Source organism: Abramis brama, assembly GCF_963993115.1.
Source record: "Abramis brama genome assembly, chromosome: 4".
Lineage (NCBI taxonomy): Eukaryota > Metazoa > Chordata > Actinopteri > Cypriniformes > Leuciscidae > Abramis > Abramis brama.
Window position 1 is genome coordinate 5,471,710 of NC_139966.1, and position 72,089 is coordinate 5,543,798.

The 72,089-nt window shown below is 42.4% G+C and overlaps 1 long non-coding RNA gene across 1 annotated transcript; it reads left to right on the forward strand.

Annotated features, from left to right (window-relative positions):
* Positions 1-43,472: 43,472 nt before the first annotated feature.
* On the forward strand, positions 43,473-47,368 carry LOC311081289. The gene is made up of 2 exons (XR_014605851.1): positions 43,473-46,446; positions 46,531-47,368. It is a non-coding gene; the product is annotated as an uncharacterized lncRNA (long non-coding RNA).
* The last annotated feature ends 24,721 nt before the right edge of the window (positions 47,369-72,089 follow it).

A 72,089-nucleotide genomic window follows, 5' to 3' on the forward strand; every position in this document is an offset into this window, starting at 1 on the left:
TTTCTAAAAAAAAAATATACCAATGAACTCCCATTAAGTCCCTCGGAAGAGCCGGAGCATTTTTTTATAGAACTCCGTGTTTGTCTGAAAGAATGTCATATACACCTAGGATGAGAGTGCCCGAAGCATACAGGCAAAAATTCAGAAATCATACTAAAGTGGCTAGACAAACTTTTGTAGAATTCGCGCATGATAAAAGGGCAATGTTAGAGAAGTGGTGTATTGCGTCTGATGCTACAACGTTTGAACGTCTCCAGGAGTTAATATTACTGGAGGATTTCAAGGGTTGTCTCCCTGAAAACTTAGTGTTACATTTAAATGAACAAAAGGTTTCTTCGTTGTCCGAAGCTGCTGTATTTGCTGATGAGTACATGCTGACTCACCAAACCATTTTTCCCACGGCCCGTCAAAGTCAAAACGTTAGAGCGTATGTTGAGAAGAGTTCTGCGGCTGTGCGTTCAAAGACTGACACTCGTACGAGCGCGCCCGGGGGAAGAATGTTTAAGGCCACCGAATCGAAACGCACGTGTTTCTTCTGTCTTGATCCCAGTCATTTAATTGCAGACTGCAAGGCATGGAAACAAAAGAATGCGGCTGCTAAAGCAAAAAGCGTTGCACATTTGGTACTTGAACCGCAGGTAGGAACGGCTGAGACGTTTTCTCCTGGAACGGAGTTATTTAAACCCTTCCTGATGAGCGGCTCTATTTCTTTTTTTTCTATCAGTTTATATTTCTCCCGACGGTACATTAAAACCTGTGCATTGTCTGTAAAATGCGTATAAATGCATACACAATTATACATGATTTTGCTTCGCCAACGGTCGACGCGCGTTCATGGCAGATGGATGCTGGCGTAGGATGTAGAGTAAGAAACGTTGTGACGTAGAACTAAGTATATCTAAATCAAACGCTACGTCCTAGGTCGGCATCCATCTGCCGTGAACGCGCGTCGACCGTTGGCGGAAGCCAGATATTTTCGTTTATAAAGTTTTAAATATGTATATTTTTTACGACAAAACCGCAGGGATAACCCTCAGAAGGCCTTCGTTTATCCCCCTGGAGCCGGATGGATTACTTTTGTGAAGGATGCATGCAGATTTTTTAGACTTGAAGAAGGTGGACCCCATAACTTCACATTATAACCACTGAAAGATCTAAGACATTTTCTAAAATAACTGAAAATGTGTTCGTCTGAAAAAATATTGACATATGCATCTCGAACGGCTTGAGGGTGAGTAAATCATGGGTTAAATATCATTTTTGGCCGAACTATCCCTTTAAAGACTCTGCTAAAAATGAAAAGTAATACTAGTGAATAACACCTCATCGGGGTACCGCTTGACCATGGCGTTGTAGTCCCAGGTTCTGCCTCGGAGGGTCCAGGCCTTCATGGACTTTTTGGCTCTCTCCACCTCTGCTTTCCTCTCCTCATCAGTCTGGTCCTTCATGCAGACCCTCAACAGGTGGTTAGGCAGCATCTCCTGTGGTCTGAACCACTGCAGACAGTAAATGATGCGACAATCCTTGTCACTGTGAGAGAGAAGGCAGACATAAAGCAAAAGAATTCAGAAAGACTTGAGAGTTGATGGGAACAACCAACAGGGCACACTGGGTACAGCAGTAAGGCTCTTCTTGATATTTTGTGACTTTTTTTTATCATCATGAACATGCATGCAAAGTTTCAACATGCGTGTTTTGACATGTACAAACAAAATTATTACCTTCGTAGAATAAAATAAAATGTTTACAGTTTATTATGTCAGACATATATAATATATATCAAATAAAAAACTTTCCAATTAAAAAAAATTTAACTTCACTTGCTGATAAAACTGGTGCTGAATATCACTGAGAAAAGTAGGAGAAGCCACTGTATACAAAAATAATTATATAGGCCTGTAATAAATTACTTAATTGCACAGACGGAACGCAATAAACACATTATTTTGCTTTCAGAGGCAGCGGCTGCTGTTTGGGAATGCAGTCATTTAAGAGTTCTGGGAGGGAATTATACTGAACCATTTTGACAACACTTTGCTCAGGCATTGGAGAACAACCCAAACAGGTATTCAGATACGGTGAAACGAGATCAGCACACCGGTCATGTTGTCCCATCGCAGTCACATGATTTATTTATTTATTTATTTTAATGCGCATCAAGGAAATGACTCTGTAAATGCGTTTCCATCGTAGTTTATGTCCGCGTTTACTTGTCGGATAAATTTATCCGCCTCAAACGAGCGCTTACGATTTAAATGCGCCTTTTTTAGAATTTATGAGCATAAAAATAGATGGATGGAAACATCGCTAGAGTTAAAAGAGAGTGAGAACAAAAATTTACTAGTTGTATTGGCACTGATAAACGGGCATTATACAGAGGTAAGAAAATGCCATTGAAAGCTTTCTGAAGATAGACAGTTGCTTTTAGAGCTACATTAATAAAATAAATTAAAAAACAATTTAACATTTCAGGCATCGCAAACCGTGAGCTTGCTGTGCCTGGTACAGTATTTTCTCTGCTGGCACATCACTGTTCTTCTCTTTGCACCTGTCTTCAGCAGGTTCTGCCACTGGCCTGTGTTAAAGTCCTGTTTAAAGACTTCACAATATATCCACAAAAATTACATTTAGGTAAATGATCGCATTGCAGTTTGTGCGCAAGTCTGGAATAGAGAGCAAAAAAAACAGCCAGTTCCGATTTCTGGCTGGTCGACTGGTGCATCTCTAATAAGCAGAACTCTCTTTACCTGCGTGCTTGATCAGGAACACATTTCTGGTGTGCTTGACCAGGAGTTGTATGCGATCTGCTGTTCCCCCGTGATGTGACTATGTGTCACGGACCTTTCCAGTCTGTGTGGCAGGCACTGGCTTCTGAGAAGACGCTGGTGAGAAAGAAACATACCTTGCAAAACCAGGTCTTATGGGTTAGCGTGAATTCATCTGCCAATATGGCAGCCTGCTGCAGACTGGTAACCTTCTGCTCATTCATATAGACGGCCGTTCGTTCAGGCAGACAATTTCTGGCGTGCTTGACCAGGAGTTGTATGCGATCTGCTGTTCCCCCGTGATGTGACTATGTGTCATGGACCTTTCCAGTCTGTGTGGCAGGCGCTGGCTTCTGAGAAGACGCTGGTGAGAAAGAAACATACCTTGAAAACCAGGTCTTATGGGTAAGCGTGAATTCATCTGCCAATATGGCAGCCTGCTGCAGACTGGTAACCTTCTGCTCATTCATATAGACGGCCGTTCGTTCAGGCAGACAATTTCTGGCGTGCTTGACCAGGAGTTGTATGCGATCTGCTGTTCCCCTGTGATGTGACTATGTGTCACGGACCTTTCCAGTCTGTGTGGCTGGCGCTGGCTTCTGAGAAGACGCTGGTGAGAAAGAAACATACCTTGAAAACCAGGTCTTATGGGTTAGCGTGAATTCATCTGCCAATATGGAAGCCTGCTGCAGACTGGTAACCTTCTGCTCATTCATATAGACGGCCGTTCGTTCAGGCAGACAATTTCTGGCGTGCTTGACCAGGAGTTGTATGCGATCTGCTGTTCCCCCGTGATGTGACTATGTGTCATGGACCTTTCCAGTCTGTGTGGCAGGCGCTGGCTTCTGAGAAGACGCTGGTGAGAAAGAAAGATACCTTGAAAACCAGGTCTTATGGGTAAGCGTGAATTCATCTGCCAATATGGCAGCCTGCTGCAGACTGGTAACCTTCTGCTCATTCATATAGACGGCCGTTCGTTCAGGCAGACAATTTCTGGCGTGCTTGACCAGGAGTTGTATGCGATCTGCTGTTCCCCCGTGATGTGACTGTGTCACGGACCTTTCCAGTCTGTGTGGCTGGCGCTGGCTTCTGAAAAGACGCTGGTGAGAAAGAAACATACCTTGAAAACCAGGTCTTATGGGTTAGCTTGAATTCATCTGCCAATATGGCAGCCTGCTGCAGACTGGTAACCTTCTGCTCATTCATATAGACGGCCGTTCGTTCAGGCAGACAATTTCTGGCGTGCTTGACCAGGAGTTGTATGCGATCTGCTGTTCCCCCGTGATGTGACTATGTGTCATGGACCTTTCCAGTCTGTGTGGCAGGCGCTGGCTTCTGAGAAGACGCTGGTGAGAAAGAAACATACCTTGAAAACCAGGTCTTATGGGTTAGCGTGAATTCATCTGCCAATATGGCAGCCTGCTGCAGACTGGTAACCTTCTGCTCATTCATATAGACGGCCGTTCGTTCAGGCAGACAATTTCTGGCGTGCTTGACCAGGAGTTGTATGCGATCTGCTGTTCCCCCGTGATGTGACTATGTGTCACGGACCTTTCCAGTCTGTGTGGCAGGCGCTGGCTTCTGAGAAGACGCTGGTGAGAAAGAAACATACCATGAAAACCAGGTCTTATGGGTAAGCGTGAATTCATCTGCCAATATGGCAGCCTGCTGCAGACTGGTAACCTTCTGCTCATTCATATAGACGGCCGTTCGTTCAGGCAGACAATTTCTGGCGTGCTTGACCAGGAGTTGTATGCGATCTGCTGTTCCCCCGTGATGTGACTATGTGTCATGGACCTTTCCAGTCTGTGTGGCAGGCGCTGGCTTCTGAGAAGGCGCTGGTGAGAAAGAAACATACCTTGAAAACCAGGTCTTATGGGTAAGCGTGAATTCATCTGCCAATATGGCAGCCTGCTGCAGACTGGTAACCTTCTGCTCATTCATATAGACGGCCGTTCGTTCAGGCAGACAATTTCTGGCGTGCTTGACCAGGAGTTGTATGCGATCTGCTGTTCCCCTGTGATGTGACTATGTGTCACGGACCTTTCCAGTCTGTGTGGCTGGCGCTGGCTTCTGAGAAGACGCTGGTGAGAAAGAAACATACCTTGAAAACCAGGTCTTATGGGTTAGCGTGAATTCATCTGCCAATATGGAAGCCTGCTGCAGACTGGTAACCTTCTGCTCATTCATATAGACGGCCGTTCGTTCAGGCAGACAATTTCTGGCGTGCTTGACCAGGAGTTGTATGCGATCTGCTGTTCCCCCGTGATGTGACTATGTGTCACGGACCTTTCCAGTCTGTGTGGCAGGCGCTGGCTTCTGAGAAGACGCTGGTGAGAAAGAAACATACCATGAAAACCAGGTCTTATGGGTAAGCGTGAATTCATCTGCCAATATGGCAGCCTGCTGCAGACTGGTAACCTTCTGCTCATTCATATAGACGGCCGTTCGTTCAGGCAGACAATTTCTGGCGTGCTTGACCAGGAGTTGTATGCGATCTGCTGTTCCCCCGTGATGTGACTATGTGTCATGGACCTTTCCAGTCTGTGTGGCAGGCGCTGGCTTCTGAGAAGACGCTGGTGAGAAAGAAACATACCTTGAAAACCAGGTCTTATGGGTAAGCGTGAATTCATCTGCCAATATGGCAGCCTGCTGCAGACTGGTAACCTTCTGCTCATTCATATAGATGGCCGTTCGTTCAGGCAGACAATTTCTGGCGTGCTTGACCAGTTGTAGTATGCGATCTGCTGTTCCCCCGTGATGTGACTGTGTCACGGACCTTTCCAGTCTGTGTGGCTGGCGCTGGCTTCTGAAAAGACGCTGGTGAGAAAGAAACATACCTTGAAAAGCAGGTCTTATGGGTTAGCTTGAATTCATCTGCCAATATGGCAGCCTGCTGCAGACTGGTAACCTTCTGCTCATTCATATAGACGGCCGTTCGTTCAGGCAGACAATTTCTGGCGTGCTTGACCAGGAGTTGTATGCGATCTGCTGTTCCCCCGTGATGTGACTATGTGTCATGGACCTTTCCAGTCTGTGTGGCAGGCGCTGGCTTCTGAGAAGACGCTGGTGAGAAAGAAACATACCTTGAAAACCAGGTCTTATGGGTTAGCGTGAATTCATCTGCCAATATGGCAGCCTGCTGCAGACTGGTAACCTTCTGCTCATTCATATAGACGGCCGTTCGTTCAGGCAGACAATTTCTGGCGTGCTTGACCAGGAGTTGTATACGATCTGCTGTTCCCCCGTGATGTGACTATGTGTCACGGACCTTTCCAGTCTGTGTGGCAGACGCTGGCTTCTGAGAAGACGCTGGTGAGAAAGAAACATACCTTGAAAACCAGGTCTTATGGGTTAGCGTGAATTCATCTGCCAATATGGCAGCCTGCTGCAGACTGGTAACCTTCTGCTCATTCATATAGACGGCCGTTCGTTCAGGCAGACAATTTCTGGCGTGCTTGACCAGGAGTTGTATGCGATCTGCTGTTCCCCCGTGATGTGACTATGTGTCACGGACCTTTCCAGTCTGTGTGGCAGGCGCTGGCTTCTGAGAAGACGCTGGTGAGAAAGAAACATACCATGAAAACCAGGTCTTATGGGTAAGCGTCAATTCATCTGCCAATATGGCAGCCTGCTGCAGACTGGTAACCTTCTGCTCATTCATATAGACGGCCGTTCGTTCAGGCAGACAATTTCTGGCGTGCTTGACCAGGAGTTGTATGCGATCTGCTGTTCCCCCGTGATGTGACTATGTGTCATGGACCTTTCCAGTCTGTGTGGCAGGCGCTGGCTTCTGAGAAGACGCTGGTGAGAAAGAAACATACCTTGAAAACCAGGTCTTATGGGTAAGCGTGAATTCATCTGCCAATATGGCAGCCTGCTGCAGACTGGTAACCTTCTGCTCATTCATATAGACGGCCGTTCGTTCAGGCAGACAATTTCTGGCGTGCTTGACCAGGAGTTGTATGCGATCTGCTGTTCCCCCGTGATGTGACTATGTGTCACGGACCTTTCCAGTCTGTGTGGCTGGCGCTGGCTTCTGAGAAGACGCTGGTGAGAAAGAAACATACCTTGAAAACCAGGTCTTATGGGTTAGCGTGAATTCATCTGCCAATATGGAAGCCTGCTGCAGACTGGTAACCTTCTGCTCATTCATATAGACGGCCGTTCGTTCAGGCAGACAATTTCTGGCGTGCTTGACCAGGAGTTGTATGCGATCTGCTGTTCCCCCGTGATGTGACTATGTGTCACGGACCTTTCCAGTCTGTGTGGCAGGCGCTGGCTTCTGAGAAGACGCTGGTGAGAAAGAAACATACCATGAAAACCAGGTCTTATGGGTAAGCGTGAATTCATCTGCCAATATGGCAGCCTGCTGCAGACTGGTAACCTTCTGCTCATTCATATAGACGGCCGTTCGTTCAGGCAGACAATTTCTGGCGTGCTTGACCAGGAGTTGTATGCGATCTGCTGTTCCCCCGTGATGTGACTATGTGTCATGGACCTTTCCAGTCTGTGTGGCAGGCGCTGGCTTCTGAGAAGACGCTGGTGAGAAAGAAACATACCTTGAAAACCAGGTCTTATGGGTAAGCGTGAATTCATCTGCCAATATGGCAGCCTGCTGCAGACTGGTAACCTTCTGCTCATTCATATAGACGGCCGTTCGTTCAGGCAGACAATTTCTGGCGTGCTTGACCAGGAGTTGTATGCGATCTGCTGTTCCCCTGTGATGTGACTATGTGTCACGGACCTTTCCAGTCTGTGTGGCTGGCGCTGGCTTCTGAGAAGACGCTGGTGAGAAAGAAACATACCTTGAAAACCAGGTCTTATGGGTTAGCGTGAATTCATCTGCCAATATGGAAGCCTGCTGCAGACTGGTAACCTTCTGCTCATTCATATAGACGGCCGTTCGTTCAGGCAGACAATTTCTGGCGTGCTTGACCAGGAGTTGTATGCGATCTGCTGTTCCCCCGTGATGTGACTATGTGTCATGGACCTTTCCAGTCTGTGTGGCAGGCGCTGGCTTCTGAGAAGACGCTGGTGAGAAAGAAACATACCTTGAAAACCGGGTCTTATGGGTTAGCGTGAATTCATCTGCCAATATGGCAGCCTGCTGCAGACTGGTAACCTTCTGCTCATTCATATAGATGGCCGTTCGTTCAGGCAGACAATTTCTGGCGTGCTTGACCAGTTGTAGTATGCGATCTGCTGTTCCCCCGTGATGTGACTGTGTCACGGACCTTTCCAGTCTGTGTGGCTGGCGCTGGCTTCTGAAAAGACGCTGGTGAGAAAGAAACATACCTTGAAAACCAGGTCTTATGGGTAAGCGTAAATTCATCTGCCAATATGGCAGCCTGCTGCAGACTGGTAACCTTCTGCTCATTCATATAGATGGCCGTTCGTTCAGGCAGACAATTTCTGGCGTGCTTGACCAGTTGTAGTATGCGATCTGCTGTTCCCCCGTGATGTGACTGTGTCACGGACCTTTCCAGTCTGTGTGGCAGGCGCTGGCTTCTGAGAAGACGCTGGTGAGAAAGAAACATACAATGAAAACCAGGTCTTATGGGTAAGCGTAAATTCATCTGCCAATATGGCAGCCTGCTGCAGACTGGTAACCTTCTGCTCATTCATATAGATGGCCGTTCGTTCAGGCAGACAATTTCTGGCGTGCTTGACCAGTTGTAGTATGCGATCTGCTGTTCCCCCGTGATGTGACTGTGTCACGGACCTTTCCAGTCTGTGTGGCTGGCGCTGGCTTCTGAAAAGACGCTGGTGAGAAAGAAACATACCTTGAAAACCAGGTCTTATGGGTTAGCGTGAATTCATCTGCCAATATGGCAGCCTGCTGCAGACTGGTAACCTTCTGCTCATTCATATAGACGGCCGTTCGTTCAGGCAGACAATTTCTGGCGTGCTTGACCAGGAGTTGTATGCGATCTGCTGTTCCCCCGTGATGTGACTATGTGTCACGGACCTTTCCAGTCTGTGTGGCAGGCGCTGGCTTCTGAGAAGACGCTGGTGAGAAAGAAACATACCATGAAAACCAGGTCTTATGGGTAAGCGTGAATTCATCTGCCAATATGGCAGCCTGCTGCAGACTGGTAACCTTCTGCTCATTCATATAGACGGCCGTTCGTTCAGGCAGACAATTTCTGGCGTGCTTGACCAGGAGTTGTATGCGATCTGCTGTTCCCCCGTGATGTGACTATGTGTCATGGACCTTTCCAGTCTGTGTGGCAGGCGCTGGCTTCTGAGAAGGCGCTGGTGAGAAAGAAACATACCTTGAAAACCAGGTCTTATGGGTAAGCGTGAATTCATCTGCCAATATGGCAGCCTGCTGCAGACTGGTAACCTTCTGCTCATTCATATAGACGGCCGTTCGTTCAGGCAGACAATTTCTGGCGTGCTTGACCAGGAGTTGTATGCGATCTGCTGTTCCCCTGTGATGTGACTATGTGTCACGGACCTTTCCAGTCTGTGTGGCTGGCGCTGGCTTCTGAGAAGACGCTGGTGAGAAAGAAACATACCTTGAAAACCAGGTCTTATGGGTTAGCGTGAATTCATCTGCCAATATGGAAGCCTGCTGCAGACTGGTAACCTTCTGCTCATTCATATAGACGGCCGTTCGTTCAGGCAGACAATTTCTGGCGTGCTTGACCAGGAGTTGTATGCGATCTGCTGTTCCCCCGTGATGTGACTATGTGTCACGGACCTTTCCAGTCTGTGTGGCAGGCGCTGGCTTCTGAGAAGACGCTGGTGAGAAAGAAACATACCATGAAAACCAGGTCTTATGGGTAAGCGTGAATTCATCTGCCAATATGGCAGCCTGCTGCAGACTGGTAACCTTCTGCTCATTCATATAGACGGCCGTTCGTTCAGGCAGACAATTTCTGGCGTGCTTGACCAGGAGTTGTATGCGATCTGCTGTTCCCCCGTGATGTGACTATGTGTCATGGACCTTTCCAGTCTGTGTGGCAGGCGCTGGCTTCTGAGAAGACGCTGGTGAGAAAGAAACATACCTTGAAAACCAGGTCTTATGGGTAAGCGTGAATTCATCTGCCAATATGGCAGCCTGCTGCAGACTGGTAACCTTCTGCTCATTCATATAGATGGCCGTTCGTTCAGGCAGACAATTTCTGGCGTGCTTGACCAGTTGTAGTATGCGATCTGCTGTTCCCCCGTGATGTGACTGTGTCACGGACCTTTCCAGTCTGTGTGGCTGGCGCTGGCTTCTGAAAAGACGCTGGTGAGAAAGAAACATACCTTGAAAAGCAGGTCTTATGGGTTAGCTTGAATTCATCTGCCAATATGGCAGCCTGCTGCAGACTGGTAACCTTCTGCTCATTCATATAGACGGCCGTTCGTTCAGGCAGACAATTTCTGGCGTGCTTGACCAGGAGTTGTATGCGATCTGCTGTTCCCCCGTGATGTGACTATGTGTCATGGACCTTTCCAGTCTGTGTGGCAGGCGCTGGCTTCTGAGAAGACGCTGGTGAGAAAGAAACATACCTTGAAAACCAGGTCTTATGGGTTAGCGTGAATTCATCTGCCAATATGGCAGCCTGCTGCAGACTGGTAACCTTCTGCTCATTCATATAGACGGCCGTTCGTTCAGGCAGACAATTTCTGGCGTGCTTGACCAGGAGTTGTATACGATCTGCTGTTCCCCCGTGATGTGACTATGTGTCACGGACCTTTCCAGTCTGTGTGGCAGACGCTGGCTTCTGAGAAGACGCTGGTGAGAAAGAAACATACCTTGAAAACCAGGTCTTATGGGTTAGCGTGAATTCATCTGCCAATATGGCAGCCTGCTGCAGACTGGTAACCTTCTGCTCATTCATATAGACGGCCGTTCGTTCAGGCAGACAATTTCTGGCGTGCTTGACCAGGAGTTGTATGCGATCTGCTGTTCCCCCGTGATGTGACTATGTGTCACGGACCTTTCCAGTCTGTGTGGCAGGCGCTGGCTTCTGAGAAGACGCTGGTGAGAAAGAAACATACCATGAAAACCAGGTCTTATGGGTAAGCGTCAATTCATCTGCCAATATGGCAGCCTGCTGCAGACTGGTAACCTTCTGCTCATTCATATAGACGGCCGTTCGTTCAGGCAGACAATTTCTGGCGTGCTTGACCAGGAGTTGTATGCGATCTGCTGTTCCCCCGTGATGTGACTATGTGTCATGGACCTTTCCAGTCTGTGTGGCAGGCGCTGGCTTCTGAGAAGACGCTGGTGAGAAAGAAACATACCTTGAAAACCAGGTCTTATGGGTAAGCGTGAATTCATCTGCCAATATGGCAGCCTGCTGCAGACTGGTAACCTTCTGCTCATTCATATAGACGGCCGTTCGTTCAGGCAGACAATTTCTGGCGTGCTTGACCAGGAGTTGTATGCGATCTGCTGTTCCCCCGTGATGTGACTATGTGTCACGGACCTTTCCAGTCTGTGTGGCTGGCGCTGGCTTCTGAGAAGACGCTGGTGAGAAAGAAACATACCTTGAAAACCAGGTCTTATGGGTTAGCGTGAATTCATCTGCCAATATGGAAGCCTGCTGCAGACTGGTAACCTTCTGCTCATTCATATAGACGGCCGTTCGTTCAGGCAGACAATTTCTGGCGTGCTTGACCAGGAGTTGTATGCGATCTGCTGTTCCCCCGTGATGTGACTATGTGTCACGGACCTTTCCAGTCTGTGTGGCAGGCGCTGGCTTCTGAGAAGACGCTGGTGAGAAAGAAACATACCATGAAAACCAGGTCTTATGGGTAAGCGTGAATTCATCTGCCAATATGGCAGCCTGCTGCAGACTGGTAACCTTCTGCTCATTCATATAGACGGCCGTTCGTTCAGGCAGACAATTTCTGGCGTGCTTGACCAGGAGTTGTATGCGATCTGCTGTTCCCCCGTGATGTGACTATGTGTCATGGACCTTTCCAGTCTGTGTGGCAGGCGCTGGCTTCTGAGAAGACGCTGGTGAGAAAGAAACATACCTTGAAAACCAGGTCTTATGGGTAAGCGTGAATTCATCTGCCAATATGGCAGCCTGCTGCAGACTGGTAACCTTCTGCTCATTCATATAGACGGCCGTTCGTTCAGGCAGACAATTTCTGGCGTGCTTGACCAGGAGTTGTATGCGATCTGCTGTTCCCCTGTGATGTGACTATGTGTCACGGACCTTTCCAGTCTGTGTGGCTGGCGCTGGCTTCTGAGAAGACGCTGGTGAGAAAGAAACATACCTTGAAAACCAGGTCTTATGGGTTAGCGTGAATTCATCTGCCAATATGGAAGCCTGCTGCAGACTGGTAACCTTCTGCTCATTCATATAGACGGCCGTTCGTTCAGGCAGACAATTTCTGGCGTGCTTGACCAGGAGTTGTATGCGATCTGCTGTTCCCCCGTGATGTGACTATGTGTCATGGACCTTTCCAGTCTGTGTGGCAGGCGCTGGCTTCTGAGAAGACGCTGGTGAGAAAGAAACATACCTTGAAAACCGGGTCTTATGGGTTAGCGTGAATTCATCTGCCAATATGGCAGCCTGCTGCAGACTGGTAACCTTCTGCTCATTCATATAGATGGCCGTTCGTTCAGGCAGACAATTTCTGGCGTGCTTGACCAGTTGTAGTATGCGATCTGCTGTTCCCCCGTGATGTGACTGTGTCACGGACCTTTCCAGTCTGTGTGGCTGGCGCTGGCTTCTGAAAAGACGCTGGTGAGAAAGAAACATACCTTGAAAACCAGGTCTTATGGGTAAGCGTAAATTCATCTGCCAATATGGCAGCCTGCTGCAGACTGGTAACCTTCTGCTCATTCATATAGATGGCCGTTCGTTCAGGCAGACAATTTCTGGCGTGCTTGACCAGTTGTAGTATGCGATCTGCTGTTCCCCCGTGATGTGACTGTGTCACGGACCTTTCCAGTCTGTGTGGCAGGCGCTGGCTTCTGAGAAGACGCTGGTGAGAAAGAAACATACAATGAAAACCAGGTCTTATGGGTAAGCGTAAATTCATCTGCCAATATGGCAGCCTGCTGCAGACTGGTAACCTTCTGCTCATTCATATAGATGGCCGTTCGTTCAGGCAGACAATTTCTGGCGTGCTTGACCAGTTGTAGTATGCGATCTGCTGTTCCCCCGTGATGTGACTGTGTCACGGACCTTTCCAGTCTGTGTGGCTGGCGCTGGCTTCTGAAAAGACGCTGGTGAGAAAGAAACATACCTTGAAAACCAGGTCTTATGGGTTAGCGTGAATTCATCTGCCAATATGGCAGCCTGCTGCAGACTGGTAACCTTCTGCTCATTCATATAGACGGCCGTTCGTTCAGGCAGACAATTTCTGGCGTGCTTGACCAGGAGTTGTATGCGATCTGCTGTTCCCCCGTGATGTGACTATGTGTCATGGACCTTTCCAGTCTGTGTGGCAGGCGCTGGCTTCTGAGAAGACGCTGGTGAGAAAGAAACATACCTTGAAAACCAGGTCTTATGGGTAAGCGTGAATTCATCTGCCAATATGGCAGCCTGCTGCAGACTGGTAACCTTCTGCTCATTCATATAGACGGCCGTTCGTTCAGGCAGACAATTTCTGGCGTGCTTGACCAGGAGTTGTATGCGATCTGCTGTTCCCCCGTGATGTGACTATGTGTCACGGACCTTTCCAGTCTGTGTGGCTGGCGCTGGCTTCTGAGAAGACGCTGGTGAGAAAGAAACATACCTTGAAAACCAGGTCTTATGGGTTAGCGTGAATTCATCTGCCAATATGGAAGCCTGCTGCAGACTGGTAACCTTCTGCTCATTCATATAGACGGCCGTTCGTTCAGGCAGACAATTTCTGGCGTGCTTGACCAGGAGTTGTATGCGATCTGCTGTTCCCCCGTGATGTGACTATGTGTCACGGACCTTTCCAGTCTGTGTGGCAGGCGCTGGCTTCTGAGAAGACGCTGGTGAGAAAGAAACATACCATGAAAACCAGGTCTTATGGGTAAGCGTGAATTCATCTGCCAATATGGCAGCCTGCTGCAGACTGGTAACCTTCTGCTCATTCATATAGACGGCCGTTCGTTCAGGCAGACAATTTCTGGCGTGCTTGACCAGGAGTTGTATGCGATCTGCTGTTCCCCCGTGATGTGACTATGTGTCATGGACCTTTCCAGTCTGTGTGGCAGGCGCTGGCTTCTGAGAAGACGCTGGTGAGAAAGAAACATACCTTGAAAACCAGGTCTTATGGGTAAGCGTGAATTCATCTGCCAATATGGCAGCCTGCTGCAGACTGGTAACCTTCTGCTCATTCATATAGACGGCCGTTCGTTCAGGCAGACAATTTCTGGCGTGCTTGACCAGGAGTTGTATGCGATCTGCTGTTCCCCCGTGATGTGACTATGTGTCACGGACCTTTCCAGTCTGTGTGGCTGGCGCTGGCTTCTGAGAAGACGCTGGTGAGAAAGAAACATACCTTGAAAACCAGGTCTTATGGGTTAGCGTGAATTCATCTGCCAATATGGAAGCCTGCTGCAGACTGGTAACCTTCTGCTCATTCATATAGACGGCCGTTCGTTCAGGCAGACAATTTCTGGCGTGCTTGACCAGGAGTTGTATGCGATCTGCTGTTCCCCCGTGATGTGACTATGTGTCACGGACCTTTCCAGTCTGTGTGGCAGGCGCTGGCTTCTGAGAAGACGCTGGTGAGAAAGAAACATACCATGAAAACCAGGTCTTATGGGTAAGCGTGAATTCATCTGCCAATATGGCAGCCTGCTGCAGACTGGTAACCTTCTGCTCATTCATATAGACGGCCGTTCGTTCAGGCAGACAATTTCTGGCGTGCTTGACCAGGAGTTGTATGCGATCTGCTGTTCCCCCGTGATGTGACTATGTGTCATGGACCTTTCCAGTCTGTGTGGCAGGCGCTGGCTTCTGAGAAGACGCTGGTGAGAAAGAAACATACCTTGAAAACCAGGTCTTATGGGTAAGCGTGAATTCATCTGCCAATATGGCAGCCTGCTGCAGACTGGTAACCTTCTGCTCATTCATATAGACGGCCGTTCGTTCAGGCAGACAATTTCTGGCGTGCTTGACCAGGAGTTGTATGCGATCTGCTGTTCCCCTGTGATGTGACTATGTGTCACGGACCTTTCCAGTCTGTGTGGCTGGCGCTGGCTTCTGAGAAGACGCTGGTGAGAAAGAAACATACCTTGAAAACCAGGTCTTATGGGTTAGCGTGAATTCATCTGCCAATATGGAAGCCTGCTGCAGACTGGTAACCTTCTGCTCATTCATATAGACGGCCGTTCGTTCAGGCAGACAATTTCTGGCGTGCTTGACCAGGAGTTGTATGCGATCTGCTGTTCCCCCGTGATGTGACTATGTGTCATGGACCTTTCCAGTCTGTGTGGCAGGCGCTGGCTTCTGAGAAGACGCTGGTGAGAAAGAAACATACCTTGAAAACCGGGTCTTATGGGTTAGCGTGAATTCATCTGCCAATATGGCAGCCTGCTGCAGACTGGTAACCTTCTGCTCATTCATATAGATGGCCGTTCGTTCAGGCAGACAATTTCTGGCGTGCTTGACCAGTTGTAGTATGCGATCTGCTGTTCCCCCGTGATGTGACTGTGTCACGGACCTTTCCAGTCTGTGTGGCTGGCGCTGGCTTCTGAAAAGACGCTGGTGAGAAAGAAACATACCTTGAAAACCAGGTCTTATGGGTAAGCGTAAATTCATCTGCCAATATGGCAGCCTGCTGCAGACTGGTAACCTTCTGCTCATTCATATAGATGGCCGTTCGTTCAGGCAGACAATTTCTGGCGTGCTTGACCAGTTGTAGTATGCGATCTGCTGTTCCCCCGTGATGTGACTGTGTCACGGACCTTTCCAGTCTGTGTGGCAGGCGCTGGCTTCTGAGAAGACGCTGGTGAGAAAGAAACATACAATGAAAACCAGGTCTTATGGGTAAGCGTAAATTCATCTGCCAATATGGCAGCCTGCTGCAGACTGGTAACCTTCTGCTCATTCATATAGATGGCCGTTCGTTCAGGCAGACAATTTCTGGCGTGCTTGACCAGTTGTAGTATGCAATCTGCTGTTCCCCCGTGATGTGACTGTGTCACGGACCTTTCCAGTCTGTGTGGCTGGCGCTGGCTTCTGAAAAGACGCTGGTGAGAAAGAAACATACCTTGAAAACCAGGTCTTATGGGTTAGCGTGAATTCATCTGCCAATATGGCAGCCTGCTGCAGACTGGTAACCTTCTGCTCATTCATATAGACGGCCGTTCGTTCAGGCAGACAATTTCTGGCGTGCTTGACCAGGAGTTGTATGCGATCTGCTGTTCCCCCGTGATGTGACTATGTGTCATGGACCTTTCCAGTCTGTGTGGCAGGCGCTGGCTTCTGAGAAGACGCTGGTGAGAAAGAAACATACCTTGAAAACCAGGTCTTATGGGTAAGCGTGAATTCATCTGCCAATATGGCAGCCTGCTGCAGACTGGTAACCTTCTGCTCATTCATATAGACCAGTGGTTCTCAAACCTGTCCTGGAGGACCACTAACACTGCACGTTTTCTTTGTCTCCCTAATCAAACACACCTGATTCAACTCATCAGCTCATTATCACATGGGTTAATGAGCTGATGAGTTGAATCAGGTGTGTTTGATTAGGGAGACAAAGAAAACGTGCAGTGTTAGTGGTCCTCCAGGACAGGTTTGAGAACCACTGATATAGACGGCCGTTCGTTCAGGCAGACAATTTCTGGCGTGCTTGACCAGGAGTTGTATGCGATCTGCTGTTCCCCCGTGATGTGACTATGTGTCACGGACCTTTCCAGTCTGTGTGGCTGGCGCTGGCTTCTGAGAAGACGCTGGTGAGAAAGAAACATACCTTGAAAACCAGGTCTTATGGGTTAGCGTGAATTCATCTGCCAATATGGAAGCCTGCTGCAGACTGGTAACCTTCTGCTCATTCATATAGACGGCCGTTCGTTCAGGCAGACAATTTCTGGCGTGCTTGACCAGGAGTTGTATGCGATCTGCTGTTCCCCCGTGATGTGACTATGTGTCACGGACCTTTCCAGTCTGTGTGGCAGGCGCTGGCTTCTGAGAAGACGCTGGTGAGAAAGAAACATACCATGAAAACCAGGTCTTATGGGTAAGCGTGAATTCATCTGCCAATATGGCAGCCTGCTGCAGACTGGTAACCTTCTGCTCATTCATATAGACGGCCGTTCGTTCAGGCAGACAATTTCTGGCGTGCTTGACCAGGAGTTGTATGCGATCTGCTGTTCCCCCGTGATGTGACTATGTGTCATGGACCTTTCCAGTCTGTGTGGCAGGCGCTGGCTTCTGAGAAGACGCTGGTGAGAAAGAAACATACCTTGAAAACCAGGTCTTATGGGTAAGCGTGAATTCATCTGCCAATATGGCAGCCTGCTGCAGACTGGTAACCTTCTGCTCATTCATATAGACGGCCGTTCGTTCAGGCAGACAATTTCTGGCGTGCTTGACCAGGAGTTGTATGCGATCTGCTGTTCCCCCGTGATGTGACTATGTGTCACGGACCTTTCCAGTCTGTGTGGCTGGCGCTGGCTTCTGAGAAGACGCTGGTGAGAAAGAAACATACCTTGAAAACCAGGTCTTATGGGTTAGCGTGAATTCATCTGCCAATATGGAAGCCTGCTGCAGACTGGTAACCTTCTGCTCATTCATATAGACGGCCGTTCGTTCAGGCAGACAATTTCTGGCGTGCTTGACCAGGAGTTGTATGCGATCTGCTGTTCCCCCGTGATGTGACTATGTGTCATGGACCTTTCCAGTCTGTGTGGCAGGCGCTGGCTTCTGAGAAGACGCTGGTGAGAAAGAAACATACCTTGAAAACCGGGTCTTATGGGTTAGCGTGAATTCATCTGCCAATATGGCAGCCTGCTGCAGACTGGTAACCTTCTGCTCATTCATATAGATGGCCGTTCGTTCAGGCAGACAATTTCTGGCGTGCTTGACCAGTTGTAGTATGCGATCTGCTGTTCCCCCGTGATGTGACTGTGTCACGGACCTTTCCAGTCTGTGTGGCTGGCGCTGGCTTCTGAAAAGACGCTGGTGAGAAAGAAACATACCTTGAAAACCAGGTCTTATGGGTAAGCGTAAATTCATCTGCCAATATGGCAGCCTGCTGCAGACTGGTAACCTTCTGCTCATTCATATAGATGGCCGTTCGTTCAGGCAGACAATTTCTGGCGTGCTTGACCAGTTGTAGTATGCGATCTGCTGTTCCCCCGTGATGTGACTGTGTCACGGACCTTTCCAGTCTGTGTGGCAGGCGCTGGCTTCTGAGAAGACGCTGGTGAGAAAGAAACATACAATGAAAACCAGGTCTTATGGGTAAGCGTAAATTCATCTGCCAATATGGCAGCCTGCTGCAGACTGGTAACCTTCTGCTCATTCATATAGACGGCCGTTCGTTCAGGCAGACAATTTCTGGCGTGCTTGACCAGGAGTTGTATGCGATCTGCTGTTCCCCCGTGATGTGACTATGTGTCATGGACCTTTCCAGTCTGTGTGGCAGGCGCTGGCTTCTGAGAAGACGCTGGTGAGAAAGAAACATACCTTGAAAACCAGGTCTTATGGGTAAGCGTGAATTCATCTGCCAATATGGCAGCCTGCTGCAGACTGGTAACCTTCTGCTCATTCATATAGACGGCCGTTCGTTCAGGCAGACAATTTCTGGCGTGCTTGACCAGGAGTTGTATGCGATCTGCTGTTCCCCCGTGATGTGACTATGTGTCACGGACCTTTCCAGTCTGTGTGGCTGGCGCTGGCTTCTGAGAAGACGCTGGTGAGAAAGAAACATACCTTGAAAACCAGGTCTTATGGGTTAGCGTGAATTCATCTGCCAATATGGAAGCCTGCTGCAGACTGGTAACCTTCTGCTCATTCATATAGACGGCCGTTCGTTCAGGCAGACAATTTCTGGCGTGCTTGACCAGGAGTTGTATGCGATCTGCTGTTCCCCCGTGATGTGACTATGTGTCACGGACCTTTCCAGTCTGTGTGGCAGGCGCTGGCTTCTGAGAAGACGCTGGTGAGAAAGAAACATACCATGAAAACCAGGTCTTATGGGTAAGCGTGAATTCATCTGCCAATATGGCAGCCTGCTGCAGACTGGTAACCTTCTGCTCATTCATATAGACGGCCGTTCGTTCAGGCAGACAATTTCTGGCGTGCTTGACCAGGAGTTGTATGCGATCTGCTGTTCCCCCGTGATGTGACTATGTGTCATGGACCTTTCCAGTCTGTGTGGCAGGCGCTGGCTTCTGAGAAGACGCTGGTGAGAAAGAAACATACCTTGAAAACCAGGTCTTATGGGTAAGCGTGAATTCATCTGCCAATATGGCAGCCTGCTGCAGACTGGTAACCTTCTGCTCATTCATATAGACGGCCGTTCGTTCAGGCAGACAATTTCTGGCGTGCTTGACCAGGAGTTGTATGCGATCTGCTGTTCCCCCGTGATGTGACTATGTGTCACGGACCTTTCCAGTCTGTGTGGCTGGCGCTGGCTTCTGAGAAGACGCTGGTGAGAAAGAAACATACCTTGAAAACCAGGTCTTATGGGTTAGCGTGAATTCATCTGCCAATATGGAAGCCTGCTGCAGACTGGTAACCTTCTGCTCATTCATATAGACGGCCGTTCGTTCAGGCAGACAATTTCTGGCGTGCTTGACCAGGAGTTGTATGCGATCTGCTGTTCCCCCGTGATGTGACTATGTGTCATGGACCTTTCCAGTCTGTGTGGCAGGCGCTGGCTTCTGAGAAGACGCTGGTGAGAAAGAAACATACCTTGAAAACCGGGTCTTATGGGTTAGCGTGAATTCATCTGCCAATATGGAAGCCTGCTGCAGACTGGTAACCTTCTGCTCATTCATATAGATGGCCGTTCGTTCAGGCAGACAATTTCTGGCGTGCTTGACCAGTTGTAGTATGCGATCTGCTGTTCCCCCGTGATGTGACTGTGTCACGGACCTTTCCAGTCTGTGTGGCTGGCGCTGGCTTCTGAAAAGACGCTGGTGAGAAAGAAACATACCTTGAAAACCAGGTCTTATGGGTAAGCGTAAATTCATCTGCCAATATGGCAGCCTGCTGCAGACTGGTAACCTTCTGCTCATTCATATAGATGGCCGTTCGTTCAGGCAGACAATTTCTGGCGTGCTTGACCAGTTGTAGTATGCGATCTGCTGTTCCCCCGTGATGTGACTGTGTCACGGACCTTTCCAGTCTGTGTGGCAGGCGCTGGCTTCTGAGAAGACGCTGGTGAGAAAGAAACATACAATGAAAACCAGGTCTTATGGGTAAGCGTAAATTCATCTGCCAATATGGCAGCCTGCTGCAGACTGGTAACCTTCTGCTCATTCATATAGATGGCCGTTCGTTCAGGCAGACAATTTCTGGCGTGCTTGACCAGTTGTAGTATGCGATCTGCTGTTCCCCCGTGATGTGACTGTGTCACGGACCTTTCCAGTCTGTGTGGCTGGCGCTGGCTTCTGAAAAGACGCTGGTGAGAAAGAAACATACCTTGAAAACCAGGTCTTATGGGTTAGCGTGAATTCATCTGCCAATATGGCAGCCTGCTGCAGACTGGTAACCTTCTGCTCATTCATATAGACGGCCGTTCGTTCAGGCAGACAATTTCTGGCGTGCTTGACCAGGAGTTGTATGCGATCTGCTGTTTCCCCGTGATGTGACTATGTGTCACGGACCTTTCCAGTCTGTGTGGCAGGCGCTGGCTTCTGAGAAGACGCTGGTGAGAAAGAAACATACCATGAAAACCAGGTCTTATGGGTAAGCGTGAATTCATCTGCCAATATGGCAGCCTGCTGCAGACTGGTAACCTTCTGCTCATTCATATAGACGGCCGTTCGTTCAGGCAGACAATTTCTGGCGTGCTTGACCAGGAGTTGTATGCGATCTGCTGTTCCCCCGTGATGTGACTATGTGTCATGGACCTTTCCAGTCTGTGTGGCAGGCGCTGGCTTCTGAGAAGACGCTGGTGAGAAAGAAACATACCTTGAAAACCAGGTCTTATGGGTAAGCGTGAATTCATCTGCCAATATGGCAGCCTGCTGCAGACTGGTAACCTTCTGCTCATTCATATAGACGGCCGTTCGTTCAGGCAGACAATTTCTGGCGTGCTTGACCAGGAGTTGTATGCGATCTGCTGTTCCCCTGTGATGTGACTATGTGTCACGGACCTTTCCAGTCTGTGTGGCTGGCGCTGGCTTCTGAGAAGACGCTGGTGAGAAAGAAACATACCTTGAAAACCAGGTCTTATGGGTTAGCGTGAATTCATCTGCCAATATGGAAGCCTGCTGCAGACTGGTAACCTTCTGCTCATTCATATAGACGGCCGTTCGTTCAGGCAGACAATTTCTGGCGTGCTTGACCAGGAGTTGTATGCGATCTGCTGTTCCCCCGTGATGTGACTATGTGTCATGGACCTTTCCAGTCTGTGTGGCAGGCGCTGGCTTCTGAGAAGACGCTGGTGAGAAAGAAACATACCTTGAAAACCGGGTCTTATGGGTTAGCGTGAATTCATCTGCCAATATGGCAGCCTGCTGCAGACTGGTAACCTTCTGCTCATTCATATAGATGGCCGTTCGTTCAGGCAGACAATTTCTGGCGTGCTTGACCAGTTGTAGTATGCGATCTGCTGTTCCCCCGTGATGTGACTGTGTCACGGACCTTTCCAGTCTGTGTGGCTGGCGCTGGCTTCTGAAAAGACGCTGGTGAGAAAGAAACATACCTTGAAAACCAGGTCTTATGGGTAAGCGTAAATTCATCTGCCAATATGGCAGCCTGCTGCAGACTGGTAACCTTCTGCTCATTCATATAGATGGCCGTTCGTTCAGGCAGACAATTTCTGGCGTGCTTGACCAGTTGTAGTATGCGATCTGCTGTTCCCCCGTGATGTGACTGTGTCACGGACCTTTCCAGTCTGTGTGGCAGGCGCTGGCTTCTGAGAAGACGCTGGTGAGAAAGAAACATACAATGAAAACCAGGTCTTATGGGTAAGCGTAAATTCATCTGCCAATATGGCAGCCTGCTGCAGACTGGTAACCTTCTGCTCATTCATATAGATGGCCGTTCGTTCAGGCAGACAATTTCTGGCGTGCTTGACCAGTTGTAGTATGCAATCTGCTGTTCCCCCGTGATGTGACTGTGTCACGGACCTTTCCAGTCTGTGTGGCTGGCGCTGGCTTCTGAAAAGACGCTGGTGAGAAAGAAACATACCTTGAAAACCAGGTCTTATGGGTTAGCGTGAATTCATCTGCCAATATGGCAGCCTGCTGCAGACTGGTAACCTTCTGCTCATTCATATAGACGGCCGTTCGTTCAGGCAGACAATTTCTGGCGTGCTTGACCAGGAGTTGTATGCGATCTGCTGTTCCCCCGTGATGTGACTATGTGTCATGGACCTTTCCAGTCTGTGTGGCAGGCGCTGGCTTCTGAGAAGACGCTGGTGAGAAAGAAACATACCTTGAAAACCAGGTCTTATGGGTAAGCGTGAATTCATCTGCCAATATGGCAGCCTGCTGCAGACTGGTAACCTTCTGCTCATTCATATAGACCAGTGGTTCTCAAACCTGTCCTGGAGGACCACTAACACTGCACGTTTTCTTTGTCTCCCTAATCAAACACACCTGATTCAACTCATCAGCTCATTATCACATGGGTTAATGAGCTGATGAGTTGAATCAGGTGTGTTTGATTAGGGAGACAAAGAAAACGTGCAGTGTTAGTGGTCCTCCAGGACAGGTTTGAGAACCACTGATATAGACGGCCGTTCGTTCAGGCAGACAATTTCTGGCGTGCTTGACCAGGAGTTGTATGCGATCTGCTGTTCCCCCGTGATGTGACTATGTGTCACGGACCTTTCCAGTCTGTGTGGCTGGCGCTGGCTTCTGAGAAGACGCTGGTGAGAAAGAAACATACCTTGAAAACCAGGTCTTATGGGTTAGCGTGAATTCATCTGCCAATATGGAAGCCTGCTGCAGACTGGTAACCTTCTGCTCATTCATATAGACGGCCGTTCGTTCAGGCAGACAATTTCTGGCGTGCTTGACCAGGAGTTGTATGCGATCTGCTGTTCCCCCGTGATGTGACTATGTGTCACGGACCTTTCCAGTCTGTGTGGCAGGCGCTGGCTTCTGAGAAGACGCTGGTGAGAAAGAAACATACCATGAAAACCAGGTCTTATGGGTAAGCGTGAATTCATCTGCCAATATGGCAGCCTGCTGCAGACTGGTAACCTTCTGCTCATTCATATAGACGGCCGTTCGTTCAGGCAGACAATTTCTGGCGTGCTTGACCAGGAGTTGTATGCGATCTGCTGTTCCCCCGTGATGTGACTATGTGTCATGGACCTTTCCAGTCTGTGTGGCAGGCGCTGGCTTCTGAGAAGACGCTGGTGAGAAAGAAACATACCTTGAAAACCAGGTCTTATGGGTAAGCGTGAATTCATCTGCCAATATGGCAGCCTGCTGCAGACTGGTAACCTTCTGCTCATTCATATAGACGGCCGTTCGTTCAGGCAGACAATTTCTGGCGTGCTTGACCAGGAGTTGTATGCGATCTGCTGTTCCCCCGTGATGTGACTATGTGTCACGGACCTTTCCAGTCTGTGTGGCTGGCGCTGGCTTCTGAGAAGACGCTGGTGAGAAAGAAACATACCTTGAAAACCAGGTCTTATGGGTTAGCGTGAATTCATCTGCCAATATGGAAGCCTGCTGCAGACTGGTAACCTTCTGCTCATTCATATAGACGGCCGTTCGTTCAGGCAGACAATTTCTGGCGTGCTTGACCAGGAGTTGTATGCGATCTGCTGTTCCCCCGTGATGTGACTATGTGTCATGGACCTTTCCAGTCTGTGTGGCAGGCGCTGGCTTCTGAGAAGACGCTGGTGAGAAAGAAACATACCTTGAAAACCGGGTCTTATGGGTTAGCGTGAATTCATCTGCCAATATGGCAGCCTGCTGCAGACTGGTAACCTTCTGCTCATTCATATAGATGGCCGTTCGTTCAGGCAGACAATTTCTGGCGTGCTTGACCAGTTGTAGTATGCGATCTGCTGTTCCCCCGTGATGTGACTGTGTCACGGACCTTTCCAGTCTGTGTGGCTGGCGCTGGCTTCTGAAAAGACGCTGGTGAGAAAGAAACATACCTTGAAAACCAGGTCTTATGGGTAAGCGTAAATTCATCTGCCAATATGGCAGCCTGCTGCAGACTGGTAACCTTCTGCTCATTCATATAGATGGCCGTTCGTTCAGGCAGACAATTTCTGGCGTGCTTGACCAGTTGTAGTATGCGATCTGCTGTTCCCCCGTGATGTGACTGTGTCACGGACCTTTCCAGTCTGTGTGGCAGGCGCTGGCTTCTGAGAAGACGCTGGTGAGAAAGAAACATACAATGAAAACCAGGTCTTATGGGTAAGCGTAAATTCATCTGCCAATATGGCAGCCTGCTGCAGACTGGTAACCTTCTGCTCATTCATATAGACGGCCGTTCGTTCAGGCAGACAATTTCTGGCGTGCTTGACCAGGAGTTGTATGCGATCTGCTGTTCCCCCGTGATGTGACTATGTGTCATGGACCTTTCCAGTCTGTGTGGCAGGCGCTGGCTTCTGAGAAGACGCTGGTGAGAAAGAAACATACCTTGAAAACCAGGTCTTATGGGTAAGCGTGAATTCATCTGCCAATATGGCAGCCTGCTGCAGACTGGTAACCTTCTGCTCATTCATATAGACGGCCGTTCGTTCAGGCAGACAATTTCTGGCGTGCTTGACCAGGAGTTGTATGCGATCTGCTGTTCCCCCGTGATGTGACTATGTGTCACGGACCTTTCCAGTCTGTGTGGCTGGCGCTGGCTTCTGAGAAGACGCTGGTGAGAAAGAAACATACCTTGAAAACCAGGTCTTATGGGTTAGCGTGAATTCATCTGCCAATATGGAAGCCTGCTGCAGACTGGTAACCTTCTGCTCATTCATATAGACGGCCGTTCGTTCAGGCAGACAATTTCTGGCGTGCTTGACCAGGAGTTGTATGCGATCTGCTGTTCCCCCGTGATGTGACTATGTGTCACGGACCTTTCCAGTCTGTGTGGCAGGCGCTGGCTTCTGAGAAGACGCTGGTGAGAAAGAAACATACCATGAAAACCAGGTCTTATGGGTAAGCGTGAATTCATCTGCCAATATGGCAGCCTGCTGCAGACTGGTAACCTTCTGCTCATTCATATAGACGGCCGTTCGTTCAGGCAGACAATTTCTGGCGTGCTTGACCAGGAGTTGTATGCGATCTGCTGTTCCCCCGTGATGTGACTATGTGTCATGGACCTTTCCAGTCTGTGTGGCAGGCGCTGGCTTCTGAGAAGACGCTGGTGAGAAAGAAACATACCTTGAAAACCAGGTCTTATGGGTAAGCGTGAATTCATCTGCCAATATGGCAGCCTGCTGCAGACTGGTAACCTTCTGCTCATTCATATAGACGGCCGTTCGTTCAGGCAGACAATTTCTGGCGTGCTTGACCAGGAGTTGTATGCGATCTGCTGTTCCCCCGTGATGTGACTATGTGTCACGGACCTTTCCAGTCTGTGTGGCTGGCGCTGGCTTCTGAGAAGACGCTGGTGAGAAAGAAACATACCTTGAAAACCAGGTCTTATGGGTTAGCGTGAATTCATCTGCCAATATGGAAGCCTGCTGCAGACTGGTAACCTTCTGCTCATTCATATAGACGGCCGTTCGTTCAGGCAGACAATTTCTGGCGTGCTTGACCAGGAGTTGTATGCGATCTGCTGTTCCCCCGTGATGTGACTATGTGTCATGGACCTTTCCAGTCTGTGTGGCAGGCGCTGGCTTCTGAGAAGACGCTGGTGAGAAAGAAACATACCTTGAAAACCGGGTCTTATGGGTTAGCGTGAATTCATCTGCCAATATGGAAGCCTGCTGCAGACTGGTAACCTTCTGCTCATTCATATAGATGGCCGTTCGTTCAGGCAGACAATTTCTGGCGTGCTTGACCAGTTGTAGTATGCGATCTGCTGTTCCCCCGTGATGTGACTGTGTCACGGACCTTTCCAGTCTGTGTGGCTGGCGCTGGCTTCTGAAAAGACGCTGGTGAGAAAGAAACATACCTTGAAAACCAGGTCTTATGGGTAAGCGTAAATTCATCTGCCAATATGGCAGCCTGCTGCAGACTGGTAACCTTCTGCTCATTCATATAGATGGCCGTTCGTTCAGGCAGACAATTTCTGGCGTGCTTGACCAGTTGTAGTATGCGATCTGCTGTTCCCCCGTGATGTGACTGTGTCACGGACCTTTCCAGTCTGTGTGGCAGGCGCTGGCTTCTGAGAAGACGCTGGTGAGAAAGAAACATACAATGAAAACCAGGTCTTATGGGTAAGCGTAAATTCATCTGCCAATATGGCAGCCTGCTGCAGACTGGTAACCTTCTGCTCATTCATATAGATGGCCGTTCGTTCAGGCAGACAATTTCTGGCGTGCTTGACCAGTTGTAGTATGCGATCTGCTGTTCCCCCGTGATGTGACTGTGTCACGGACCTTTCCAGTCTGTGTGGCTGGCGCTGGCTTCTGAAAAGACGCTGGTGAGAAAGAAACATACCTTGAAAACCAGGTCTTATGGGTTAGCGTGAATTCATCTGCCAATATGGCAGCCTGCTGCAGACTGGTAACCTTCTGCTCATTCATATAGACGGCCGTTCGTTCAGGCAGACAATTTCTGGCGTGCTTGACCAGGAGTTGTATGCGATCTGCTGTTTCCCCGTGATGTGACTATGTGTCACGGACCTTTCCAGTCTGTGTGGCAGGCGCTGGCTTCTGAGAAGACGCTGGTGAGAAAGAAACATACCATGAAAACCAGGTCTTATGGGTAAGCGTGAATTCATCTGCCAATATGGCAGCCTGCTGCAGACTGGTAACCTTCTGCTCATTCATATAGACGGCCGTTCGTTCAGGCAGACAATTTCTGGCGTGCTTGACCAGGAGTTGTATGCGATCTGCTGTTCCCCCGTGATGTGACTATGTGTCACGGACCTTTCCAGTCTGTGTGGCAGGCGCTGGCTTCTGAGAAGACGCTGGTGAGAAAGAAACATACCTTGAAAACCAGGTCTTATGGGTTAGCGTGAATTCATCTGCCAATATGGCAGCCTGCTGCAGACTGGTAACCTTCTGCTCATTCATATAAACGGCCGTTCGTTCAGGCAGACAATTTCTGGCGTGCTTGACCAGGAGTTGTATGCGATCTGCTGTTCCCCCGTGATGTGACACTGTGTCACGGACCTTTCCAGTCTGTGTGGCTGGCGCTGGCTTCTGAGAAGACGCTGGTGAGAAAGAAACATACCATGACATATCTGCTCATTCATATAGACGGCCGTTCGTTCAGGCAATTTTTTAACTCCTCCAACAGCACTAACTCCATCAAAGAGGTAAAATCGTTGGCTTTACTGGCTGCGCACCATCTGTCAAACAATGTTCTTTTCTCCCGAGCCAGATCGACATAGGTTTGATCAGTGGTTTTTCGAAGGCTTCAGAAACGTTGTCTAAATGCCTCCGGCACCAACTCATAAGCACAGAGAATAGCGCCTTTCACTTTCTCATAGCTCAGCCCATCTTCCACTGACAGAGCCGAGCATGCTTCCTGAGCTTTACCTGTCAAACAACACTGCAGTAAAATTGCTCACACATCTTCAGGCCACCGCAACGCAGCTGCAATACGTTCGAAAAAACGGCAAAATACGCCTCAACTTCTGACCTGCGGAAAACTGGAACTAACGAAATGTTCTTACTCGCATCGAAACCGAAAGTGATGGTTCTGCCGTGGGAATGCTCACCCCCAGGAGCGAACTTCTGGCCTCCCGACCTTGCCTGGAGTTCTACCTGGCGCATCTTTACAGCAGTCTCCGCCTCAAGTTTTTTCAACTCCAGTTCACGGCGAAGCTGAAAATCCCGTTCTCGCTCCTCTCTTTCCATCTGAAGACGCTGCAGGCGCACCTTCAGTCGAACATCTAACTTCGAACCAGGAGAAGATTCTGAGGAGAAAGGAACAAATTGTGGCAGAGTAACAGGTTTCCCCACCATTCCCTCATTTTGCTGCGCTGGGGTAACATTAACTGCCTGCCCCTCCTCCCCTTCAGTGTCTGAGCTGTTCTCCGGCCCAGGCGCTACCAGCACTCCCTGACTGACCAGACCTTCTAGAACAGCAGCCTTAAGCTGATCTTTACGGAATGAGGATGACACCACTATACTTTATTGCTCTGCAATTAAATACAGATCTCTCTTCTTACAGGCATTTATGTCCAACCCGTCGGTAAGACAGTTAGATAAGTGTAACTCAAAAATTACTATTTTAAATAATAAACTCAAAAAGTCACTATACTACCCATATAAGGTAGGTTGCGATCACCACAACCACTTCCTGCCCCTTCTCACTCAAGCACTGCTTCCCCAGCACCTGCCTAAACCCAGACTCACCTATCTGTCTTCAGAGCCGTGCCGAGCTCGAGGCGTCTTATAGGCTCACATCAGCGGCCGAAGCCCTGAAACGCCAGCCTCCTTTGGAGAACATTGCCTCCGCTCAGGATTAGACCCCAAAAATAAAAAAGGCAAAATAACAAATCAGCATCCGAAGGAAGGACTGTAATCAGCCCAGCTGGACACTGCCTATTTTAGCTGAGGAACAGTCTCATGCAGAAGTGACACAAAGTGACAGTAAAACTATTCAACCTACCACCAGAAAACACACACAAGTGCAAAAAACTAATTTAAGCAAACACATGCACCAACCAGCTTTGACTTTCCAGAAAAATCCCGGACGAGCCCCCAAATTGTTACGTCCCAGTTGCATCCAAAAGATGTGGGACCAACAATTAATTTAATTTCCGGGAAAGTCAAGCAAGCGACACATGAATTCAAATTTTAACAGAGATTTATTATATATATATATATAGGCTACAGCAAATGTAGAAACGGTAGTCAGTGAAATAACAAAGAGGGACAAACTTAATACACACAATGGGACAGGGACATGCAATAATTGTTTATCTAAGGCGCACCACCCAGCACACACGGTGACACGCCGCCAACCTGATTTGACAGTCGAGCACAGCACAGCACAGCACAGCACAGCACAGCACAGCACAGCACAGCACAGCACAGCACAGCACAGCACAGCACAGCACAGCACAGCACAGCACAGCACAGCACAGCACAGCACAGCACACACTGACACGACGCCAACACGATCAAACTCCTCTCTCCAGCCCTGAGGGCTTTATCCCTGCAGCTGATTAGCAGCAACCAGCCGCAGCTGCGAGATTGATACCTGCAGCTGATTAACAATAACCAGCTGCAGCTGCGAGACTGACGTCACAGCACCAGCACATACACTGAAAAAAATTTGGAGTAGGATTTACTTGAAAAAAGCTAGGCAACTTTTTCCACGCAGAAAATGCTAGTAAATGTACAAAGATTTGCCAAGTAAAAACCTAAACATATTTATCAGTAGCTTTAATTAGAAATCTTTAAGTTAAATTTACTTGGAATTAAGTAAAATTTACTTAACCTAGTTAAGTGAAAGTAACAAAGAAAATAAGTAATTTTAACTTGGCTAGTAAAAGGTTGATTAATATCAATTTAGTTGGAAATTCTTTTGCATTACATTTCACTCAAACAATAATATTGAATTATACCAGTCATTTATAGTATGTGCTTTACTTAGATTATCTAAGTAATTTATACTACATCATGTCAGATATTAAGCATCATGTAAATGCAAAGACCTCAATACTTGGTGGACAATACACAATGACGGTAACATTTGATGGATAATTTTTGTGTTTGAATGTGTCATTTTGAGCAGAAAATTTACTCGAAATGTCACAAAATGGCAAGTTACTAATCCTGACAACAAAAGCAATGATAAAACAGTGTAAATACAGCTGGAAACCAGTGAAAAATGAACCTCATTAATTATTCAAGGTCCAGTGCATGATGGGAACCCCAGTATCAGAAAAGTTGAGTAATTTTTACTTAATTTTATTGAGTTGATATTTATGGTTTCATTTCTACTCGCTTAAATTAAGTACTGATATATGGAATTTACTTAGTTTTTTTAATTCTTGCCTGAACTAACTTTTTCATGTAAATTACATTGTTTTTTATTCAGTAGTATTTACTTCACCAAAAAATCATTTTCTACAGTGTACCTAGAGAGAGAGAGCAAGAGAGAGAGAGAGAGAGAAAAAAAACGGACTACAAATAATAACCCCAATACAGGACCTTACGGGACGTAACACTATGTTAGATGGGTAAGTGCGACCATCTCACAATTTCAGAATTATGGTATAAAGTCACTATTATCTTTATTTATACCAAAATATACACTATTTTCTGTACATCACAATTAATGACATGAACACAAATATGCATATTATATTTAAAAAGCCTTACCAGAACTCTGTAACGCATAAGATTCCATACTGTCAATCTGAAAAAAAAATCACGTATTTTCAGTCAAACTGCATCTAACACAATATTTTACATAAAATAAATCAAAAAGGGACATGAAGTACACTGGAACTGCATTTCCTGCAGAATGGCACAAAATGGCAGTTAAAGGGGTCATATAATGCCATTTTTGTACAAGCTAATAAGATTCTTTAGGGTCTAAATTAAAAGTTTGTAATGTACTTTAATTATAATTATATATTATATATATATAATATGAAAAAGTCTTTGTGAAGTTAAATTAAACTGTCGTCTTCCCCTGCATAAGCATCAGTAGCCACGAGTCGCATTGGTGTGACGTCAACTCCCCTCTTCAATTGATTGGCTAGAGGAGTAGCTGTCAATCTAGAACTAGCCTAGTGGACCAATGGTGTCACTTAAGCCTGCCCTTATTTACATGAAACTGGAACTGCAACATTTGGGAAAGCAAGCGCAGAACATAGAAAGAAGAGCGAAGAGAAAAACAGCACAAGCATACAAAGAGTAAAATATGAGCAGAAGATGCAAGAGCACAAAGTACAGAGTAATAAAACCAAGGAAAACATACTTTAAGCATGACCATAAGTTTATGCTTTGTGCAAAATAACTTTTAATGCATTTAAAGTTTTTATTCATGCTTGTTATTTTTTGATTTACACTCATTATATTTTGATCTGTGACCACGTTGTTTGCTATTCTGATCATTTTGCATAATTTTTTTCAGTTTATGCAATATATTTTTTACATGCGATTTTACATTTTTGATTCACGCTTCTTTTTTTATCCGTGGCTGCAATACTTTAGGCGGGAAATTGATCCCATTAGGGTCATGCCTTTTTCACAATCATTTGGGTCATAGAAAAATGTATTGCTGGCGAAGGGAGGTTCAAGTCTTTTTTGATTACAGATCACAAAACTCATCCGGTATCCCCTTAAATAAAAAACGAACAGTCCCAAAGTTACAAGCTTTTTACGAATACGGTCCAAAACGGCCGCACCAATTTAACGTTAAACGCCGTGTTGCAGGGTTCATTTTTCAACGAATTTGTGCAATTTGCTTGTTGGTAATAAACTTTTAAACTCTTATCCATTGTATTTTATGTTGTTGGGCATCACAAAACGGAATATAATACGTAAAAGTAAGTACTATCTTACAGCGGTTTGCAACAATTCTCCTTTCCCCCACAATGCATTGCGTCACCTTGTGGATAGGCGGATCGATCCTGAAAGATCCTCACAAAATTATTGACCCAAATGTGTTTTTTTGCCAGTAATTTTTTATTAATTTATCACGTAATTCAGTGCGTAAAATCAGCTTCTAAGTGGAAAAATAAGCGAATGTTAGCGGATAATTGTGTAGGATATAACTTTTTCTCCTAGTCATCTGGATACAAGACGAAACCAGTCAGTCACAGTTTCAGAGAGCGTTCGATGCTGGTGCTTCGCTGAGCTCACAAGCCCAGTGCGTTAATGGGAAACGAAGCCTTGCTTAGGTGACAGAGAACGGAGTTATTTCGCAATAAACAAACCAAAAGTGTACATAACGGTTCAAAATGATCAAAAGTAACAGTCAGGGGTTTTACACTGTTAAAAAAATATACTTCATATAAATGCTGTTCTTTCAACTTTGTTCATCAAATCAGCATATTAAAATGAAATATCATCATGACTGGAGTAATGATGCCGAAAATTCAGCTTTGATCACATGAATAAAATACAGTTTACTATGACATAGAAAACAGATGTATGTTAACCTGTTAACCGTTGCCAGTGCGCGGGTGCACTGAAACGGGGTTTTTAGCACAATTTTCCAACGGACAAAATTGCGATTGTTAACTCATGATTTCTGTTCTGTCTGTGCGCACCAATCTTGCACTTCTATCTCCTCCTCAACCAGACCACCTAGAGACTTCGGGTTTTCGGCATTATGTTAAGGAAGGTCTAATCTCGGGAACGCACAAAAAAAAAAAAAAATTCCAGGAAAAGATTTACTATCTCTTAGTGTTGTGATCCCATGACGTCAGAAAATTGCGCTAAAACACTCACTGAGTTATTATTACTTGTTTATATATAGGGTAAACATACCTATTAAGCTCAAGTTAGGCTACCCATTAAGCACACTACCATCTTGGAGCTCAGATTATAAAAAGAAACAGCAATGTATTATCCTATTTGATGTATTAACCAATTGATGTGTTTGTTACTATATACCTCCTGTAATTTTAAACCAATCAGACCATTGCACACTGAGATATGTGTATCCATGTGTTCACACTGTCTGGCGGCTATTTTCAAAGCTGTCTGAAAACTTTCACCAGAAGAGGAGCCCCTCAAATGTGCATTTTTTATATGTTTAAGCCTTTATTTTGAAGAAGTACATCTTCTTATTGCAAAAATTAAGAGATTAATGTTTAGACTTTTGCATATTATAACCTGGAACCTGGATGTGGGAAATAATTACAGTTAGATCTAAAAGATAGTTTTAGCAACATAGCCCAGATGCTACGAACATAGCTAGTTTACTAGCTGTATAAGATTGTGTGCTACACTAATATATTACTTCACAGGCATTAATGGCTTGTACTTTTAAATCCATAATATTATAAATTTTATTGATAGTCTATGGTTTTAAACTGCTGTAATTTTTAAAGAATTCATATTATTGTTAGGTGAGCTTAAAGGGTGCACTACTATGACAATCACACAGCTTCAGTGTGACATCAATTTCATAGATATTGTCAATAATAGTTGTTCATATTAAAATTGGTATAAACGTAATACATTACCTAGATTATTAATTTAGCTAAATATTTTTCTTTAAATTGAATTTAATATTTATTAATTAAATTGTTTTTGCTCCAATTAAGCACAGTGTGCTCCCTTTAAGCTCACCCACATTGAACGTCTATGTAAATACTTAATAATCAGAATTTAAATATTAACTGATGGTTGTCACTGTTAATCTTCAAAAAAATGATTAATACACTTATTTTCACAGTCTTAGAATGACAAAAGCTAGACGAAACTATAGTGTATGCCCAAAGATGAAAGAGGCATGTCATACAAAGAAGGAGCCATCAAAAACCTGTCGTATCTGTCCAAGAAGTTTGGAGTAGACAGGAAAGCTCTGACCCAGAGAGTTAAAGGGATACTCCACTTTTTTTGGAAATAAGCTCATTTTACAACTCCCCCAGAGTTAAACAGTTGAGTTTTACCGGTTTCGAATCCATTCAGCTGATCCCCGGGTCTGGCGGTACCAGTTTTAGCATAGCTTAGCATAGATCATTGAATCGGACAAGACTATTAGCATCTCTCTCAAAAAAATGACCAAAGAGTTTCGATATTTTTCCTATTTAAAACTTGAGTTGTAAAATGAGCCTATTTCCAAAAAAAGTGGAGTATCCCTTTAAGGAGCACATTGGTTTGTTTTGTTATTTGATTTTTCAATATGTGTTACTTAGCTGAACGTGGACTAGTCTAGATGTTGCAATGAGTTTGAATGACACGTCACTATGAATAGGATAGGCTACCTGATCAAATTGAATGCCTTGTTGCTTGATTTTAGTGTTCTGTTTTTTTGTGATTGACTCTGTACCTTCAAATAAAACTTTTTTCAATTATTCCTTAAAAAGGTTGTTTAAAATAAACAAGAATTTTTAATAAAACTTGTTGTGAGCTTATTGGGAACAGGGGTGTGCTTAAAGGGTACAAAACGTACCCATTAAGCACAGCCAGACTTTTTATATTTAATGATGTACATCTAAATTGAAATACTTTTGTCATTTAAAATAAAATGAAATATTATAGTGTGAGAGATTAATATTTTATTTTAAAATAACTTCCTGTACTAAAACCAATATCTTGTGCACTAAAAATGTCTCAATGTACATTTTGGTGAGCTTTATAGGTACGTTTACCCAAAGTTACTATCAGATTTAATGTTATACCTTGACAAACTATACATCATTAAAAAGATATAAGACTCAAGTTTCAGTATTTGACCAATATTGTATTCTGAGAAACTTATAGCGACAGTTATTTCTAAATTTGTGTCAGGAGTTATGAAATGAAAAAATGAGTCCATACCTTTAATATGAATTATGCGCGTCAGTCGCTTTCATTCATAAAAAAAACTCCTGTGGTGTCGTCAGGACAGCGATTGACAAAACAACATCCCTCAGCTTTTAGGTCAAAAATGTGCAGATTTGGAGAAATATTGATAGATTCTCATAGGTTTACATCAGATTTCTATAGACAGGAATAATATTTTTTGAATTTATACCCAAATGCGTCGATGTAATCATTATGAGCGCTTGGATACTCTGATACTGTGTTTTCAATTCATACCAATAGCCTGAGGGCGCTACATGCACAATAATAGTCCATATATGGAACATGAAGAAGAACCATGGTCATGTGACATTCCAGGACGTCACTGATACACACAAAGCTACAGAGATCGCGCTGTAACATGCAGATAAAGATGTTTTGAAGACAATAAACATGATTGCAATGATATTTGAGTTACCTGTGTTTTTCAAGCCATGCCAGGTATTTTCATAATGATAGATTATATTGTACAGAATACTAGTAGCCTATATTTTGATGTCAGATTTTTTTTATCTGAAGCCAAATTAGATCACAGAAGATTATTTAAAATACTCGACTTGCGTTATAATGTAAGTTTGGAGCACAAACATGGTTTTAATCTCATAAATTGTCGTGTATTGATGGTGTGCTAAGCTAACATGCTAGCTAGCCCTAGGTGCACCTGCCACTAGCAGTTATACTTTTATGATTTTTTGAATGCTTACTGAAATGTTTCTTTATTCAAGAAATGCAAATACAGTTTAAAATGTTAGGTGAACTTTGAGAAAAGAAATTAGGGACTGAAAACCTATGAATAGCCTGTGAATAGCCAGTCGTTAGTAACTATAATGCAGACAAAAGAAATGCATATTTAGAGCCATAACCAGGCTGGAGAGGTGTGAATGTGTGCAGGGGGAGACTGAGACTGAATGGGGCTCGTCTGCACCACAAAACAATAGAGACAATATACTGGATAGATGCTTAGAAGATGACAATAAACATCAGTTGCATTTTAGAGTCAAATCAAAATAAAGTCATTTGACATGGTCTTGAAAAACATTTAATTAAATACAGAGTTTTGGACTTATCTTCAGATTTTAAACATAAAATGTTTAGACATGTGGCTTTAGCTGTAGTGCATTTCTAGATTGCTACAGTGCCAACTTCAATTTTATTTTCATGAGGATGTTTCATAAAAAAATAATTTCTAATAACTTTGAAGCTATTTATTACATTTTTTTTCATTATGACAATAATTAATTCTACATTTACAATAAACTGCCAGGTGTCAGCTTTCAAATGAGATCATACTTGTGCTTTTAGTACAAAGGATTCATGATCTGTATCTGTTTCAGTTTGGGTATGTCATTTCTGGGGATTTTTCAAAAGTGGGGTTGTAGCTTAACAGGTTAAATTGTAATATTACAATTTTTACTGTATTTTTGATCAAATAAATGCAGAAGAGAATTAAAAATCTTACAGACCCCAAACCTTTGAACAGTAGGCTAGTACTATAATTAGGGTAGATTTGTAAGTCACTGACTAATTACAGGCGAGTTGAGAGCACAAATCACAAAATATTTAGGCCTAGTAGTCATGAAAACGTATTCAGATTTAGCATATTAATGATGCATTCACCTCATAAATCATGACACACTGCTCTAGCACAGGAAAGTGCATACAAGTTCAAGTGCATGCTTTTAAAATGAAGTATTGGTATCGGCGATACTGGCCCTGTATTTACTTGGTATCGGATCGTTACCGAAATTTGCAGTATCGCCCATCACTACTTGGGGAGAATTTACCAAAGCCCGCCTTAAGAGCATTGAGAGTGACTAGAGAGACGAGAGTATTCAGATCAGCACAGATTATAGATACAGTGCCCTCCACAATTATTGAACCCCCTGGTAAATATGATCAAAATTGGCTGTAAAAAATAAATCTGCATCGATTATCCTTGTGATCTTTCATTCAAAAAATGTGCAAAATTCTAACCTTTCATTGAAGTAAAAGAATTGAAAGTGGGGGGAAATCACATTATGAAATAAATGTTTTTCTCCAAAACATGTTGGCCACAATTATTGAAACCCCTAGAATTTTTTACGAGTAAAATATCTCTGAAGTATATTCCCATTAATATTTACCTTTTTTAGTACACCAGGGTGACTAGGAACATGAAACTGTCCAGCTATGACTTCGTGTTTCACAGAAGTTTAAATATGAGGAAACACAAAGGCCAAATCCCCTTAATCATCCATCACAATGAGTAAAACCACAGAATACAGTTCTGATGCGTAGCAAAAGATTGTTGAGCATCACAAACTAGAAAGTGGCTGTAAGACAATAGCTAAAGAATTGAAAATCCCCATTTTGACCATCAGGGCAATAATTAAGAAGTTATAACCAACTAAAGATGTTATGAATCTGCCAGGAAAAGGACGTGTGTCTATACTGTCTTAATGCACGGCGAGTATGAAAGTTTGAGTGGCCAAAGACTCTCCAAGGATCACAGATGGAGAATTGCAGAGATTAGTTGAGTCTTAGGGTCAGAAAGCCTAAAAAAAAAATTATCAAACAACCCCTACATCCCCACATGTTGTTTGGGAGGGTTTAAAAAAAAACCTCCTCGCTCATCCAAAAACAAATTCCAGCAAATGTAATTGTCAGACACGACTGGATCTTCAAACCGCACAGGGTTCTGTGGTCAGATGAGACTAAAACAGAGCTTTTTGGCAGCAAACACACTAGATGGGTTTGGTGAACACAAGGATAAAAAGTACCCCATGTGTACAATTTAATATACCATTGGATCTTTAATGTTGTGGGCATATTTTTCTGCTGGAGGTCCTGGACTTCTTGTTCAGATGCATGGCATTGTGGATTCTATCAAATATCAACAGATAAAAAATCAAAACCTGACGCCTTCTGCTAGAAATCTTATAATATGCCGTGGTTGGATCTTCCATCAGGACAACGATCCAAAACAAACATCAAAATCAAAACAAAAATTTGTTGTGGAGCACAAAATGAAGCTTCTGCCATGACCGTCCCAGTTTCCTGACCTGAACCATATAGAAAATGAGTGGGCTGAACTGAAGAGGAGAAGCACCAACATGGATCTGGGAATCTGAAGGATCTGGAGAGATTCTGTATGGAGGAATGGTCTCTGATCTCTTGTCAGTTATTCTCCAAACTCATCAGGCATTATAGAAGAAGACTCAGAGCTGTTATCTTGGCAAAAGGAGATTGCAAAAAGTATTTAATAAAAGGGGTTCAATAATTGTGGCCAACGTGTTTTGGAGAAAAACATTTATTTCATAATGTGATTTCCCCCCACTTTCAATTCTTTTACTTCAATGAAAGGTTAGAATTTTGCACATTTTTTGAATGAAAGATCACAAGGATAATCGATGCAGATTTATTTTTTACAGCCAATTTTGATCATATTTACCAGGGGGTTCAATAATTGTGGAGGGCACTGTAAATGGATAAATACATAGATATAGATAGATATATAGACAGACAGATAGATAGAGAGATGGGCAGACCGCCAGATAGCATAACGTTAGCATAGATAGCTAGCAGCTACCTAGATAAATAAATATAGAAATGTATAGTAGGTAGATTGACAATGGTGAACTAACTGTGTTTGTGCTGGGTGTAAAAACTCTGGATGCTGAGTGAGGCACGTCACATCTGGTCGCGGGGTGAGCTCCTCGACCAGTGACCAAAACGCACTCACTTCCCTACAGCACAAGATTTCCAACGCAGTTTCCAACTTTCCATGGGACGGCACCTGCCAAACACAGCGACCGACACGCGGCAGCTATGTTTGCAACATTTTCACCGGAGGAAGAGATACACTGCAAAAACTCAAAATCTTGCCAAGTATATTTTTCTAATTACTAGTCAAAATATCTCATCACACTTAATATAAGACAAAATCACCTAAAGACCAAGATTTAAGTGAGATAAAGGAGCTTGTTTTTAGACAGTGCATCTTAAATATCTTGTTAAGTGAATCTGTCTTGAAAATATCTTGTTTTGAGTCATATCTCAGATGAAACAAGCTTTTTTGACATGTCATAAGGTTTTTAAGCTGCTGTGTTATTTGTAAAAGATGAATCGTCTTATTTCAAGAAATAGACTTGACTTGAATTGAGACAACAAATCTGCTTTATTGAAAACTGTAGGTCAACATGCCAAACTCACAACTCACAATGCAGAGTACAGTGAGTACGTATAATATTTACATATAGACAGCAAAAAAACAATTTATTTACGTATAAACTTTACCGACGTACAAATATGTACATATTCCTATTTAACTTAAAATCGTGGCATTAATGTTTTTACTCTATTGCATTCAATTGTCTTATTAATTTAATTTTCAGTCACATTTATTAATACAGTTTAACGTTACTCATAAATAATAACATTTCGCTCTGTTCGTGCTTCTGCTGCAAACTCGTTTTGGAGGATTAGTAGACTCATCCCGCCGATGGTTTACCCACCTAAGTTGTTTGGTGTGCAGGGGAAAACCCCCTTACGATACTTTGCCGCCCGCTGGTGCCCACCAATTGCCAACGTTGGTAAGACTGAGCGTGCTGTCTGGGTACGTGTTAAACAAGAATACACTCTAAAACCTTAAAAATACCTTCTTTAATCGTTTAACCATTTTGTAATATTTGGTTTATTTACCGTGAGACACAAGAAAACACAACATGAATTCACAAAAGACATCAATTTTATTTGATTGGTGTAATCCAAATCTTTAGAATCCAATTGTTTGCAAGAAACAGATCCAAATTCAGCCCTTTATCCAGCGATCTTCATCATTTCTCTCAGCAGAGACAGTAAACGTCAAATCCCGGAGATACATTACAAAAAAAGAATACACCAATAAATATATTAGAAATCAAATTTCGTGCTCGGTTCCACCTGCTGCAAAGTTTTTTTGGTATTCAACCATGGGTGATTTAAATTGGGAAAAGGCAAATACTACTATTTATAAATACTGTATTAATAATAAAATAAAAGAAGTTTCATTTAAAATTTTACATCAAATTTATCCTGTAAAAAATTATCCCGTTAAGAAGATTTAAAATAAACATAGAAGAGTCTTGTGTTTTTTGGAGACTATTTTTCATTTATTTTATCACTGTATGTACACCAAAAAAAAATTGGTCTGATTTGGAAGAATATATAATCACAAAATTGAATGTAAACATCAGAATCAATATTTTTGATGTCATGTTATATTTTGATTTATGTGGTTTGTCCAAAAAATTAATTTTTGTTATTCAACTGTTTATTATCCTTGGAAAATACCTTATTCACAGATGTAAATTGTCTAATTCACAACCTTGTTTTAAGGTATTTCATCTGGACTTTAAATCATATTACAAAACAATAGAAAACATGCAAAATATGAAGACTACAAAAACATTTCATCTCCTGAAGGATCTGCATAATTTTTTATTTTCCCCTTCTATATATTAATTAATATGTTATTATCCTCTGGTCGGTACATACTGTACATTTCATTTTGTTGAGCAGGTTGCACAGTATTTAGTGTTCTCTGTACCTATTGTCCTGTGTATTGCTCATAATAAAGTTCGTTAAAAAAAAAAAAAAAAAAAAGTCCAATCCCGGCATCCCGCGCTCGATTGAATTCAAATTCAAAAATTGCGCCCGAAGCGTTACGACATGTTTTACGGCAGCGATATCAAACGCTCATTGGCTCTCGCATGCTTCGTCACAGATTGCGACATGCCGTGTTTAAGTTTGTGTACATTTGAAACGGAGAAGCGCGCGCGCCTTCACAGAGCGAACAGTGAACCGAGACCGGATTAACATTTTCATTGATTAAGAATTTAAATTCTGCTCTGTAACGTTACCTCATACACAACTATTACATACTGCCAGAGAGGACTGCGACACATCGTCATGTGAACGACTTTTGGTACCGGTTTTGAAATTTTCTCACTAAATAAATTATTGTGATTAACGTTAAACGTGTAACGTTATGTCTGTTTTCTTTCTTTATAATTGTAGCCTAACCTTACGTAGTTATAAGAAATGGTTAGGTTTAGGGGTAGGATTAGTGGCTCAAACTACTATTTAATGCTATATTGTTAATAAAACTGCCATTTCCCTACACATATGTCCATTACGTTTTATCCTTTTAATATTGTCTATAAAATGGCTATGTTTAGGTGTGGGAGTAGGGTTAAAGGAGAAGTTCACTTTTAAAATGAAAATTCTGTCATCATATACTCACCCTCATGTTGTTTCAAACCTGTATGAATTTCTTTCTTCTGCTGAACAGAAAAGAAGATATTTAGAAGAATATCAGTAACCAGACAGTTTTTGGGTCCCATTGACTTCCATAGTAGGAAAAAAATATACTATGGAAGTCAATGGGACCCAAAAACTGTCTGGTTACTGATAATCTTCTAAATATCTTCTTTTCTGTTCAGCAGAAGAAAGAAATTCATACAGGTTTGAAACAACATGAGGGTGAGTATATGATGACAGAATTTTCATTTTAAAAGTGAACTTCTCCTTTAAGGGATCTTACATTTATACTCTATAAAATGTTCTACTATGTTTTCATATTGCAGTTCCATAAATACTGTGAGCCAAAATGTTGAGATTTAGTGAGAAAATGAAGCTGTTAACCTTTTATGCAGTCCTCTGGGACTTTTTGCTGTTTAAATAATAATAAAAAGGTTAAATGCAAGTCTATTTTTCACTTTTTCTGTCTAGTAAACAGTAGTTAATGTCTTGAATCTAGTAGGTAAAATGTCTTGAATCTAGAACAGCATTACTTTTGTTGAGCTTACAATAAGTTAAATACACTTAAGATGATGTCAGGTTGGTAAATTATGGCTTATTATGGTAAAAGAGGACTGCCTAATATGAGTCAATAATGCTAACTTCAAGACATTTTGTCTCAAAAATGCCAGTTTCCAATCTTATTTCAAGTTGGTGGTGACTTAAATCTAGAACAGCGTAACAATTATAGAACTAAAAATTAGTTAAATACACTTGAAACAAACAGGATGACCAAAAAAAAAAAATGCTACTTTTGAGGGGAAAATACTATTTTTGAGCATGACAAGCTTATTATGAGACACAAAACATCACAATACTAGTAAAATATAGCTAAAAATGAGTTGTCCCAGCTAATTTCAAGATCACTCATATCTTGTAAGGCTTAAATATAATGTCTTATTTCAAGAAATCTTACCAAGAGAATTTTCACTTGTTCCATTGGCAGATTTTTTTGCTTATTACAAGCAAAAATATCTTGTATTAATTTTTTTTTGCTTATTTTTGGAGTGGCCTTTTTTCCAGTGTAAACGCTTAGAAACGCCCATAGCTAGCATGATGCCTTCTATTTCTAGATGACAAAGTTTAACTTACCAGTACTACGACACTATGACAAATGTTACCGGTACTTATCTGAACTAACGTCATGATCACTGCCACTAGATATAAAGAAAACGTTGATTTCACTCGGTGGTATTCAATGACAGTAATTTGTTTTAAAAAAATATGTGTCGTTATTGTGCACTGCTGCTCGTAGACTAGCTCCAGTGCTCATTTGCTGCGTTGCTAAATGATAGCAACTCACCAGGACACTTCACCAACTCTCTCATTCTCCTCGGACCATGCATTTAATTATTAAGCGTTTACGACATTGTGGTGGCGTTCAAGTGTGTTCAACTCGTAAATACGATCTACACGAGATGGCTTGAATGCACCATAATACTAGGCTGAGGCTACCTTTCCTCCACTTCTCCCCAACGTGACATCATCACTGAATTGCGATAAAAAACTGGTCTTTAAGAACATTTTTGGAGACATTTTAAAAATGAAATACATATCTTGAGTGATTTATGTACCCATTAATCGACAGTGGTGGTTAACCAGCAACATGGGCTTTAATCTTTACTTAAACGCAGCAGTCATGTCAAATAAAATATCACAAGTCACAACAACCCATCAAAATGTATAAACACTTACAGTTCAATGCCTGTCTCCTATCGCAACCTGAAAACACTGTTTAAATAGCTATGTTTAAATTTGCAGACAGCTGGTATTCTGCAATCACAAACAACAACTTCTTCTTCTTCTTCTTTTTTTTATTGGCGGTTAGCAACTATTTCTTGTGCATCACAAACAACTTCTTCTTCTTCTTTCAGGTTTTTAAATGGCGGTTGGCAACTCATCTCAAAGGTGCATTACCGCTACCTACTAGACTGAAGTGTGGGCATTATAATGACAACAAAGGAGATTGCAAAAAAAAAAAAAAAAACTATTAAATTCTTTCGCTTAACCCAGTGTTTTTCAAAAACAAAATTAATAATATGTGTATTTTCCCAGATGTTTTCCCTAATAAATGTTAAAGTGTAATGCTTTGTTCATCCATTTGTGTCTTTAATTCTACCCTATCTTTTTCATATTTTTTGCAGTCTTACAATATATGCTTCACTGTCTCTTGAACATTACAATAAGTGCATAGTCCAGTGGGGTGTTTTCCTATTCTGTACAATGTTGTATTTAAACCAGTGTGACCCATTCTAAGACGTGAAACTAACATCTCTTCCCTTGGGCTTCTGCCCTTCCTCATGCTTGTGACTACTTGATTTTGAATACTGTATAAATGACGTCCTGTATCCGCTGTGCTCCAATATTCCTGCCATTTTTTAAGTGAATATTGCTTTATGATGGTTTTAACCTCTACTCTACATATTGGTATGCGCACATCTACTGTTTCATGCTTTATAGAGTTTTTTGCTAGTGTAACCGGATGAATGAGGTGATGGACATTAGTGAGCACCTATCAGCAGGTAATCCACCCTATTTAAGAGCTGGTTGGCTGTAGCCCGGGATGCGTCATGTTCGACTCCGCCTCCTTCCATTGTTTACAGTGGCTGTAGGTATGTGTGTTAGCATATAGCAACTTCTGTTTTTAGTTTGTTTGTATGTAGGGGACTAATTATTAGTGTTGTGTTTAGCTTGTCTGTCTTCTCCGGTTTTCCTTCGGTTTGTCGCAGTGGTTGCATTTGCTGGCTGCTCACCTTTCAGGTATGTGTGAACTGTTGATGGAAAGTGTATTGTTTGTCTTTATTTGGGGGTTTAGGATCGGCTGATTGTGTTGAGTTATGTGCAGTGTCCCTGTAGTCTATCTGAACAGCGGATTGCATGATTTGAGTACCCGTGCCTGTGAAAGGACAAGCACATTGTGCGAATGCATCGTCTACTTCCGGTAAGTGTTATTGCGCATGTAGTTACGAGCTGAAAGTTTAGCCATTGAGGCATAAATCTTAGTGTTTCTTTGTATTTGGCTTAGGATTTTCCCTCTCGTCCGGCGATCTTGTTCTTCCTGCTGGTGCTATAAAAAGCTATTACAGCCCCGTCGATTCCTTGCTGCCAGATTAAGAGCGCATCGTATTTTCCTGCTCCACTGTCGCTACCGTGTGCAATACAAACTTTTTGCCATCTGTGAGAAGATCGTCACCCCACTGATGAGGGGGACCGTTGCTGTCTGGTTTTATTTATTATTTGTTGATTTAATGTTTCTTTTATTGAACTTTTGAGGTTAACACTTGGTGTCAAAAATGGAACACCAAACTATCTGCTTGTGAGCTCATTGCGTGACTTGAGTTATTTATTTATGGTCTGTGTTTACACCTTTGTATGTTATTCGTGATTGTCTATTAATGGTGATATTATCTGCTCATGACCGTACCCTAAACATCATCCAACTGGGCTTTAGTGCAGTTGGTATGTTGAAGTTTGGTTATTAATTATTTTTTGTGATTTTCGTTTCAGGTGCTGAGGTTCCACGGGTGGAGGATCTCTTGTGGTGGTGGTGCTTTCTTCGAATGTTTGCCGTGACACTTTTGAAGTCTTTGCTGTGTGTGTGAGTGTGCTTTTGGTAAATTAAGTTTAGTGATCCCTCCTCCCGTGGTTTGCCTCAGCCCTGTTAGTCTGTGTCTTTTTTTCTATGGTGTCTGTGTAACCAGTGTATTGAAAGAGTGTGTGTTTATTCAAATGTGTTTTTGTTTACTTGAATGTGTTTGTAACTCAAAACCTTGTCAGTATAGCTCCAGGTTGCCTTTTTAACGTGACTACCCTGCTGCTTTAAATTAAATTTTGTATAAATAAATTTTTTGTATATTTTCATATCCACGTCTCTGCCTACCTTTATTAGAGAATCGAACCTGAGTGACCTAGTAATAGTAACTTGAGTGTTGTCCATATTTCCCGGGGCGAAATTCCCCGGGTGGCGTAGTCGAAATTCTTTCTACCTGTAATACCGCTCTTTTGCCACATTTGGCGTAGTCGGCAGGATCTCTATTGTGTAGTGCAAAGACGTGGGTATTATTTTGTTGGTTTAGTGTTTTTGGGTATTTTGTTTGTTTTCTTTTTTTTTGCAGAAACCAGACAGCAGCAGTTTCTTTCAGGAGTGTGTGACAAGTAGACCTGTGAGTTTTTGTATTGGTAAGTGATCTTTCCTGATTTGTAATCATGGACGATGAACTTTTCCAGGCCTTACAACATTGCTGTCACATTGACTCTCAGCTAGTCTCGGATCAGTTGGGGCGAGTTGAGGTGCGTGGAAGTCGAACGTGTCGCATCCGGGCGGCACAAGGAAATTGGTTGCCGTCATGGCAGAGAACTTGTGTTTCACTCGTTTCTCAGTGTGTGTAGCCGTCATGGCAGAGAACTTGTGTTTCACTCGTTTCTCAGTGTGTGTAGCCGTCATGGCAGAGAACTTGTGTATCTCTCGGTGTGCGTGTAGCCGTCATGGCAGAGAACTTGTGTATCTCTCGGTGTGCGTGTAGCCGTCATGGCAGAGAACTTGTGTATCTCTCGTTTCTCAATGTGTGTAGCCGTCATGGCAGAGAACTTGTGTTTCACTTGTTTCTCAATGTGTGTAGCCGTCATGGCAGAGAACTTGTGTATTTCTCAGTGTGTGTAGCCGTCATGGCAGAGAACTTGTGTTTCACTCGTTTCTCAGTGTGTGTAGCCGTCATGGCAGAGAACTTGTGTATCTCTCGGTGTGCGTGTAGCCGTCATGGCAGAGAACTTGTGTTTCACTCGTTTCTCAATGTGTGTAGCCGTCATGGCAGAGAACTTGTGTATCTCTCGGTGTGCGTGTAGCCGTCATGGCAGAGAACTTGTGTATCTCTCGGTGTGCGTGTAGCCGTCATGGCAGAGAACTTGTGTATCTCTCGTTTCTCAATGTGTGTAGCCGTCATGGCAGAGAACTTGTGTTTCACTCGTTTCTCCGTGTGTGTAGCCGTCATGGCAGAGAACTTGTGTATCTCTCGGTGTGCGTGTAGCCGTCATGGCAGAGAACTTGTGTTTCACTCGTTTCTCAGTGTGTGTAGCCGTCATGGCAGAGAACTTGTGTATCACTCGTTTCTCAGTGTGTTTAACCGTCATGGCAGAGAACTTGTGTTTCACTCGTTTCTCAGTGTGTTTAACCGTCATGGCAGAGAACTTGTGTTTCACTCGTTTCTCAGTGTGTGTAGCCGTCATGGGCTAGTGGTCTATCGTCGGGGCGACGATACAAAAGGTGGGGATGGATTGTAACCGGATGAATGAGGTGATGGACATTAGTGAGCACCTATCAGCAGGTAATCCACCCTATTTAAGAGCTGGTTGGCTGTAGCCCGGGATGCGTCATGTTCGACTCCGCCTCCTTCCATTGTTTACAGTGGCTGTAGGTATGTGTGTTAGCATATAGCAACTTCTGTTTTTAGTTTGTTTGTATGTAGGGGACTAATTATTAGTGTTGTGTTTAGCTTGTCTGTCTTCTCCGGTTTTCCTTCGGTTTGTCGCAGTGGTTGCATTTGCTGGCTGCTCACCTTTCAGGTATGTGTGAACTGTTGATGGAAAGTGTATTGTTTGTCTTTATTTGGGGGTTTAGGATCGGCTGATTGTGTTGAGTTATGTGCAGTGTCCCTGTAGTCTATCTGAACAGCGGATTGCATGATTTGAGTACCCGTGCCTGTGAAAGGACAAGCACATTGTGCGAATGCATCGTCTACTTCCGGTAAGTGTTATTGCGCATGTAGTTACGAGCTGAAAGTTTAGCCATTGAGGCATAAATCTTAGTGTTTCTTTGTATTTGGCTTAGGATTTTCCCTCTCGTCCGGCGATCTTGTTCTTCCTGCTGGTGCTATAAAAAGCTATTACAGCCCCGTCGATTCCTTGCTGCCAGATTAAGAGCGCATCGTATTTTCCTGCTCCACTGTCGCTACCGTGTGCAATACAAACTTTTTGCCATCTGTGAGAAGATCGTCACCCCACTGATGAGGGGGACCGTTGCTGTCTGGTTTTATTTATTATTTGTTGATTTAATGTTTCTTTTATTGAACTTTTGAGGTTAACACTTGGTGTCAAAAATGGAACACCAAACTATCTGCTTGTGAGCTCATTGCGTGACTTGAGTTATTTATTTATGGTCTGTGTTTACACCTTTGTATGTTATTCGTGATTGTCTATTAATGGTGATATTATCTGCTCATGACCGTACCCTAAACATCATCCAACTGGGCTTTAGTGCAGTTGGTATGTTGAAGTTTGGTTATTAATTATTTTTTGTGATTTTCGTTTCAGGTGCTGAGGTTCCACGGGTGGAGGATCTCTTGTGGTGGTGGTGCTTTCTTCGAATGTTTGCCGTGACACTTTTGAAGTCTTTGCTGTGTGTGTGAGTGTGCTTTTGGTAAATTAAGTTTAGTGATCCCTCCTCCCGTGGTTTGCCTCAGCCCTGTTAGTCTGTGTCTTTTTTTCTATGGTGTCTGTGTAACCAGTGTATTGAAAGAGTGTGTGTTTATTCAAATGTGTTTTTGTTTACTTGAATGTGTTTGTAACTCAAAACCTTGTCAGTATAGCTCCAGGTTGCCTTTTTAACGTGACTACCCTGCTGCTTTAAATTAAATTTTGTATAAATAAATTTTTTGTATATTTTCATATCCACGTCTCTGCCTACCTTTATTAGAGAATCGAACCTGAGTGACCTAGTAATAGTAACTTGAGTGTTGTCCATATTTCCCGGGGCGAAATTCCCCGGGTGGCGTAGTCGAAATTCTTTCTACCTGTAATACCGCTCTTTTGCCACACTAGCATATCTACAGCTTCATTTCCTTCCACCCCTACATGAGCAGGAACCCAAAGGAAGGAGACAGCTATTCTTTTATTATGAAGTGTAAGAAGCAAGTGAAGTATTTGATGAATGAGGTCTTGTCTACATGATGCTCTCCCAGATTGAATACTTAATAATGCTGATAAACTGCCTGAGGCTATAACGACACCTTGGTCCTGACTATTTTCTTCCACCCACCCTAACGCTAGTAAAATTGCTACTAACTCCACCGTGTAAACTGACAGGTAATCTGTTGTCCTCTTTTTGACTGCTACTTCATACCGAGGAATAAAAAAGGCTGCACCAGTACGGCCGGTTTCTGGCTGCTTTGATCCATCCGTAAATATAAATAATTCCTCTTGATTCTGTTTTACATAGTTTTGAACTATTATCCACTCTGGCATTATTTTTGAGTTTTCTTTTAGTATTTGTTGTAAGCTTATATTCACAGATGGTGTTATAAATTTCCAGGGTGGTATCGTTGATATTGCCACAGTGGATCCTATTTGCAACTGACTGATACCTACATTTTGAGCCTTAGCATTCCCCACCCATCCGAAGCTGTAAAAATTGCTTTTACTATGCTCTGCGCATTCCTGCAAGACAGTTTTTGTGGGGTGCTCCATACTATGTCCTTGTAAATTAGTCCAATACGCCAACATGATCTTGACCCTCCTAATACGTAGCGGCATCTCTCCTGCCTCCACCTGTATTGCAGTTACTGGTGTTATTTTAAATGCTCTAGTACAAATCCGAAGTGCCTGTGCCTGTTCCACATCAAGCTTTTTAAGGTTACTATCCGATGCTGACATATACGCTAAGCAACCATAATCAGACGCAGTTCTCATGAGAGTCTGATAAATGTTTATTAGCGATGCTCTACTCGCTCCCCAGTCACGCCCTGATAGACATCTCAACACATTATTGATCTTCTTACATTTATTTCTGACCTTATCAATATGTTGACACCAAGTCATCCGCTCATCAAAGAGAACTCCTAAAAACCTCACCACCTTAACTTGTTCCAAATCTTGTCCATACAATTTCAGTGGCACTACTTTATGGCGCTTAGAGAAACGTATAACTTGAGTTTTTAAGATTGAGAGTTTAAATCCCCATTTATAAGTCCATTGTTCAACTTTCTCTATTGCATTTGCATTTTTTTCCTTAGATATTCTACATTTCGACCCCTAACCCAGAGTACTCCATCATCTGCATAAAGTGACTTACCTACACTTCTCCTTACCTGATCAAAAATGTCATTTATCATAATATTAAATAGTATAGGACTGCAAACACTACCTTGTGGTGTACCATTTTCCATAATATGCCTACTTGAATACTCTGTACCAACCTTAACTTCTATTGTTCTTCTGTCTAGGAAGTCTAATACCCACCCGAATAATTTACCTTTTATTCCTAATCTGTTAAGTTGTATAAGTAGTCCATCCTTCCACAGCATATCATACGCTTTTTCGACGTCAAAGAACACAGCAATTACACTTTCCTTATTAGTTTGTGCTTTCCTAACTTCTGCTTCTAAGCACAAAATAGAGTCCATTGTCCCCCTACCCTTACGAAATCCAGACTGATACGCTGAAAAAAGACCCTTACTTTCCATATAATAACTTAACCTATCTGTTACCATCCTTTCCATACTTTTCCCTAATTGTGATGTTAACGCAATAGGTCTATAACTTGATGGGTCTACCGCATTTTTACCGGGTTTGAGTATTGGGATTATCACTGCCTGTTTCCATTCAAGTGGAATTCTACCTGCATTCCATATCATATTGAATCAGCCTTAATACTACCTCCAGTGACACAGCTTTCATATGCACTAGCATGCTATAACATACAGCATCTTTCCCTGGTGTTGTTTGTCGTGCATTTAGGATAGCCCTTTTTAATTCAAACATAGTAAAAGGCAGGTCCATATCTCCTCCTGATGCAGTTCTACTTTCTTTTATTCCAGAGTTTTCCAACAGTATCTGGTTCCTATGCTGTTTATCTACTGTGGATAAATTTCCAGAACTGTGGATTTTCACAAAAGTTTCTACCAAAAGCTCTGCTTTTTCTACATTACTAACTGCATTCTTATTACTGCTACATAACACTGGCATTTCAACCTTTCTACCTAATCCACTCATTCTTCAAATTGTTCTCCATATATCTGACAACCGAGTTTCACTTCCAATTTTATTGCAATACTGTCTCCAATACATGCGTTTGGCTGATCTAATCATTTTCCTAACTACTGCTTGTGCTTTATAGCTAATTAAAGTTTCTAGTGTGTGGTGAGCTTTAATCTGTCTAAATGCTTTATTTCTTCTTTTAACTGCTATTCTACAGCTCTCATCCCACCACGGCACACTTTTTCCCGGTTTATTTCCTGTACTTTTAGGAATTGTTTCTTCTGCTGCTTGTATAATGGCTGCAACTACTGCACTATTCATTTCCTCCACATGTTATATCTCTACTCAGTATTTCTACACACTTAATCTCATTAATTTCTTGAAATGACTGCCAATCAGCTTTATCTAATTTCCACCTAGGTATTTCCACTTCCTCATCCTGTTGCACCTCTATGCCAATCCTAGTTATCATCGGATAGTGATCTCTACCCACTGTCGATCTACTTATTACTTCCCATGCACTAACTCCTGCAATTCCAATTGACACTAGTGTTAGATCAATAGCACTTTCTGTATTACTTGAACTATTATACCTTGTGCTCTTTCCATCATTAATACACACCAGCTCCTTATCATCTATACATTTCTCTATTACTAATCCATTTATATCTGTGTTTTTACTTCCCCATAATGTGCTGTGTGCATTAAAATCCCCACATACCACTATTTTGCCCTGTGTTGCTCCGCAAACTACTTCCAACATATCAATACTTAATTTATTGCAAGGGTTGTAAAAATTTGCTATTCTTATACTATTTTCCCCTGACCATACTTCAATTACAACAGATTCATGTTCTTTCCCTTTACTAATAAGTTTATATCTTACCCCACTTTTAACAAAAGTTGCTACCCCTCCACCTTTTCCTGCTTCTCTATCTCTCCTAATTGAAGTATATCCATACAATACAAAGTCCAACTGTGGTTTTAACCATGTTTCTTGCACACATATTACATGAGGTCTAGCTGCTAAATATGAGACAAAACTCTTGAATTCCTGTCCATTTGCTATAAGGCTTCTGGAGTTCCATTGCAATATAGCTAATATCATAAAGAGCCACCAGCCCATGTCTGCGAGCTTGTGCTTCCCACCACTATCATTTCTTCCACTACCTCACAGCTAAGCCCTTTTATTCCTAGATACTTTTCCGCTGATTTAACTATTATTTTGATCTTTTCGGTCTTTCTGTCTGTCTGTGCCGAGCAGTTTATCACCTCAACCATAAACATCACAAATTCATTTTTGCCCATAACTAACAGATCCTTTTTTGCCTCAATTTTTCCACATTTCTCACAAGACCTACTTTTAATTTCTTTGGTTTCTGGTTTATAGGCTTCCTTTTCCTTTTCCTTAGACACTTTCTTTACAGCTTCTGCATATGTTATTCCTTGCATCGATCTCACTCGCTGCACCTCCATTGCTCTCTTGCTAACTTCACATCCACGATAGGCTGCACTGTGCTCCCCTCCACAGTTACAGCATTTCAGCTTTACTCCTTCTCCACATTTCCCATACTCATGCTCGCCTGAACACCTACCACATCTTTGTTTACCCTTACACACTGCTGCTACATGGCCATATCTATGGCACTTAAAACACCTCAATGGGGGAGGGATGTATGGCCTGATCTCGTAGCTCATGTATCCTATGTATATCTTACTTGGAAGTCTTGCTTCATCAACTTTAATCATAACAGACAGGCTATCGCTTTTCTCCCCATTTCTGGTTGTTTTAAGGCGTTTTACCACGTTTGCCCCTGTTATATTGTCTCTGATTTGATCTTCAGTAACATTTACCGGTATTCCTGTAATAACTCCTCGCACCATCGCCTTGCTTTCAGTCGAGACACACTTAATTCTATTGCTATCTATTCTATTCAGTTCTATGGCTTTCTCTTGTTGCATTTTATTCCTACAGAAAATCAGCAGCGCTCCACTTCTTAATACTTTTGCATTTTTGACCTCGCCTAGCAATTTGTTTATCGACTTTGTTAGTTGAATCGGATTCCACTCACCAAATGACGACCCTCCTGAGATAGTTTCATGATCACTTTATATTCTTCTTCTTGTTGTTGTTTACTTACTATTGTCGTTTTTTGTTCACTATCTGTTTCATCTATATTAGATATTACTTTCTCCTTTTTTTTTCGTTTTCTTGACCGCATTACATTCCAAACACACCCATCTCTCCCGCCTTCTTCTTCAAATCCTGTCTCCTCACTTCCTTCCGCCATCTCTTGCCCATTCACAGTCTAGCTGTTGCCAATCTCCATCACAAACAACTCGAAGGAAATGCTTAATTTGAATATCGGTGATCTACAAACCAGCCAATCAGAAGCTCCATGTGGCCTTCGTAAGATTTCCTAATTGTGTAACCCAGGTGTTTTTGATCACCGCTCCGAGAAGCACCTGGCTGCAGCCTGCAGATTTGGGCGGAGCTGCACATGCATCCCCGCCCACAATGCTTCTTATTGGTTACTGGCAAGTGATGACGTCGATCAAGGTGGGGCCGCACGTCTCTTCCCGCCAACATCTCTTCTCTTTGGTTAGTGGCGTGAACTTGAAGTCATGACGTCGATTCTAGCATGTTTTCATTTCCGATGTTCATCGCTGCATGGTGAGTACACTCAAAGTCTCTGGTACACTACAGGCAAGCTACTCTTTTTTTTGTTGTAATTTTATTTACATTTTATTTTACCATTTTTAATTCTGAAGTGATGTTTAGTGTGATGTTAAAATGAAGTGGTGTAAAAATGAGATCGTGTAACTTTACTCATATCACACAAATAACTAGGACAGCGTAGGTCTAAGTGTGTGTGTGTAGTGTGTGTAGTGTGGTTTTGGTGGGATTAGGATAAAGTGTTAAAACCATAGGTTAAAACAAGACCCTTAAAAAGAAATACAGTGGCAAAAACTGAACCAGGAGAAGAAATATAGGATTTAAGAGTTAATAGTAATATACAAAGTTATATTGTAGGATTTTTTTTTTCAATGAATATATTGATTACTAAATGTATTTTGATATTATTGTTATATATATATATATATATATATATATATAAGGTTATGAAAACCTTCAAGCTTTCAAAACTATTTCAAACTTTTAGGATAGGCTTTCTCAAGCCAAATTAAAGTTTGTGTTGACAACTTTTTTTAACTAGTTTGTTTTTCATAGTCTCTTAGGTACTTTGTCTAACATTTTACTGTTTACTGGCTATGTTGGAAATATATTTTAAAAATGAGAAGAGTAGACCATAATGATATATAAAATATTTCTTTTTATTTAAAACAAATAATCAGTCGTCATCCTCTTCGTCGTCGTCTGCAAAATACTCATCAAAGTCCTCCTCAAAATACAAATCAAAGTCCTCCTCATGAGGAAGAGGTAGTGGAGGAGATGGGGCGGATGGTTGGGGCTGTTGGGACGAGGAGGAGGAGGAGGAATATGACCTTCTCCTACGATCTCCTCCGATGAGGACGTGTGTTCGCTGTCAGTGCGGCTTCACAGTGGTTGCCTTGGGGAAGAAAAAAAACCCCATTGAAAACATAAATGAAATGTGAATTATTACCACAAGCTTTAAAGGGCACCTATTATGCCCCTTTTTAGAAGATGTAATATTGGTCTTGGGTGTCCCCAGAATGCATTTGTGAAGTTTCAGCACGAAATACCCCACAGGTAATTTATTATAACCATTTGAAAATGTCATTTTTGGGGCCTGTTTTAAAAAGACCTGTTTTGTGTGTACCACTTTAAATGTAAATGAGCTGCATATCCCCGCCCCGCTGCTGGACCCAGATGATGAAGAGAGTCCGGCACAGAATAAACACGAATGAGAATGGACTAAACGTCTCGGAATGGTTATTTGATACATTTATGTACTTACAAAGTTTTAATCGCGTCTCCTTTGCCATTATGGATGTGCAACACACACACACACACACACACACAAACTGTGATAACGTTCGCGCAATTTTTTGAAACTACACACACACACTACTGTGATAATGTTTGCTAAGTACAAATTATTTATTTATTTATTTCTTAAGGGGAGGGAGATAGACGTTTATATAGCCTACTGTCTATGGAGATAGAGCAGACCTTAATTTATTTACATTTGTAAATGCTGCAAAAAAATGCCTACGTGACATAAAACTGTCTGACGTTGTTTGTTGAGACATCCTATGACGACGACAATAAATAGCTTTAGACGCATTTGTTGTTGAACTGGTTGACATCGATTGAAATGACTATTTGCTCAAAAATCATAAAATACACTTACTTTTTCTGGAGGTGTCGTTGGATCGCGAACTGTAGGCAACGGAAGTATAAGTGGTGCCTTTTCTTCATAAATAAAATCCATCCGCTGCGTTTTCGGTGGCTCTGATGTCAGTGAAGACTAGAATGTCCATTCTTACATCCCACAACAGAACACCTACACTTCTTAGGAGACATTATCGGCTGTCGTTGAAACAATGGCGATGGTGTGCAGAACAGATCACCGAGGGCGGGGCCTATGCCAAAACCAGATGTCAATCAAATCACGTCGGTGGGGCTTAGCTCAATTCTATGTCACAATGAGGGAAATCTAGAACAGCTCGTTCTGAGACAGTGCTTATGATTTATTGAGATAGTAAAAAAACTACTGGGTGGATTTTTATCATTCTAGGGTGGTTTTGCTCACACACTGCCAACACACATTTATGTTCAAACACCATGTAAAAGTGAATTTTGCATAATAGGTGCCCTTTAATTTGTTATAAATCAAGTTAATAAAGATGAAGATTTGGCCTAATTTTAGTCAAGTCAAGTCATCTTCATTTATATAGCGCTTTTAACAATGTAGATTGTCTCAAAGCAGCTTTACAGAGATAAATGTATAATTTAACGTAAGATTGTTTTGGCTTTGTAGCGTTTCTTTAATAAAGTTATTTTCCAGCTAAAGTTAGTTTTGATTGATTCGCTTCCGTCGCAACGATCATTTGTTTTTAAATTAGGGCCGCCAAGACGACACCATTCTCTCTACACAGACTTTAAACGCGAACCTGTGAGAAACGCTGATGGCGTTCAGATGCGCATTAAGAACGGGTTCTATAGTTATGTGCGTTGATGTGTGCAGGTTTGGAATTACCTAAAAACCAAGCCTAAACAAATTACTGGTGTTTCCTTACAGTTTTGATTCAGAATTTTATTTTATTTTATTAATTCGGGGTACATACGCAAATTGAGTTTTCCCGACGACGCTTTATCTGTAGAGTGGTAAAGGGATCCTCCATAGGGAGAGACTAGTTGGCACTTCAGCACTGCATTGACATCGGGTCCAGGCGAAGGTCCTTCATCAGATCTGGAAACGGCCTGGATCCGGCAGGCTGCGGGAAAACCTTGGGATAAACAAAGACACTAAAATTAGCGTAGATGCCATTCTTCTCATGATGTAACAAGTATATCAGGATTTATGGGAAGTGTTCCCGGTTCCAGCTGACCTAATCTATGCAGCCTAATATTGAATTATAGAAGTCTATAATGTATTATGTGAACGCTATGTCAAAGAGATGTGTCTTTAATCTAGATTTAAACTGACAGAGTGTGTCTGCTTCCCGGACAATGGTAGGAAGGCTGTTCCAAAGTTTTGGTGCTAAATAGGAAAAGGATCTACCGCCAGCAGTTGATTTTGATATTCTAAATATTCTTAAAGTTTTTTGGTACGTATCCTAGAGACAAAGACGAATTAATGATATTAAGAAGAGGATCTATGACCTCTGGAAGCATCTCTTTCAGTAGCTTAGTCGGTATAGGGTCTAACATACATGTTGTAGATTTAGATGATTTAACGAGTTTAGTAAATTCTTCCTCTCCTATAGCTACGAATGAATCAAATTTTTCCTCAGGGAGGCTACAATGCACTGCCTGATGCGATACTGTAGTAGACGGTTGCATAGTTATAATTTTATCCCTGATATTATCAATCTTATAAGTTCATAAAGTCATTACTGCTGTGCTGCTTGGAAACTTCTGGGCTTGAAGCTTTCTTTTTCGTTAGTTTAGCCACCGTTTCAAATAAATACCTAGGATTATGTTTATTTTCTTCTAATAGGTTTGAAAAATAAGCAGATCTAGCAGCTTTTAAAGCCTCTCTGTAAGCAATCGAGCTCTCTTTCCATGAAATGCGAAATACCTCTAGTTTTGTTTTCTTCCAGTTGCGCTCCATTTTTCTGGCTGCTCTCTTAAGGGCCTGAGTGTGCTCGTTGTACCACGGCGTTGGACTATTTTCTTTAATCTTCTTTAAGCGCAGCGGAGCAACTGTGTCTAAAGTGCTGGAAAAGAGAGAGTTAAAAGTTTCTGTTGCAATATCAAGTTTTTCTAAGCTATCCGGGATGCTAAAATTATGAAACTGATCAGGAAGATTATTAATAAAGCAATCTTTAGTGGCAGAAGTGATAGGTCTAACATATTTGAAACACGGAGTCAGCTTTGCAGCCTTGGCTAAATGTAATTTACATGAGACTAGATAATGATCTGAGATGTCATCGCTCTGCTGCAGAATTTCAACGGCATCAACATCTATTCCATGTGATAATATTAGATCTAGAGTATGATTACGACGATGAGTAGGTCCTGACACGTGTTGTCTAACTCCAATTGAGTTTACAATGTCTTTAAATGCCAAACCCAATGCATCTTTTTCATTATCGATGTGTATATTAAAATCACCAACAATTAGTACTTTATCTGCAGCCAATACTAACTCTGATAGAAAGTCCGCAAATTCTTTGATAAAGTCTGTATGGTGCCCTGGTGGCCTGTATACAGTAGCCAGCATAAATCTCAAACGTGATTTATCATTTATACTATATATTTTTACATTAAGCACCAACACTTCAAAAGAATTATATTTAAAACTTGATTTCTTAGTGGTTTTGAAAATATTACTATAAATTACAGCAACACCACCCCCTTTGCGTTTAAGACGAGGTTCATGTTTATAACAGTAATCTTGCGGGGTTGACTCATTTAAAGTAATGTAATCGTTTGGTTTTAGCCAGGTTTCTGTCAAACACAGCACATCTAGGTTATTATCTGAAATCATATCATTAACAATGAGTGCTTTTGAAGTAAGCGATCGAATATTCAGCAACCCAAGCTTTAGCATTTGCTCATCTGTATTATAGCTGTTTTTTATTTGTTGAACATCAATTAAATTTTTAACCTTAGATAGGTTTAAACATTTTTTGGATTTCCAAATTCGGGGAACAGACACAGTCTCTATATGATGATAGCTAGGTGAAAGAGGCTCTATGTGATGGGATCTATCTGACCTTGGTGACGCGAGGCCGCTAGCAGACGGTTGGTTTAGCCAGTCTGTCTGCTTCCTGCCCTGGTGCCCAATATGTCATGTTTGAGCTCTAAGACTATGAGCCATATTACTAGAGAGAAGAGCAGCACCATCCCAGGAGGGATGAATACCATCTCTTTTCAACAGGTCAGGTTTGCCCCAAAAACTTTTCCAATTGTCTATGAATTCTATATTATTACACGGACACCACTCAGACAGCCAGCGATTCAGTGAACACAATCTACTAACTATCTCATCACTCCTGCGAACAGGAAGGGGGCCAGAGCAGATTACAGTGCCTGACATCGTACTTGCAAGTTCACACACCTCTTTAATATTAATTTTGGTGATCTCCGACTGGCGGAGTCGAACATCATTAGTGCCGACATGAATAATGATCTTAGAGAATTTACGATTAGCATTAGCCAGCACTTTTAAATTTGCTTTGATGTCAGGCGCTCTGGCTCCCGGCAAACATGTGACTATGTTCGCTGGTGTCTCTATTTTCACGTTCCGTGTGATCGAATCACCAATAACTAGGGCACAATCAACAGAATTCTCAGTGGGTGTTTCACTGAGAGGGGCAAATCGATTTGTTGTGGTAATCGGAACGGAAGAGTGGTTTTTTGATCCGCGACTAGAGCGATCCCTCACTGTCACCCATTTGCCCGGCTGCACAGGCACTACTTCAGCTGGAACCGAATCATGTAAAGAGTTCACTATGCTAGGCACATCCAAAATAGTATCTAAAGCTCTAGCACTCTTACTATCCTCAATTAAGGTTTGGATGCGTGTTTCTAGTTCTGAAATCTTCTCTGTCAGCCTAACTGACTCCTTGCATTTATCACATATAAATCCTACATTGCCAACAGAGAAGCCTATGCTAAACATGTGGCATGAAGTGCAGGTGACAATAACAGGACAAGACATTACTCACCGTATTTGTTGACTGATTATTACTTACCTGAGCTTTTATTAACTCAAAGGCGCGAGCGCGCGAGAGAAAAATAAATAAATAAAACAGCTGAGCGCGCGGGTGGCGCGTTAACAGGCTAGCAGTAGCGAATTAGCGTGTTGTGCTAGTAGTAACGGAAGCTAGCGATGTCAATCTGAGATGTTGGGTAAGCTGTATTTAGTATAAACAACTACAAATTGTAGTAAATGATGGTTCAAAACAAAGAAATATGAGGCTAAGACGGAGCTTACAGCACCGAAGCAAACAAACTCACAGCAGGCAGAGAGGCAGACAGGAGCAATCGATCAGCAATCAGCAGATAATGTATTCAGTATTCAATTTTATATGAATACTTATTTCTACTAACCACATCACTTGCTCCTGGTGGTGGTGTTACCTGTGGTGGTGTAGCTACTGGTGGATGTGTGTCCGCCCCGTGTCACTACCTCCGCGTAGGTCGGTGCACGTGCAGTCTCAGTTCTGAGTGTAACAGAAGAGTTTGGCGCTTCCGCCGTAATAAGATCTTCTGCCTGTTCAATTGACTCTGCCTGAAGTGATTCGACTGTGAAAATTTCGACTAGCCCAGCCGGCAGCTATCTCAAATGCCTTTTTAGGAGGAGGCTCAAATAGGAGGTGGAGGAATATGACCTCCTCCTACGATCTCCTCCGATGAGGATGTGTGTTCACTGTCAGTACAGCTTAAAATCACAGTGGATGCCTTGGGGAAGAAAAAAAACAAAACAATTGAAAACATAAATGAAATGTGAATTATTACCACAAGCTTTAATTTATTATAAATCAAGTTAAGAAAGATGAAGATTTGGCCGAATGACAAAATATTTTATATGAATGCTTTTTTCTACTCACCACATCATTGCTCCTGAAATCACCACACCGCTGTCACTGCTTGTGTCTTTGTGCACACACTGAAACAAAGAGAAAAATACACATAGGCTATTATTGTCTTTCCAGGGTGGGATTCACACCTTTGCAAGGGGGCTGGTGAGGGCTGGTGTAATGCGAGTTCTGATTGGCTAGTTTGAATACACAAACTCAGGTAAGGGTTAGAGAGGTCATTGCAGGTCATTCCTTTATACAGTTAACTGTGGGATCATCTGGAGATCCTGAATTTCTCACTGTTTTTCTCAAAACCTGAAATGGCTTCTGAAGGATGAGTAATTTCTAACTATTATTACATTTAGTTGGGTTAAGCTGCCTTGTTTTTGTTTGTTATAGTGTATAGGGGATAGTGCAAAAAAATGCATAGTATATTTGTATATTTGTCTTGTTTCCAGTCCAAATATCAAACTTTAAACAAAAAAAAATCAAGATCTATTTATTTAAGTATTAAAATAACAATAGATATTTTGTACTGTTTTCCGTGGGAATTAATCAAAATTAAGTGAGCAAGCAAAATTTTTCACAACTTTGTGTATTAGTGTACCAGTGGGTACCAGGAGACCTCACTCTGGCCCAGACGACCCCCAGTAACGGCCCCGAATGCTCCTGACCCCCTGATGTCACGCTGTGACCCTCACTCGATCGCCCCATGGCCTTTTTTACGCACTTTTCACCTTTTTCACAACTTTTGCTCATTTTTTCACAGCCCAGACAGAAGCGCATATATAATATGTGTATATATGATCTGAAGCTTGTGAAGATGCTTGTAAAAATGCAAAAGTTTTTGTACAGGCATTTTAGACAGCACGTTTTTATATAGTCTTAAAGTAAACTTATGTTGATGCAGACTGAGCTTCCAGTCAAAAGTTCTGATCCTGACGTCACTGTGTAACATCGCCCATCTGTGCTCCATGCTGTGCTCGATGTTGATAGGCCGTCAGTGTGTTTTTTATTAAGGTGTGCTGCCAGATCCTGAAGGCAGAAAAGCCAGTTGCCCAGGGAAAGCAGGAACGACTTACTATTTTATTTATTTTTAAACTCACTGGCTCATTATGATGAGATCTACTTTATACGGGTCTGTGGGAAAGGACGTTTTGAGATGCTAAAAGGGTAAACTAATTCCTATGATCCAGTAAAGCCGTTCGCCCAGGGAAAGCAGGTATGATTTTGGACAAAGCATGTGTGTGTCCGTGTAGTGAACACGCTACTGGCCTCAGTAGACAGCAGTGACCCGTCCTGCCATGTCAACAGTGGACCAGCTGAGTCATCAAAAATGCAACAACTCCATCTGTATATCGTCAGCCTCTTCTGCTGTTATATTGTTTGTGTAAGTTTTATCTGTGTCTGGCACAAGTGAGGATGAAGATGAGCAGCTTGGAGACGAAACTGAAGACGAGCACACGGACATCTCCCAGGGTAGGCATAGACTGCAGCAGTTGGACAGACCGCCACCGTCATCAGCGCTTCTGCCATGTGTGCCCTGAGATGCTGGACCAGAAGAGGACAGAACAAAAGGGTTATACAAATATTGTTTAGAGTTGTTTGGGTCAATCCGTGTACCCCAGGGGGTGGAAATTAAGACCATTTTACCAATCGCACTGAGACACTTAAAATGATACCAAACATGAAATGGAAAAAACAACCTTAAAGGAGAACTTGGTAACTTTTTTAACTTAATAAAACTGTCTAGAAATCATTTGGATGGTTAAACAACCTGTTCTGGTGATATTGGTGACTTTCCCCGCTCCCCCCAGCGTTCCCAGGCGGAAAACCAACCTTGCAACTTGTCCAGTACCGTCCCGGCAAGATAGAAATTGGAAGTCTAGTGAGAAGCGAGAACTAGAACGAGAACGAGCGCGAAACACAAATTTCTTTACGGCAATTCGACATAAACACACACGCATGTATGATGTATTACCAGATTACCCACCTCGGTAGACATAGCTCCACGCGATACAGTTGGCTTGCTCCGATCAAAACAAACGCACATGAGCAGCGGTAGAGAAGGGGAGGAGGCCGCCGCAAGTGAGTTTTTTACGACTGTGTTGTGAAATATACACCCTCCCACAGCTGTAGGGGGAGCTCGTGGGGAAAACATGCGACAACAAAAGGGAAAATCAGCGAAGAAGTGACTAGAGTTCGCTAGAGTTACCGAGTTCTCCTTTAAATTGATGATTCCGGCTACTAATGGGGTATTTTCTTGGTACATTTTTACCATTTACCCATATGCTCATGGCTACATCCCGTCAGAAAACACTGCATGTCATAGACCACCTAAAGGTGTGCGTGGTAGAATGGAAAATGCACACCATGGATATGCAACTGGCAAATCTGCAGGAACTGTGCGATGCTGTCGTCAATTTGGAACAAAATTGCTAAGAATTGTTTCCAACATCTTGTGGAATCCACGTCACAAAGGATTAAGGTGATTCGTGAGGCAAAAGGGGGCCCAACTTGTTCTAAATGTTTATCCAGGGAGTGTACGGGTATATTTGTTCATTGCAAGCTGATTTTTCATACTGATTGAAAACATTAAATCAAATAAGTTTGATATACTGCCGAGCTTGACCAAAGACTTTCAGGAGATTTAGGAGATAAGATATACTTTATTAATCCCAAAAGAGATTTCTTTGTCACAAATGATCCGTCACAATTTCAATGCCTCGAAAACATCGGCATAGGGATTTATGTCGCACTCTGGAAAAACAACAAAAAGACAAAAATGGTGTCCCAATTTTTTTTTTTTATCTCTGCCCTCTCAAGCACTCCCTTTACACTGGTGGTGACTACCCTTTCATTCATAGAGCAAGTTTGACGATGACATAACGACAATCACATAAAAAAAATCATATTTAAGGACAAAAAGAAAAGGTAAAAAATGAAAAAGAGAAAATAGAAAATGTCTCATGTTGTTCTCAAGATGTTGGTGGTGATTTTCTCAGAACGCAGGGATATGTGTCATGCATGTATCCTCAAGAACAACAGTTACTTACTGTGACCTCAATGTCATCTAGAAAATGGCTGACATTCCTGTTGCGCCTCATCCCCTTTGCCCACTCGGCACTCTTCTCCTTAAAGGAGTTGAGGCACTGCACACTTGTTTTGGCCGCCGTGTTTCTCTGAGCCATTTTCTGAAAAAGAACAGATTAATAAAAATGATTAATTTAGTGATTGCCCAATAATTCTGCAGATATTGAGTACGCTAATGTCATAGACATATTGAACATCTTTGATTGCCTGTATAGGTCTCTACTAGAGGTGTGAATCTTTACTGATCTCCCGATTCTATTACGATTATCATGTCAGCGATTCGATATCTCGATGCATCAAATGCATTTTTCTATTAAAGTCATGTAGGATATTTAATTCATAGCTTTTCAAGCTTCAAAAACAAAACATTCTGCAGTGCTCTAATACTAAATACATTGGAAACATAAAACTACAACACTAAGCACATGGCACTTCCTGAATGTGCAAAACTTAACAGAATATGTAAAGAGAAATGTTGTTAGGCATACATTTAATTGTAAACAGAAATAATAGATTATGGCCCGGTGGATTATCGTCCATGTCCACGATTCGATGCATCGATTATTTGATTAATTTCAACACCTCTAGTGTCTACTAGGGCAGGGTCATATAAAATGAATTTGATTTTATGATTGTAATCATCCTGAACTATGATCTCTCAAATACAAGTGGCAGCACTTGAGTTGCCAGTCCAGGGTATTTGTCAAGGCTGCTAACAGAAAACATTACATTTTCCATTAAGAGTCTCTATGGTATCTACTAGGGGTGTAACGATACACAAAACAGACGGTTCGGTAAGCCCCACGGTTTTGACATCCCGGTTCGGTGGGCTGGGGGTTTTAGAAAGAAAAAATTGCTTCTTTTTTTACAGTGGTTAAATGAACAAATTCTGTCTTTGTCTTTAAATTAATTCAATTACAATTAAACTTTTCGCAAGGATAAAAAAAAAATCAAAAAAAAAAAAAAAAAAAAGATCTGCTAATGCTGTAAACTGTATAGGGAGCCCACACATTACTATAACCTTAAAGGTTAACAACAGAGCCTAGACTTTTAGCCTAATTTCAGATACTATTTATTTTTAGATATAATAATCAACACTCAACACATTGTATGAAAACATGTAAACTGCACATAAGGCAGTTTTCTCATTAACTTATGTTTTCTACTCTAATTTGTTATTGAAATATAAATATTTACACAGTTGCTGTCATTTTCATGACAGATGTTTAAAACAGGCTACATTAAATAATCAAGATATCAATCATTAACATGTTAAGTAAAATACATTACATAACATTAATGCATTTTAGTGCAAGAGTTCATTTAGGAACCAACAAGCTGTGGGCACTGAGTGACTTGCCTGAGGTAAACATAAGGCTATGTGACAAACTAAGATGTTTTATTGGCGTCTTTCCGCTGCTGAAACACTGATCGATTGATTACACAAGTTATGATGCCTTTCAGTAAGTATACTGTATCTTTTAACATACCTTCAGGTGTCCATTCATGTTTATTCTGTAACTGAGGAAGAGAATCGCGTTTACTCGCGCTCCGCGCTGCCGCTTTAGATGAGGAGCTAGTGCAGTGATCCGTCACGCCACATCAAAGAGCGCCAAAACGGCATTTATTGTTTGAATTTCGTGATCAAATAGACAGAATTTGAAAGATTACACCTTGCTTATTATCGAAAGTAACAAAATACGGAGCTTGCTATTATAGGGTGTTAATGGTGGTTAGGCTATAATGCTGTATTCGTTGTGTACACATAAGACATGAGGTCCATTGAGCCGGGGGCGGGGCGTCCTCGGTACGCCATGAGAGTATCACGATACGTATCGTGGGTGGTGTATCGCGGTTTTTCGGTTTGGTTTGAATATCGTTACACCCCTAGTATCTAGTTATGGTATGTTATCAAATAGTGAGGTATAGGCTAGGAGCATAAGCAATAGGCCTAGAACTAGTAATCACAGCTGTGGTGCAGTAATCATGATCATTGATAATATCTCAAATCATTTTGTTAGCATTAGTTAAGCAGAGCCTCTTTTCACAATGTCTTCCCTGTAAGATCTTTTTTAGTTGATGTCACAACTGAATGCAACCCAACGTCAACTAAAAAGAGTTACATGTTAAATTATTGACTTTATAGATCTTATTAATAACGTTCTTCCACATTTGTTTAGCATATTTGTCACATTAAATGTGTTACTTTCTAGACTTGCAGAGTTAAAACTTGCCAATATCTACACACAATGTGGCTACAGAAATTTGAACAAGGGTGAGGCATATGACTTTCTGCAACCAGTATAATACCAAGGGAACCGTTCCTTTAAGCAAGGGGGAGAACAAAAACACTAACTACTAGTCCCCATTTTCAGGCGCTGCGTCATATCATTACGCCTGCTGGACTCATGGTATGGCAGCAAAGTTTCTTGATTATTACGCAGGAATGAGAGCATAGTTCCTAGCCATATCAGCCTAAAAAAAATCGCAACTTTACATTTTCCGTCGGTCTTAGTACACGATGTAACTACAGAAGAGTCAAGTTTTAAATAGGAAAAACATTGAAACTCTTTGGTCATTTTTTTGAGAGAGATGCTAATGGTCTTGTCCGATTCAATGATCTATGCTAAGCTATGCTAAAAGTGGTACCGCCAGACCTGGAGTTCGGCTGAATGGATTCGAAAACGGTAAAACTCAACTGTTTAACTCTGGGGGAGTTGGAAAATGAGCCTATTTCCAAGAAAAGTGGAGTATCCCTTTAACTATTAACTATAGGTACGATTATACGCCCAAGTAGCAGTGTCTTCACCCCAATATAGTCCCAAGTCAATATCTGCCTAGGAAATCGAAACACAAATTAAGATATTTTTTATTAAATCTGACAGCTGGATCACTCCTCCATAGGCTTCTATAGACATTATAACTTGCTGGCCCAGAAAATGTATTAAAGACATTGTTAATATAGTCCAAGTGACTACAGTGGCTCAGTCTTAAGTTTATAAAGCGACGAGAATACTTTTTACAAAAATATCTTAATTTGTGTTGTGAAGATGAATGAAGGTCTTACGGGGTTGGAACAACATGAGGGAGAGTAATTACTGACAGAATTTTCATTTTTGGGTGAACTAACCCTTTAAAGCTTTTCCATTTTACTGGTGATTCACCTTGTAATTTTTACTTCATGTGTTTATTTTTATTAAAAAGATTTATCAGAACAAAACCTGATTTTTTTCTGACATGAGAAGGGAATGTATTAGTAAATATACACATACATATAAATATGATACAAGTTTTTGACCCAAAAGAGGGTTTCTTGAATAAATAAATAAATAAATAAATATTAATTGATAAATTTATATATTTTGTGTTCTTTGATCATATAATAAAAAGATTTCATTGAAAAGCTTAAAAAGTCTCCTTTTTCATTATCTGGACACTTATATTTGATCCTTACATTAAAATATTTTACAGAATGAATCCTTGCATGCATAAAAAATACTACAAGGATTCTCTTTCTTATAAAATGTTATTTATTTTACTCCTTCTACATGTCTTATGGTTTTGAAAAATATTCTACACTGTTTTCAAGTAGTATCTTCACAGATGAAAGAACTATAAGTGCTCTTCAATCTTCCATTTTCATATTATCTTCATTTTCCTTTAAAAAGGACCAGGGGCCTGATGTATAAACGTTGCGTACGCACAAAATGGGCATAGAAATATGCGTACGCATTTTTCCACGCACATATCGGGATTTATAAAAAAAAAAACTTGGCGTAAATAAGTGCGCACCGTAAGGATGCTCTTGACCGTGCGTACACACTCTTTTAGAAGAGTATGTGTTTTGGCGACACCAACTGGCCCAAATAGCAATAACTATTTAAAATGAAAAACTTCTAAATTATCCTATTACATCACCCAATAAATTAAATTGCATCAACCTGAATTATCATTATCAGCATTCTTTACCAGGTGCAAATACTTTGAATTTACAAATTTATTTTAATGAATGGGCTATAAAATTGTATGTGCGTATATAACATAACATCATAATGGATGCTCTAGCGCTGTTAGAAGACCTTGCTAATGACGCTCTACGGAGGGAGCGTGTTTTCAGAGACCGTGAAGATTTCCTTGCTCCTGAGCCGATTTCAATTCCCAAGAGCCATCCTCTTGAAATTGTGTTCTGAATTACGGCCAGTATTGGAAAGACCCTCGTGGAGAAACCACGCGCTGTGTGTTCCTGTACAAGTATTGACCACATTAGGCCACTTGGCCACTGGTACTTTCCAGCGAGAGTTGGCAGACCGATCGGGTATGTCGCAGTCATCCCTGAGCCGTGTCATGCCATATGTATGGGATGCCATAGTGGGGATGGCACCCCGATACATCCGTTTTCCTTACACGCAAGCTGAACAGGCCAACTTTAAAATGCAATTTGCAGCAATCGCCGGTTTTCCCAATGTAATCGGTGCTATTGACTGCACTCATGTTGCAATAAAGGCACCATCTGAGAATGAATTTGCTTTTGTTAACCGAAAACATTTTCATTCTTTGAACGTGCAGATCATATGTGATGCGCATATGTCTCTGACAAATGTAGTTGCGAGATGGCCTGGGTCAACTCATGATTCCTACATTTTGTCCAACAGCAGTGTAGGGAACAGAAACATTGTAAATGTTTTACCTCTCAGGAGACAGTGGTTATCCCCTTAGAACGTGGCTGCTAACCCCACTAACTAGACCCCAAACTGAACAAGAACGGCGTTATAACGAGAAGCATTGCCGGACGCGTTCAGTGGTCGAACGCACTATTGGTCTGCTAAAAGGATGCTGGAGGTGCTTGGATAGGTCTGGTGGCACAGTATTGTACAGCCCTACAAAGGTTTGCCGCATTGTGGTGGCTTGCGCAGTGTTGCACAACATTGCTCAAAAGAATGGTATACCTGTTCCATCGAACACCCATACTGAAGATAATGAACCCGACCCTGGCCCTCCTAATGCAGTGCATAATGCTATGGCAATACAGCGGCGAATAAATGTAATAAATGGAAAGTAAAAAGGCAAGTGAATTCAAACTTTTTATTTTTTCACAAGTTCTTTAAGTGAACCACTTATTTCTGACAAAATTGTTTTTATTTCTTTCAGTTCGGAACACACCGCATTAACAGCATGAACCATGAGACGTTGGGTCTGCATGACTTCTTCCGTCAGTACACGCCTTGAGTTACCAGCGCTCGGTGGTGGCACAAAGGATGATGATGATGATGATGATGCACTGGATTGCGCACAGGATGGGGTTGCTTGGGTATTTGATGATGGCGGCACACAGAACGTTGGTGGAGGCACACAAGATGCCGGTGGTGGCACACAGGATGGTGGTGGAGGCACACAAGATGCCGGTGGTGGCACACAGGGTGGTGGTGGAGGCACACAAGATGCCGGTGGTGGCACACAGGGTGGTGGTGGAGGCACACAAGATGCCGGTGGTGGCACACAGGATGGCGGTGGTGGCACACAGGATGGCGGCGGTGGTGGCACGTAGGATCTAAGCCTACATCCCTTGTCTACCCCACTTGGACCACTCACCGGGCTTGAAGGCATTCCAGGATTAACTGTTCCTTTAATCATTAAAAAACGTTTAATTAAATAAAGGTTGTATTGCATATCTGTAAATGTGTGAAATAAAATGTGCACTTGATGACTTGCTTTTGTCTTTTTAAGTTACATTTTTAGCATATGAATAAACAGGAAAATCGACTATTTTAATAAACGTATATCTTAAGGGCAGCTGCATCTATTGCTAGATTTGTCACTTGGATATTTTAGGCCTTTCCACTTCCACGGAATTTGAATTGGTTGATTTAAATTATACACAATAAAAAAGCAGAATTTTAAACAGACAAAAACTTATATAATGTGTAGATAAATCAATTACTTACCATCGTCACCGCAAATCACATCTGTATCACCTTGGAATTCTGGAAGAACTCCACTTAATCCTGTTTCCCCTATAATCGCACCCACCCTTGCATCAAAGGCTGAGAGGTCAGTGATTCCTTGACCACCACCAGTTGTTATGACACTGCGCCTGTGTGCACATATTCCTTTTTTTTACGACTACTTTTAAGTCAGACCATTTTTTTTTTTGTCTCTTGGACTGTGCGAGGCACCGAGGTAACAGCATTGACTGCTTCTGTTACTTGCTCCCATTCTAATATCTTTCTATTATTTGAAATGCCCGCAGAAAGCCCACCAAATAAAACTTTTTTTCGGCCCTCCACCTCAGACAGCAGTACCTCCATCTCGCAGTCGATGAAGTTTCTTTTTTTTGCTTTTCGTTTCTGTTCTTCCATTTTTAGCTAAACAGATCAATGACAATTATCGGTCGTATTAATATGCAGGGAGATCATACATATTCAAAATAGGCGGTCTTAACCTCCAAATATGGTTATTTCGGGAGGAGATTGGGGTAAGCTATTCACCTTATTTTCGAACGCGGAAGTAAACATGGGTCCAATATCCGGTTTTTGTGCGGCACTTCCATTTCCTCGCTTCCCTGGGCTAAATAACGATATCGATCGCGAAGGATTATGCAGAGTTGACAGAAAAATGTTACACATGCCGTAGCAGATGAATACTACAAAGAACTAAAGCCCCGCCTCACTCAGTTAGGGTACAGGACCTGGTTGAAAACACTCGCTGGCAGAGTGCCAAAACTTCGCCAGCGCCTTCAGCACCGCCCTAAACACAGTCAAGCCAACGCTGGACTAATATACCTATGGAGGTATTTTGTCATGTCAAATGTATTAATAATGCCATCAGAATGCAACCAAAGCATAGGATAGCAATAAGTACGGTAGATGGCTATAAATAATTGTAAATCATACAAAATAAATGCCATGATCATGCCATGATGACTAGATTCTATACAGGGGTTACTATAATGATTTTGTTTCTCCTTGGAGTTTTTATCATGGTTTTTATTGAGACTTCATAGCCCAGCCACTTTTCTGGTATCGGGTGGTCTTCTGTAGGTTTTGTGTTCACGAAATGAAAAGAACAAACATACGGTCGTTTCGATGGTTTCTTCATATGTAAAGCTTTTAACCACAGGCGAAGGGATTCATCAGGCCAGCGACACACTGGCTGCGTGCGTGTCCGTTTTTTATTTCGGCTCCCATGTTAACAGGTTAGAACGTGCACACTGCCTGCGTGATACGCGAGTCTCACAGGCGCGGAAAACGCGTGCATGCTATAAATAGAATCAACGCCTATTTTTCACGCGACACGCAAGCGTTTTGGAAGCATTTCCAGGCAAAATAGAATAGGAAAAGATGTTTGTATGTCATTTTTACATGAATACATATTAATAAATGACATTTTGATGTTTGAAAATTTAAGGTTTTGACAAATGCAGATCGATTTTCTAATATTGCACCTGTGATACAGAACGAAATATTCTGTAGCCTATTTTGCCATCAATACTGCCGAGTCCGACGTTGTCTTTGCTGCTATATGTTTAACATTAAGTATATAGGCCTTCCACAACTCTCTCCCCATTATGTCGAAATCACCAATGAACGAGGCTTATCATATGTCACCTAGCAGTGCCGCGTCAGACACGTTTCTGGTGTGCAAAGACATGTAAAACGCCACGCAGCCAGTGTGTTGCTGGTCGTAGGGTGCCTGATGATTACAATGTCAATGATTTCAATGATTAAAACACTCCTGCTCCAAGTAAATCTTTCTTTTGTACCAGTTATTATAACAACCTCTAACTGCACAAACAATCCCGGTCTTCCCCGAAGCCATAGCGATGAGTTAGTTGTTACGAACACTTGTTTGATTAACCGCTATGGTGAAAAGTGAGTTAGCTTGCCGGTGACTGGAAGTGCCTGACCGGAAGTCTCGCACAAAATACCGTCAACTGGCTGCGTCCGTATTTCCGTTAAAAATAAGGTGAATAAGCACAGGGCCTTATGTGCGTACGCACACTTTAAGGATGAAATCTACGCAAAGTTTTTATACATGAGGCCCCAGGATTTTTGTGAAAAAACAAACAAAAAAACAACAACATTTCACACGACGAACGATTGTTATGACGTCATACGATACCGTCCCCATCAGAGCTTTGCATATCTCATCTTTGAACAATCAAAACCACATTTAAAGTTAAAAATATAACTCATCCCATCTGAATATCAGTTAAATACAACATTGACTACACATATAAGCCGTTTTTGGCTGATTCATTTGGTTGATTTTAAATTAAATATTTTCATTCTGAGGAACACATTAAAAATTAAAAACAACATCCAGAATTAAAAATATGATCCATCTTACCCTAATATTAGTTGATTTAGATGTTAAGGATATGTAGCATGATTCGAGGCATTAAAACTCGATATTTTGATCTAAAATAAATATTTTCCCTCATGACGAGGAAAACCACATTCGACACGACGAACGATGGTCGTGACGTCATCCGATGTCGTCGCCATGAGTTGAGTGCTTTAAAAATGAATAACAACATGCACAACACAGATACAAAAATATGTTCACACCAGCATGATTAGGCACAACCCTGGCTACATGTACATACCATTCCCATGCAATTGTAACAAGAACTCGATTTTATATCGCCATTTTCCCTCGTGGACTCTGTTGTTTCAGTGTATCTCCACTCTTGCTCGACCATGTGCGGAGGAGAGAGTGACCTAATTACTCTAAAACATCGTGTAACTCTTTAATTTGAACTTTTTTCCACAAAAATCCTTTTATACATCTGTCCTTTAACTTATTTACTAACAATTTGCCGACTTGGATTTTTGTTTTGACTGTTTAAAGCTTAGTTTAGACATTTTTCAAAAAAAAAAAAAAAAACACTTTTTTTTCAACGGCAGTCTATTTAAGGGGGCGCGCAATGCGCGCGCTCACTCTCTTTCACACTTGACTTGTTGAATGTGCAGACACGACGATCGCTCTGTAGTATCGAGTTTCAAAAAGAACACTATTTAAGACTGATTCATTAGAAAAATATATTGTATAAATTATAAAATATATTATGTAAATGTATATTTCCCTGTATTTATTTTTTTTTTGTTTACATTTATTTACAAGCCTGTCTGTAGAAGGTATTACATATACTGAAACGTCGCGATAGGCTTGTTCTCCATTTTATTTTGATTGTTTACATTTTATTATCTGATTTATTTTTGGGATTTCACGAGATACTGTTAGGATGGATGTCTTTAGAGGCCGTGTGAGACACAGAAGCACTCCACGTTACAGACTCAGACTCTCCAGCAGTTCTCCAGCTCTGAAGAGAACAAACAGTCATCATTTTCCTCCAAATGCACGTTTCCATGCGAGCGAGACAGATTTCACTCCTAGACAAAGGGGAAGAAATAAAGTCAGAAATTCTCAATTGTTTTTTTTATTTATACTTTATTTAACCAGGAGAGAACCTCACTGAGATTAAAATCTCTTTTACAGGAGTGTCCTGGCCGAGATAGGCGGCCCACTTATTCAAACACACATAACAATAAAATGATACAGCACACAATAAATTGGTATTAAAAATACAATCTCAGAAGAATTTGCAAGTCATTAAATCTTTCTCTAGCGCATGTGTAAGTGTTGTAAAATTGCTGAAAGACACCAAATGATTCAGCCTCAAAGTCATTTGGAGAGAGTTCAATCTGTTGGTACGGCATAATTAAAAGCAGTTTCACCTAACTTAGCTCTAGCTCGAGGTACATGCAGATTGTAATGAGACTGTGAACGCAATGAATAGTTACCTGCTACTTTTTGCTTCAGCATACCACAAAGATAAGATGTTAAAAAAACCCAAATTGCTTTGTATATCAATAAGTACCAATGCATTGTCCTTCATACAGCAAGAGAAGACCAAGAAAATCTGTTGTATAATGCACAATGATGTGTAGAAAATTTTCAATTTGTAATAAATCTTATGGCACTGTGATACACAGCATCTAGGGACGCAAGAATATAAGAGGGAGCGTGCTGATACACTACGCCCCCATAATCAAGAATCGGCAAAGAAGTCGCAGACACAAGCTTCTTCCTTGCATTAAATGAAAAGCAAGACTTGACTTCCTAACTTCTTTATTTATGAGG